The following is a 60,948-nucleotide window of genomic DNA, read 5'->3' on the forward strand; positions in this document are numbered from 1 at the left end:
AAGACTGACGGATGAGAATGAATGATGGTTCATGTTCAATGTACAAGCATAGCCCCACCTAAGGAGAGAATCAGATCAAGGAATCTGATTTTATTTTTTACCATGGAGCGTGCATGGTGTGGCTGGATGACGAACTGGACGACATCTAACGTGTAAGCCTTGCCGCACATGTGCCTCGTGTAGGATTAAAACATACTCGCGCGTTTTCTTCGGATTTCTTCTCCAATTGGCCGTCTTTAGATTCTTCGTGCCAGATCATCATGTGCATTCAGCACGTGGTGGGGACTCAATCCCTTAACGTACAAGCATCTCAATCCAGACCGTCCAAGTCGAGACGCCGATGGATCATCTCGGTGTCCCCCGATTGGATGGCTGTGATCATCTGACAAGTGTTATTTTTGGGGTATGGCCCACCCACGCTGGTGCACTCGACATTTAGGCCATGTCTATGGTATGAGTCACCACCACTTAACAAACGGTGGAGAACGCCGCCCATGATTTTCATGATGAGGACAGATAACCAACAGGCTACGGTACAACTTGTAGTACATACCATCTTTCCCACTAACATGCCACGTGTAGGAAATCAGTACCGTAAAAACGGAAACCCTAATCATGAATATTACTCATTTCAAAAATCATGCTAATCACCTTCTTGTATGCGCCACGTCTATGTGTTGAGTTGGACCGTTGGTTTTCCACCGATTCCAAAGGTAGGGATGGTTGGATTTTAGCCATTACTTTTTCATACTGTCAAATGAGAGTGCTGGACCATTACTCTTATGGTAACTCTAGATGTTTAGATCATAATAAAATATAATATAAATATATATCTTAACATAAAAGTTGATATAGTAATGTTTTATTTCAATATCCCAATCAAATAACGAGTTTGATCTTTCTAATAAAAGCAGGATATAAATGAAAAACATATCTTACTAACAAGAGATAAGGCATACACCCTGACCCCTAGCTCGAGTGGTAGACTGAGTGAAAGTTAGTTGATTTTAATACTAAGGTATTGGTATCAATTCCCCAGTGAGATCGCTAACCGTGTAGTGTGAACTGACAATGGGTATACTAACAAACTAACAAAAAAAAAGAAAAAGAGAGAGATAAGGCATACATAGAAAGGAAGATTAGCGGTTGCGGTTCAAGGATAGAGGTGTCACCGGCCGAGTTAGATGTGGGCCAAGCTTTCCTCGAGATGTTTGTAATAGTGGGTATTTAATCAACACTTTTTTTTATGGTGTGGTCTACCTATGATTTTGATTTGCTTTATTTTTTGGATCATGCCCTAAAATAAGCTGTCAAAAAATGGATGGACGGTGTAGATGTAAGGCACATAAATCATGGTGAGCCCCACCTGCATAAATGGCAAATCCAGACCGTCCACACCGTCAGGGCATGTTCTTAAAATCACATGAATATGCTAGTGACCATCAAATGAGTATTGAAAGAGAAAAATTCAACGACCCAAATTCAATCAAACATAACCAGAGATTCTAGATCTTGTAATAAGTGCAACCACGAGAGGCCCGTGGTTTGGACGGTTAGAATGGACTTTCATGTATGCCACGTGTGCAGTGGATGAGTTGTAACAAGAAATTGGCATAAGGACAGTACCCCAGCCCATATACCAATTGCACCGTTGATTAGGCAGCCCAAACCAATATAACAATTGGTGGGCCCTACTTATATTTCACGTGGGGTGGGCCCCATGCATTGAGGACCTCTGCCTATTTTCCTTTTCTTTTAGGTTGCTTTTCTCGTGAGGTATAGTAGCCTTTTAAAAAAAGAGAAATGACGGTTTCTTTTGTTTTTTCTTTTTCTTTTTAAATTTTCCTCTAGTTAGGTAAAGATGCTTTTAGCGGACGTTGATTAGGTAGTGAAGCACACCACCTCGGACTTTGATGAAATGACGTGGTGATTTTTGATTGGCCGGCCATGCGCAGCCTTTTTTAAGTTTCCAGCTCAGGGCGCCGCCAAACGGTGCATAAGCCTAGCGGGAGTGGATTAGGTGGGGCTTACAGTGATCCACGTGGTTTTGAAAGCTTATTTTAGGGCCTGATCCCAAAAATATAGCTGACTCGACTCTTAGGTAGGCCACACTACGAGAAACAGTCATGATGGAATCCACACTATTAAAGGCTTCATGGATTCCATCGAAATGTTTATTTTTCATTCAACTTGTTAGTAAAGACACGGAGACTTGGATGAAGATATAATGCAAATATTATCTTGATCCAAAGCATTTGTGGCTCGCAAGAAGTTTTTAATGGTGATTCACCGTTGTTTCTTATACTATGGTCCACTTGGAATTTGGAAATGTTTCATTTTTTTTATCATGTGCCTGATCCCAAAAATATAGCTGACTCGACTCTTAGGTAGGCCACACTACGAGAAACAGTCATGATGGAATCCACACTATTAAAGGCTTCATGGATTCCATCGAAATGTTTATTTTTCATTCAACTTGTTAGTAAAGACACGGAGACTTGGATGAAGATATAATGCAAATATTATCTTGATCCAAAGCATTTGTGGCTCGCAAGAAGTTTTTAATGGTGATTCACCGTTGTTTCTTATACTATGGTCCACTTGGAATTTGGAAATGTTTCATTTTTTTTATCATGTGCTAAAGTGAGCATTTAATTAGGATTGATGGTGTGGATAAAGTCACATACATCACAATGGGTCCCATAATTAGGGCTGATGATGACCGGTGGTCTCATCGAAACTAGCCAATCAAAATCTCCCCCTCCCTCCTCTCAACACTGAAGTCTTCCCGAGGGTGGCTAACAGTGTAGTGTGAACTGACAGTAGTGTCCTAATAAGGTATAATAATAATAATAATAATAACAATAATAAAAAGTTTAAAAAAGAAAAAAAAAATTTCTTCACATATCATTTTTTTTTAACACATGCACACACACCACCACACGCTCACGCTATGGTGGGATTTCACCACCTGTGGGTACTCAGACCCTCATACAGGTGTTGTAACTCCTGAGAGTCTACTGCTGGAGTAAGAGTAAGGACCACCTGCGTCATTTCAACCACAGGAGGATTGGCTGCGACTCATGAACAGGATGGAGGTTTGCGTGGGGCTACACAGATGTGCCCATGGTAAATCTACTTTGTTAATCTGTTTTACAAGACCACAGTGGGACATGAATCTAAAAATGAGGAAGATCGAAAACTTGTGTCTGTAGTTTATAATAGTGATAATAACCATATGAATAGTTTGGATGGCATATAAACATCATGGTCGGCTCCAAGAAGGTTTCAACTGTGAGTGTTTTCATTCCCACTATTTCATTGGTGTGCCACACCAAAGTATTGGATTAGCCTGATTTTTAGATTCATATTCTATTTTAGTCTTTCAAAATAGATGAATGGAGTGAATTTGTCACAGACATTAATATGGGCCCCACACAGTTTAGGTACAGTTATATCTCTGTGTGGAGGTGATAGGCCAATCCACGCCACACTCGGGTCACCGGGGGACTTGGATTTAGTAGTGACTCATCCATTCCGGAATTGGTACTGAAAAAGCTATGTAGGCCCCACCATGAAGTGTGTGTTTTATCCACATTGACTTTTCATTTTATTTTTAGTTCATTTGGGGGTATTGGCTCAAAAATAAGATATATCTAAAGCTAAAGTGAACCACCCCAAAGGAAACAGTAATGATTGAACGCCTAAAGTTGAAAATATTTTGGGTATGACATAAGTTTTATATTCAGTGGATATTTGTCTACCTTTCCTTGAGTTTTATGTGATTTTATGAACATGCTCGATGATAAATAAACATCATGGTGTGCTTTAGGCTTGTTTAAATAGTGACAGTCATTATTCCCGGTGCTTTCTCTAGTGTGGTCCACTTGAGTTTTAGATCTACCTTATTTTTAGGCTCATGTCCTGAAATGAGCCGACACTATAGAGAAATAATGAGGATAAAACGCATACACAATGGTGGGACCTACATAGCTTTGCCAGTACCGATCACTCCCAAATCCAAGTCCACTCTTGAATGCATCAAATTACCAAACATTCAACGCCCTTAAATTTAGCCTTAGAAATCTAGACCATCCATTAGTTGGGCCCTATTAGGGATGCATTGTACCCAACAAATCACATCAGTTATATGACACTAGCTCGTGATTGAAGGACTATGGTGGATTAGAACTGAAGATTTTCAACAACCCTCAATTTTCATTGCCAAAAATTCCTAAATTGAATTAACGGATAGGATCAAGTGATTGCACATTCTCATCAGGATAAATAAATGAACAGTCTAGATTTCCACATGTCCATGTACAAAAATTCAGCATACTTGTTAGGGGGTATCTAACAAGGGTTTTTGGGTAACTTCTAGTATATGTTAGTTAGTATATGTGACATTAGTGAAATGCTTAAAGATGGACACTGACACATGTAGTACATGCGGTCTATGTGAACACTTGAAGTTGAATCATAACAAAGATGATCGAAACTGTATAATGGCACAAGACACACGTTAGCATATTTGATAAGTGAAAACTTATAGTTAGATGGCAACACCTTGTTCACTTGGCATCCTTGACACATGGTATATTTCGAGTAGTTGAAGATGTATGATGGCACATGTGGCACATTAGTGCATACAGACTACTTACACATGTGAAGTGCAAGAGAGGATTTATAGCACACATGAGCCATATTAACATATGGCAAGTATAAGAGAAGATAGATGGTGTGACATGTAGCATGCCGGCAAATATGAGATGCTTTACAAGTGGGGTGCAAGAGAAGATGGGTAATGACATAATTGAATATGAACAATGGCTCGTTTGGCAAATTAATTTGCATGTGGCACATGTAAATGATTAAAGAGTGATGTTTGCACATTTAAACTCAATTTTTGAAAAATTCATTCTCTTCTATTATAGGAAAATTCTTTAAAAAGAAAAAATAGAGATGTAGAAAAATAAATTTATTTATTTTTAATAAAAATTAAAAGTAAGAAATAATGTTTCCCACGGATTTTTAACTTGGCAAATAACGAGTTTTATGGAAAACATATTTCCTTTACTTTTCATAAATTCAAACAAGTTCTCAAGGTACTTATATTTATTCACATAATTGAGCATTTCACTTGCATATGTACTAGTATGCGTGGATGTTACAAAAATAAACCTATGTAATCATTGTATGAGCTATGCCAAAGAAAAATTGCCGTGCAGAAGGAAAGGTGAGATTTTATTTTAACTTATGAAATTAATAGTCTAATTTTGCGGACCCAATAATCTCGAAATCGCCTTCCAATGAGCTAAATACAATATTTGCACATGCATGCCAAGTTATATTAAGAGTGCTTAATCATACTTCATGGGGTGAAGTCTTATTGTGGCGTTAGCTTGTGTTTAAAATAAAAAATTTATAATATTTGATACCATTTAATTTATTATATTTATTTGGTGAATATACATAAATTAATAAAACAATTAAAATTAAAATTAAAATTAAAATCCAAGTTTCGAAACGATTTCAAACATCTATCCTATAAAAGAAACACTTGAAAATCCATTATTTGAAATCTTAGGGTCGAGATCATGCGCCCAAACGGGGTTGGTACGTGGGCTGCATTGCGCTACCATGTACGGTCTCGTTTGACCGTTAGCTGGGATGCATGCCTTGATTAAAAAGACGATGAAGGGCTGATTATGCAAATTAAAGGTGGTTGGAAGCAAAGTCAAAAGGTCCATATTCAACGTAGAAGCGTGTGGCTGGCTTGATGAATAATCTAAACCGTTGATATGACCAGCCTCCCTTAAAATGGTGGAAAGACAACAAATAAAAGCTCCCAATTGGAAGCGTCTGATAATGTGGTTTTTTTACTTTAAACATGAACGGTCAGTACGACCTTTTCATGATTAATGAGACGAAATATTCAATCTGGGTCCCATCTAAGAAGAGCCTAACAAAATAAACGGTTTGTGTAATTTAGAAAGGTCCAAATCCAACGGCTAGAGTCCAGACTTATCTTGTTACAATAAGTTGGGATGCATTCGAGCAAATTCTCTTTTCAGAGAATGCGCTATATAATGAACGGCTCAGATCAATCACTTGCATGTAATTTGATGTAGGAACGAGGCCCCCTTAGGACTATTAAAGAACACCTATGGCAGACGGACCTGGCTATTGGTCCAGCATATTTTTGAACCTTACGCATCAACCGAGAGGTCTATTCGACTAACAAGCTAGATTTTTCACACTTGCACCATTCTGCAAGAGGGACGTGGATTGAGTACTACCCACTCACGGACAGGGTCTCGGAGGGACTACCGTGATGCATGGGTTTTATCCACACCGTCCATCCATTTTTCCATATCATTGTAGGATCTATGCCCAAGAATGAGGCAGATCCAACGCTTAAGTGGACCACATAGTGGGGATTAAACCCTTACTGTTGAAAACTTATTGTAGACTAAAGAGGTTTTGTTTCAAGCTGATATTTGTGTGTTACCTTCGTCCAGGTCTACGTAACCTTATGAATCGGTTGGATGGCAATTAACCATAACGGTGGGCCTTGGAAGGTTTCAACGGTAGGTGTCGCTAACATCCGGTACTTCCTGTGGTGTGGTCCACTTGAGCCTTGGATCTACCTCATTTTTAGGCTTATGCCCTTAAAAGATATAGATAAATGAATGACCGTGTGGATAAAACGAATGCATCTTGGTGGTCCCTTAGATTCCGTCTGTCATGAAACGAACAGCGTGGACCAACGTGATGTATGGACTTTGTCGGGAGTCAGAATTGGGTATTACCTAGGGGTGTACATCGAACGGAGTTGAGTTGGCCTCAGCTCGACTTGGCTTAAACACTGGCTAACTTCAGCTTGAACTCAGCTTAGCTAAGTCCTTGAGCATGATTGGCCAGCTCGGCTCAATTCGGTCAACAACTCAAGCCAGCTTGGGCCGAGTTCAAGCCAAGAACGAGCCGAGTTTGTCATTGAGGCATTTTCACAAACACCTTAACTGCAACTTCACAGTTCCACTGCTTGTAAAATAGAAGCAGTGGTTTTACCGGTATTTTATCAAACACCTTCTGAGTAGCTTGCCACCGGTCAAACCTTCCTTGCCACCGATTACATTTGGTTGAGTCATTTTATCAAACAGTTGGTGAGCAACATCAATGGAAAAGTAACCGACTCACTAAACTAGTTGTAGAGCTGGGCATTGGACCGAGTCGAATCGGATAGGGCCCACCTCGACCAGATCCGAGTTCTGCATGGCCTGACCCGAACTCGGTCAGAACCGGGACTGATTCCTAGTCCTCTGACCCAATCCGATCCTAACCCATGTGGCCCTGGACCGATCCGAGTCCAACTCAGTCAGGAAAACCGAGTCAGATCGGATTGGCACAGGTTCGGATCCGATCCACGAAAAAAAAAAGAGGAGAGAGAAAGGGAGAGAGAGAGAGAGAGACCAAGGAAACTCATGAGCATGAGAATTAGAAACTCAACTGCCACCAAAGAAAAATAAAATCAAATGACTTTCTTGCCTGATTGCCACCTCTTTGAAGAGCATCAACTTCTTGCGAAGTGAACTTAGCCATTGATACAGACTTCACACGGTGAGTAAACTCACGACTGCATGACACAAAGAATAATGAACGTTGAATCAAGAAGGATGAAGTTTTTAAGAGAAGCCATAGATGCAAATATCGTAATTGGTGTTCCAGCAACAAAGGTCAGTAGAAGTTCCATAGAGGTATCGATTGAATAAAGAACTAAAGACACAAATACCGTTACCATAGACAAAGCTAAATCTAATTATGAAAGATACGTACAATTTCATGCTGCAAGTGAAGCTAAGATTATAAAAGATGATAGCAAGAGCGCGGTAGTTGAATCATAACCCAAACATAGTGTACAGGACAAATACAAGACTGAAAGTTGATAGCACGCAACAGAACTTCAGGAAAAGAAACAACATACTCTTCTAATCTGCACCAAATTATTCTTTAGAAATCGAAAGATGTCAAGATATATTGAAGAATATTTCTTATAGCGTTTTCTCTTCGGTAAGTAATTGCTTTTACCACAGTTGAATGATGTGGCTTAGGCCTTTGTCATGAGGAATTCGAACATAATTTAATAAATATTTCTCAAAGCAAAAGCTCCCTAGCTATCACTGATCTTTTTTTTTTCATATTTAATTATCAGAGTTGGTCTCAACATTTCCTCTTTTGCACCTTGTTCATAAACTTTGTTATTAGATGAGCCATTCATCTGCTCCTTCAAACAAGATTGTGCCAGCATCAGCATTTTCCTTTTTCTTGTTAAAAAAATGGCAAACTCACAAACAAATCTCAGAATGAAGAGGCATCCCATACACCGATAAAAGGAGTATGGTTACACGTAGTCACATGAATTGTGAAGAGAAGTGAGCAAGCAAGTTTGAAGAGAGAAATGGTAGTGAGTACCAATATATATATATATATAGTTAAGAGACAGGAGAGTGATGTGACACATGATCCAAAGCAGGAGGCTGGGACTGGAACCTAGGTAGAAGGTTTGTGCAAGGGTTACAAAAAGGTTACCTAAGTGGCCATGCTTAAAACCAATCAAAATGCTACTAACAATACCATGGTACAGCCACAGCTTCTTGACCAATACTCAACCAATTAATGATTCTACCAACACTTCATCTTTAGTTCAGTCAAGGTCAGTCTACATTCAAACCATTAACAAGTGATTATAACTTCTACGCAAGTAGCTACCATTTTGAAACTTAATTAGAACACAAAAAATTCTGCAAATAAGTGGTTATAACTTCTACACAAGTAGCTACCATATTGAAACTGGATTAAAACACAAAAAATTCTACAAACATGAACTTCGATTGAAAATATGTGCTTCGGTTCATCGGTTAGATTATTAATCATAAAAATAAATTTTAAAAATCTTAAGGCAAGTTTGAGTGGACTTCTTAATATGAGTGGAGCCGAGTTCTCCCCATAAAAACCAGTGTAGCGCATCAAATCCTGGGAGAAATGCCCTCATGATGTGGATCGGAGATGCAGCTTTTTCAGTATGAGATTCGAAAAGAACAAAAAAAGAAGGAGAATACCAATTTAAATGACTTAAGAGCGTCCCAAATTCCAACTTGTCCAGATGTCCAGACACACTGGCTATGTCCAAAGTTCATGAATCTTCTTCCTGACCCCCACTGTACAGTTTTTTTTAAAAAAAACATTTTCCAAGAAAGAAAATAGCATAATCGCAATAATTAGATAAAATGGGAAATTTACAGCAAAGAAAACATCTACTCACTGTATTCCACTACAAATTGTACATACGAAAGTCCAGAAATTCGTACAAACATATTGTGGCCCCTGCAAACGAGAGAGAAAAAAAAAACATTTTTCTCAAAACATCAGAAATTTGATATAATTCAAGGGAGATCTTTGCATAACAGAAACAGAAAAAATCAGAAATTTCCATACAAAACCCTAGAAGTCGAAAGAAATTGCAATTTTCATCTAAGAAAATGCCAAAAAATAAAGAAAATATAGGGAAGATTGCAATTACCAGGCTATTGCAGTTGATGCATCTCCGATTCGGAGGCAGTTTCATCAGACCTCTGATGATCTTCTCGTTCCACTCCTCTTCCTTCCTACTACTCATAGGGAGAGAGGGAGAGAGAGGGAGAGAGAGAGAATGTCGATGCCAAACTGAAATAGTGGGGCATAGCCAGATACCGGAACTAATTAATGATCATAGCCATCTTATTTCATTCGTTAAATTTTGACTATTAAACAATTTCTTCATCTGTAAGCATCCATTTGATAGGAAGTTATAGGATGATGCTCAATTTTAAATGCTCCATCCACAACCAGCCCCACGATTTGGACAATCTAAATTTAAGTGCATGAAAAAAATATAAATAAAACAAAGCGTGTGTGTTCCACTTGCCTGATCAGTCAACAAATGCAGAGAAGTGTTTGCATTTTTGTGACCAATATTAAAACCAAGTCAATCCAAATCAAGGAGAACCTTGCTCAATGCTACAAGAGTTGAAGTTTGACATGAGAAAAAGGAGAATCGTACAGCTCCCTTTGGGAATAAATAGAGTACAAGAAAGGACAAAACAGACTTACCTAAGCAGGAGAACACTAGAACACTCATTCAATCACATTTTCTAAGAAGAAAAATATCTTCAAAGCTGATGGTGGCTACCTTGAAAATCACCATCAATGGCCCACAAAACAAAAGTTATTGAGACAATGTGTTAGATTGCACCATTATTTCATAAAAATATTATGATATTTTGTGCCACATTGTTAGACAGGCTGCAACATACCTTGTATAGCTAGCATACCTTATATAGTTGGTTTTTCCATAGGTAGATGATTTTGATTTTATTTCCTTCCTTGTATAGATGCTGTAATCTCTATATATTCAACCCCTTTGGGTTGTCTCAAATACACAAAAAGCTTTCAGCTCCTCTCAGTTTACATGGTATCAAAGCCTCACTGATCCAAATCTGGCACCACCTGTCAGATCCAGCCACCCCTGCGTCGTCCGGCCACTCCTGCTGTGTCGTCCGACCGTCCCTCTGCTCGTCCAGCACCATCTGCGTGTCCGACCGTCCCCTGCTGCGTCGTCCGGCCACCCCTGCGTCGTCCGGCCACCCCTGCTGCGTCGTCCGACCACCTCTGATCGTCCAGATCTGTTGCTCCTCTGCTCATCCAGATCTGTTGCTCATCCAGATCTGTTCCAGCAACCTCTGCTCATCCAGATCTGTTGCTTAGCTGTTGCTCCCATCCAGACCTATCGTTGTTGCTGTTCCTATTTTGCCAAGATCCTTTTCAGCCAAGATCCAGATACTGCTACGCGTTGGATATCTCCTGCTGTACGGTACACCTAAAACATTCTTCTACTACAACTCTTTGAGTGCTTTATATTAATTCCGCTCAATGGACAAGAACTCATCACGTACAGAGGCCCCAAGGTGTAGTTTTGATGGTACCAACTATTCACTATGGGCCATCCATTTTCAGAACTTCCTGAAGGGTCGTGGTTTGTGGGGACTAATTGATGGATCTGTTACTATTCCCACTTCCTGAAGGGTCACGGATGCCGATAAATTGGCTGATTGGGAAATGAATAATGGACGGATTATTACCTGGATTCTCGATTCGGTCGATCGATCCATTGCTGTTGGCCTCACACCTCATCGCACGGCTAAGGCAACGTGGGACCATTTTCAGACAATTTATCAACAAAGTAATGCGGCCCGGTCATATCGTCTGGAACAGGATCTCGTTAATCTTACTCAGGGGGATGACAGTATTTAATCATTTTATTCTAAAATTGTCACAAATTGGTCTGAGATGGCCATGATGGATCCAATATTTCCTAATGACTTTAGGATTTTCCAAACTATGCGCGAAAGTGCGCAAGTTCGCCAATTTCTTATGAAACTGCGTCCGGAATTCGAGCATTGTCGAGCTGCTCTCTTGAACCGTAGCCCTACTCCTTCATTGAATTTAGTTATTAATGACCTATTGGCTGAGGAACAACGACTGAAAGTTCTATCACTTCCTTCCTCGACTCCGGGATCATCTGATATAGTGCTTGCTGTGTCCACCACTGCACCAACACGTGGCTCCTCTTCTTTAACCTGTCGTGGCTGCAACAAGGTGGGTCATGTTGTCGCTCAATGCAAAGAATGGTGCGCTTATTGTCGACGAACTGGTCATGGTATTCAAGACTGCCGTACACGTGCATATACATCTTCTTCCGTCCGTGGACGTGGTGGTCGTGGTCGTGGCCGTGGTCGTGCTCTTTCTGCTACTGCTGCCACTATTTCTTCCGAGCTGACTGTTACTGATTCTACATCTACTGTTTCTGCTGAAGGTCTTTCATCTCCGTTGACTCCTACGATGCTCCAACAAATCGTTCAGGCCCTTTCTGCGGCCGGTATGTCAGGTATATCCCCATCTTCTACATGGTTCTTCGATTCGGGTGCTTCCAATCATATGACTGGTGCTGTATCCCATCTTCGTGACATTCGCCCCTACACCGGCAATCAGGCTATTTCTACTGCGGATGGCACTAGACTCCCTATTCAGTCTGTTGGATCATTGACTTTCTCTCCTTCTGTTCATCGCCAGCTCACCCTTCGTGATGTGTTTCACGTCCCTAACCTCTCCTCCAATTTAATTTCAGTTGGTTAACTCACATCAAATAACTGCTTAGTCATATTTCTTCCCAACTGTTGTTTTGTGCAGGATCTGGTGACGGGGAAGGTACTTGGGAGGGGTAGGCGGCATGGTCGTCTGTACGTGCTGAATTTTGATCCATCTGTCACTCCGACTCGTTGTTTCTTTTCTCCTTCTTCATCAGATATTTCTTCAGCAAATAAATTGTGGAAACTATGACACTTTCGCCTGGGTCATCCACATTCCGATCGGTTACTTCAGTTAATTTCGTCTGGCATGTTAGGGAATATTTCTCTTAATAAAAATGATTTGGATTATTCTTGTTCTTCCTGTTGTCTTTCAAAAAGTAAGTGTGTTCCATTTTCCCTAAGTACTACAAAATCAACTTCTATGTTTGAACTTGTGCATACGGATGTCTAGGGTCCTTCACCAATCATGTCTCTCTCTGGGTTACGATACTATGTTATATTCATTGCTGATTTCACACGTTACACTTGGATTTACTTTCTGCAATCAAAGTCACAGGTTTTTGAAAAATTCAAGTTATTTCACTGTATGGTGAAGACTCAATTTCGGGTTTCAGTTCAAACTCTCCGCTCTGACTCAGGGGGGGAATATCTCTCAACTGATTTTTGTACATTTCTTCAAGGGCATGGAATTATTCATCAAACCACCTGTTCTGATACTCCACAACAGAACGGGGTGGTTGAAAGAAAAAATCGTCATATTGTTGAAACTGCCAACACCCTGATGACATCTATGAGTGTTCCCCGTTCTTTCTGGGCTGAAGCAATGTTACATTCCGTTTACTTAATTAACCGGATGCCAACCAAAGTTCTGAACAGTAAATCTCCTTACTCTGTTCTCACTGGCTTACCCCCTGCATATTCCACATTTCGTGTTTTTGGTTGTATCTGTTATGTTCACCTGGCTTCACGTGAACGTAACAAACTATCTCCAAAATTAGTCAAATATATGTACTTGGAATTTGGGGAGACTCAGAAGGGTTTTCGATGTTATGATCCGGTTTCTCGTCGTGTTCGGGTTTCACGACATGTTGTTTTTCTTGAGCACATTGCTTTTCATTCATCTCTTCCTCCTCCACACACTCCCAACTCTCCTGGTCTAACTGCCTTTCCAGAAATTCCGTTTGCCTCAAGTACTCTTCCTCGTCCGTTGCAGGTTTACTCACGTCGACCACGTACAGATCCACCACCTATTACTCAACCCGAACCTACTGTACCCGTTGCTGATCCCGAACTTTCATCGATCCGTCGTTCCGCTCGTGAACATCGAGCGCCTGATCGGTTGATATGCTCTATGTCTGCCATGAATGCTACTCTGGATACCGTTTCTATTCATACTTCATACTCTCAGGCAGCCACTCATGATTGTTGGAAGAAGGCTATGATAGAAGAACTTGCAGCATTGGAAGATAATCATACGTGGGACATTGTCACTCGACCTGCTGACCAACAGCTAATTGGTAGCAAATGGATTTATTCGGTCAAACTCAAGTCTGATGGATCATTGGATCGATACAAGGCTCGACTTGTCGCTCAGGGATACAAACAGGAATACGGAATTGATTATGATGAGACTTTCGCTCCCGTGGCCAAAATGAAAACTGTTCGTACTCTTCTGGCTATATCTTCTATTCGCTCATGGCCACTCGCGCAGATGGATGTGAAAAATGCCTTTCTTCATGGAGATCTTCAAGAAACCGTGTATTTGAAACCTCCTCCTGGCTCCTTAATCCCTGACAATAAAGTATGTTGCCTAAAAAAAGCCTTGTACGGCCTTAAACAGGCACCTCGGGCATGGTTCCAACGCTTTCACGATATTGTTACGGGTGCTGGCTTTACTCAAAGTGGTCATGACCCATCCTTATTTTTGCACATCACTGCTCACGGAATTGTCATTGTTATGGTCTATGTTGACGACCTCCTACTGACTGGTAGTGATATTGCTGGCATCTCGGCTTTAAAGGAAGTTCTGCAATCCTCCTTCAAGATGAAAGACCTCGGCCATCTCACATACTTTCTTGGGCTTGAAATTTCACGTTCTAAACGTGGGATCCTGGTCAGCCAGTGTAAATATGCCAAGGATCTTCTCGCTTTGGCATTATTGACAGATCAGAAAACAGTTCAGACTCCCTTAAAACTTAACATTCATTATGGCCGCGACGATGGTGACCTACTTGCACAGCCCGACTTATACCGTCGTTTGGTTGGGAGTCTGGTTTACTTAACGATGACTCGCCCTGATATTGCCTATGCTGTCCAAGTCGTCAGTCAATTTGTTTCTGCTCCTCGGACTCTTCATATGACTGCGGTGTTACGCATCATACGGTACCTACGTGGAACTCTAGATCGATCACTGTTCTTCTCCTCCACGGTGACTCTGGACCTTCGTGCTATTCAGATGCCGATTGGGCTGGTTGCGCTCTCACACGAAGATCTACCACTGCCCGTGTTTTTCTCGGCACTTCTCTCATCTCTTGGAAGTGTAAGAAGCGTGCCACTGTTTCCAAATCAAGCACGGAAGTCGACGATGTCTGCTGCATGTAGTGAGCTTGTTTGGTTACGTGGACTTCTTTCCGACTTGGGCATTCCTGTGCAGAATCCTACTCCACTCCATGTTGATAATCTCAGTGTCATTCAGATTGCCTCTAACCCGGTTTTTCATGAACGGACGAAGCACATTGAAGTTGACTGTCACTTTATCCGTGAGAAATTTCAGTCTGGGCTCATTTCTCTACCACATGTTGCATCCCATGATCAAATTGCAGACATTTTTACCAAGTCCCTAACTTCTGCACGTCACTCATTTCTCGTTGGCAAACTATTACTTGTCGATGACCCGCATTAGTTTGAGGGGGGATGTTAGACAGGCTGCAACATACCTTGTATAGCTAGCATACCTTATATAATTGGTTTTCCCATAGGTAGATGATTTTGATTTTATTTCCTTCCTTGTATAGATGCTGTAATCTCTATATATTCAACCCCTTTGGGTTGTCTCAAATACACAAAAAGCTTTCAGCTCCTCTCAGTTTACACACATTAGATATGATATTTAGTGCAACCAAAATGTTAAGAAGTTGTATGGATAAAAAATTGTTATGGTTGCGGCAAATACCATGAAATTTCATGACTAATCAGTCTAATTTGGTGCAGATTTTCATGAAATTTGGTACCAAACACACTTTAAGCTAAAATTTAAAAAATAATAAAGAAAGAAAGAAAGAAAGAAAAAGAAAAAGATTAGGTAACATGCACATACTGACATAAACCATTTCCAACATCATGTCCAAAATCAAAAGTAAAAATACCTAACATGAATATACTGACAAATAGATTAGGTAAAACTTTCATACATTCAATACCCTCTATATGATGAATGCCTTTGTGGCATGTAATTATATGAACCTTGTCCGTAATAGTAACCCCCCCTCCACCTCCACCTTTGTCGTCAGATTCATCATTCGGTTCTCTTTTTACAGATTCAACTGCAGGAGAATTCTTGGGCGACTCCGAGGTGGATGTGTCTAACAAATGGTCGTTCACCTCTGCTGAATCGGATGGTGGGGATCTCTTCCCATCGTCCTCATTCACAAATGCAAGAACTTTTTTCAGACGCTTTTTATGATCCGATTTGTACAGAATTCCCAATAGCCTATAAAATGCTGCAAGACTTTTAACAAACTTTGATGGTTTACTTGTGCCTGCTTCAGTATCATGTTGTCTCGGAGGTGGATGTTGTTGTCTGGTACTTCTTAATCTGTATGCCAACTGCATGCTTTGTTTGACGGCCTCTTTAAAATCTCGTTCGTCTAGCTCCCTTAAAATTCTCTCTTGTTCTTCTTCTCTACTAATTGTGGTTGCGGAAGGCCTGGAACTAGAGCTAGAGGCAGTTGCAGTTCCTCTGTTAAACCTTTCTTCATCTATAATAGGCCTACTTTTATATATTCTTTGGTTAGTTGTATTGGTTGTAGTTGCAGGGTGAGGGGTGTAGGAAGTCTTTGTATTAGAATCGAAAATGGCTCCAAATAAATCTCAGACCTCCTGAGAAGCTTTACTACAAGGTGCAGCGTCTCCCCCCTAACAAGCCAAATGTAATTTGAGTCGATTTGTTTTGTTGACAAACTGTTTTACACACAACTTACATTTCAACTTTATCTTTCCATCCTGAGAGTAGGTTTGGACTCCATAATCCCAAATATCCGCCGATGCATCATCTTCGGATGACATATCTAGTGTATATCTGGTTAGCTTAGGACAAAAAAAAAGAAATTAAAGTTATGAATGAACGCAAGTACCTAACAATATAATAAGAGAATTAAAGAAATTAAAGTTATGAATGAACGCAAGTACCTAATAATATAATAAGAGAATTAAACAACATTATCTAATTGAATATTACTAATGAAAAAAGAGAAATATTCATCCACCCATAAAACATAACCATAAAACTTCAATGTAACTGTTTTAACAAAATTAGAAGGCATCAAAATCATATTACAGCTGCAGGCACTGTCTCTTCAATCTTGTCACTCTCCTCTTTATCGAACTCCTCATCAATAGAGGTCGCTTTCCCCCACATCGGACGCAGCCAATCCTGGGTACAAATGAGCGCTTCAACCGATTCAGGTGTAAGTGAGCTTCTATACTTGCTTACGACCCTACTCCCCGTACTAAAAGCGGATTCTGAAGCCACGGTTGAAATTGGAATTGATAATATGTCGCTTGCCATTAACGAGAGCATAATGTACTGCAACTTACCAGATCTCAACCTCCACTACTCCAAAACATCAAAATCTTCGCCTTTGTTTAGAACTAAAATATCCTCCTTGAGATATTCTTCAAGTTCTGATCTATGCATCTGTACTTGAGTCCCTTTCAGCTGTGTATAGTAATACATGAAATCATCTGTCGTGTCTTCTTGCAATTCATCAACAGTAGAATTAGAACCCACAGAATGAGATTGTTCTTTTGTGGCACACGCATACAAATTGTATAATTCACTGGCTACACCAGAAATCTTTTCAGCCTCAGCAATACCCTTCACACCATACAACCTATTACATATGAAGCCAACCATAAACATCTTGTACCGGGGATCAAGAACGACTGCAACACCCATTACCAGACTACACTCAGACCAATACTTATCAAACTTTACCTGCATACCCATGGTCATGAATTGTAAAAAGTCTTGTCCACTACTGCTTTTGCGTAAGGCATCTTTTACCTTCCAAAGTTCAGACAAAAATATATTTATTGTTGGATACTTGCAGCCCGAAACTTTCTTCGTACGGTTGTAAAAAACAAAACGAAACTTACGAACTGATACAGCTCTTGACCAATCATCTTCAGAAGGCAGCCAAATATACGCACTATCACGCTCCGCATAGTGAGAGAAGGTAGATCTCAAATCTATCGATAAATCCAACATTTCAAAAGTTCAATTCTAACGTGTCGTGACATCCAACTTCATCGTTCTCTGAGTTGACAAATTCAACCACTTCACGATCTCATTCCATGCATGTAATCGTGAAGGTGACCCCCGTATGTATTTCACACTCTCTCTTATGTTTTCGATCGTAGGATCGATTGTTTTAAGGCCTTCTTGTACAATTAAGTTTAGGATGTGGGCACAACACCTAACATGAAATATCTTTCCACCAAAATATAAGTCACCGGTGGCCTTAAACTGGTTGCGCAAATTCATTATCACGCTATCATTTGCGGACGCATTGTCTAGTGTAATTGTCGAGATCTTCTTCTCAATTCCCCACTCCATTAGACATTTATGTATGCAGTCTGAAATCATCAAACCACTATGAGGAGGTGCAAGATAACGAAAGTTTATTATTCTCTTGCAAAGCCTCCATTCGGTATCAACGTAGTAAGTAGTTAGGGACATATACCATTTTCGTTGATTGGATGTCGTCCATAAATCTGATGTCAGGCTAATTCAGGAAATCGTGGCCAACTCTCCTTTCAACTTGACCTTCTCGCCTTCATATATCTTCATACACACCCTCTTGATTGCTATACGAGAGACCTTCTCGTAATTGGGGTTAAGGCATTTGGCTAGTCCAACAAAAGTAGGACTCTCAACCATCTGAAATGGTCTTTCATCTGAAATAATTAACTTCACCGTCCACTCATTCACCAACTCTTTGTCATACTTGTAGATGGACACTGACGGACCCCCTGTAGATTGTGAAAATGAAAGTGTTTGTTGGCTTAGCCCACTTCTCGATTTTTTAAGATACTTTCCTAGATGTTTCTTCAATGTTGTGGTCGAACCATCTGCTTGTTTAATGTACTGACTCTTGCAGTGCTTGCATTGTATCTTCACTTGGCCGTTCTTCAGGGTTACTTCTTCAAAATCTTCCCACACTGCCGACCTCTTTTTCGTATTTTCCGCAACATATGACTGTGTGGTACTAGTATCAACCACGTCGACGAGCACCTCTATATATTCAACACCTAATCCTTTATCTTCAAGGATCACCGGTGATGTAATTGATCGACCACCAGGGGCCGGGGACAGGGTATTGGAAAGACCCTCGCTTTCCATCTGATAGTTAAAATATACTAAATCATATTAGTATTAGCAATCTAATGCTAATAGAGTTATACTAAATCCTAAATTAGTTACCCATCCAAGGTTGGATAAATTGTAATACTTTCATATTCCCATTTAAACATCCACGCCGAAAATCCGGCAGCATCTCCCTATGCCTCTCCAGATAAGTTCATCTTACATTATATTCCGATGCCAAATATCTAAAGCAATGTAAAGATATTTGACATTGGATACGAAACGAAAGAAACATATCCAGAGAGAAACGGGGAGATGAACCGCGGATCAGGCATGAACATTTAAATAGGTTATATGAAAGCATACCATCCATCTAACCTTGAACTGTCCAAAAAGGGACAATTTGAGCGATTTCTATGCCACCAAAAACACATTATATCTATGTATGGCCACATAGAAATCCTCAAACAGGTAACTAATTATCTAACTTACAACTAACAATCACAAGTCACAACTATAAACTAACAAGTCATAATAATAATTTAAGAATAAAAAAGCTAGCTTATGTCCCCTCTACTAGGCCAAAACATTGAAATAAGTTGCTCTATCTGTAGTTTGAAAAATGAACTGTTCATTTTCAAGATAAATAACTAATTTAGAGGATAAATTACTGGATGATTTACCTATTCTTTTATTAAGAATAAACCAAGATGGATTAGATCAAGTTAATGGTAGGGTAGGGGTAAAACTTGCTCCTACCCTAACACTTAACTGGTTTTGATATTCTTCAAAAAGTTCATTTAATGTTGTCCTAATAATAAACGTATGAATTGAACTATCAGTATTCATGTTTTCGCTACATTCAACTTTTAAAACATGTAAATTTATTTTATGGCCTACAATAAAATCTAAACAAAAAATTACAGGAAGAGAGGGAAAGATGTTGATATCTTTGAAGAAGGGGATAATCTCCTTTTATAATTTTTCTAAATGCAAAATGATCATTTGTGTCTCTAAATTAGCTGTTTTATGACGGTTTGAGAGAGCAAAATGATCAATTTAAAACAAGTACATGTTTGAGGGCTGTGCCGGACCAACCGTTAATTGTGCCAAGCGGGCAGTGCCAGGTGTGGTGCCACGGCTGTGCCTATCAGGCTTAATGGGTTGTGCTTTGTGCAGTGCCTTGTGCCAGGATATTGAAGCCCTGCACGACCCACTATTTTACTGGACCGACAGCTGTGCCGGCAGTGCCACATGTCAGTTTTACGATGTCGTGAACCGGCGGACTAGAACCACATCAAAGATAAATTCTCCACTGCTATCATAGCTTGACAGTACTATTAAGTTACAGCGCTCCTAGTTGTAGTGGAGCACTCAGACAATCCAATTGATCGATGTAAACTGTTCATTGGGTCCAATGCAGATTTCATAGGATCCATATATCAGATGGATCTGACAATGTTACAGTCTGATCATTGGAAAGTGGAAACGGATTGCCTGTGACCCCTAGGCACATACAAATATTCATGTGCCTGGGGCTTTGTGGGCCCACAGAGGTGACTGTGGCAAATCTACTCCGTTAATCTGTTTTGAAAGACTGCAATAGGATATGATTCTAAAAACCAGGCAGATCCACTGAATCCAGGGTCCAGTGATCCAAACCGCAGTACTATGGGAAGCGGATTGTGTCCTGCCCGCCTAATGATAACCATCCAGGTGGGGCTCTGTGGGGCCCATCTTGATGTATGGATTTTATCCATGCCGTCCATTCATTTTTTTCAGAAAATTTTAGGAAGTGAACCCAAAAATGAGGCAGATCCAAGAAACCAGTGGATCACAAAGTGGGCATTAAACGCCCACTATTGAAAAATTATTAGGAGCTGCGGAAGTTTTGAATCAAGCAGATATCTGTGTTTTGATTTCTCTTCATCCAGGCCATATGAACAGGTTGGATTGAAGATCAACATCATGGTGGCCCCTTGGAAGGTTTCAAGGGTGGTTGTCATTATCACCGCTGCTTCCTATGATGTGGTCCACTTGAGGTTCGGATCTGATCTGGAAAAATGAATGGACAGCCTAGATAAAACCCATGCATCACAGTGGACACAACGCCCCTGCGTTCATGGATTATGGTCCAACGGGGGCAGGACGGAAACCGCTTCTCGCGTTATGGGGCTGAAGCCGGATGGGCATACACCAAAATGGGAAATTTCGAGCTGTTGGATCTTTGGACGTTCTTCTTACAGTTGAATATCGAAAAAAAAGAAGCAGAGATCTGTATACATGCAATCATGCAGGATCCGTTTTTATAGGCAGCAAAATCAGGCCAACCCATTGTTCCACCCAAAAAAAAAAAAAAATGCTGATAGAAATCTGTGAACACTGAATAGGAGGCTGCCCATTGTTCAAAATAGAATCCTCACCAAATCCGGATTCAATCACGAAGAAGGAGAGGAGACAGGAGGTTGGCGTCGGGCGACGGGTGGGCAGCAGAATGGCGGAACGGGTGTTGACTGTTGAAGAAGAAGAGAAGACTATAGAGGAAGAAGATCGTCCGTCGCCGTTGGGTAGGCAGCAGAACTTCGGGCAGCTGCAGCGCTCGTCCGTTGTTTAGGTAGGGTTAGGGTAAGAAAAGAGGGGAAAGGGAGGGTCCGGTAAGAACAGAGGGTAAGAAATGTTAGGGTAAAAGGTAAAAATATCTTTTATACTACCCGCCCCCCGTTCGGGTCGGGTCTGTTCGGATCGGGTCTGTTCCATTCGGTTCGGGGTATACGGGTCGGGTCGGTCCGGATATAGGTCTATCCGGACCCGACGCGAAAAAAAACGGATCTGGAAAATCAAACCCGATCAGGCCTGATCTTGGCCGTCGGTTCTGTTCGGAACGGGCCGGATCGGGTAGGATCGGGTCCATTTTGCCCCCCTCTAAGTTCAATCCGAGTTCGATTCGAGCTGGATTCGATCCAAGTCGAGTCAGAGCTGGGCCTACTCGAACTTGGCTCGACTTCGAACCGAGTCAGGCGAGCTAACCGAGCTAGCTCGGTTCGTGTACACCCCCAGTACCACCCCAAGAAGACCTAGCTAGAGATGGAACTGGCAAGGCCTATATGGGGCCCGCATTGATGTATGTGTTTTATCCACGTCGTCCATCCATTTTGGAAGTCATTTTAGGTCATGAGACAAAAAAGGAAGTAGATTGAATGGTCAAGTGGACCACATCATAGGAAACAGTGGGGATTGAATGCCTACCGTTGAAAACCTCTTGGGGGGCCATAGAAATTTTGTATCAAGCTGATAATTATTTTTTTTACCTTCAACCAGATCTTAGTGAACTTATGAACAGTTTGGATGGAAAATCAACATCACGGTGGACCCGAGGAAGGTTTCAACGGTGGGTGTCATTGTCACCACTGCTTCTTGTAGTGTGGTCCACTGAAGACTTCGATCTGTCTCAATTTTTGTATCCTAACCTTGAATAATCTTTCAAAATGGATGGACGGAGTAGATAAAACATATGCATAAGGGTGGCTACAAAGATCCCCTGACAGGACCGTCCGTCTGGTGGGGTAGTACCCAATCGGCGACCGTTTTATCCATACATCAGTACATCACGGTAGCCTTAGCTACTCGCGCGAGTAGCCTTAGAAGCACTCACTACGCGCCAGTTTCCGTTAAATCCCTTTTATCCTTTTAACCTACACAGAGAGAATTAGGGCTTTGTTTCTCCCCTAATCTCCTATTTATCCATTCATGGGCTTTCCTACAAGCTGAGAATCAAAACCCTAGAGAAAGAGAGTGAGTCTCGATGGCGCTTTCATTCCCCTGTTTCACCAAATCAATACCTGAATCTTCGATCAGACGGACTTCCTTTGTTCAATGCAATGCAGCTCCAGTGTCTATGGTCAGTTCTCCGATCCTCTATTGATAGATTGCGGGAAATATGTAGGTTTTCTGATCACATACGTAACTGAATTCACTATGTTTTCTGGCTGTGTTTGGATGCACACATGAATCAAATCGCGAACATTTTGAGTGGAAATGCCAATATTAATGATGCTTCTTGTATTCATTATCAGAAAGTAACCCTCAAATTGCAATTACATTTCTTTCATGACCAACTTGGAAGCAAGATAAAGTCACTTTGGAGGCCAGACCCTTAATACGAGTGTGAATATAGTTTGGTTATTTTCTCTTTAGTAGACTGATAATTGCAGTTGGATTCAATAGAGCATCCAAACAAACCCTTTAGAGCTCACCTATATATATATAGATTCCCCCATTTAGAGCTTGTTGATTTTAATCAACCTGTGTAATACACTAGAACATAGGGCCTGTGGGAGTTTTGTGCTCTCATTGATGGTCCCAAGCCTGGATAAAGGGGTGTTGTTTCAGGTTGGCAACCAACATGAAACTTTTATATATATATATATATATATATATATATATATATATATATATATATATGTATGTATGTATCTTAGGGCCTGTTTGGATTTCGAATTACATCAGTAATGTACTATAAAAGTGCAATGATTACAAATTACAACACTTGTCTCCTTAAAACAGGGAATTTGACAAGCAATTCCTACATTTGGATAGGTGTGATAAAATCATAACAATGATACATTACTTCAATGTCAATCATACTGATGTACATGTTTGGATAGGATATTTTCACTAATGTAAAATTGTAATGATTACAAATTCCTTTACCTGTTTCCTATTACGTCTGCCTTTAACCGCCGAATTACATGTTTAAATAAATATTGTAAAATTGTAATGATGGCGCTTTTGCAATACATTATCGATGTAATTTGCAATCCAAACAGGCCCTTAAAAACACAAAGCTAGAAGTATGGGGTGTTGCTTTAGAATCTAAAGGATTTAAAATAAGTTGGAGTGAAAGACAGTATACAGAGTGCAATTTTAGCAAAATGGAAACAAGGAGGTAGTTAAGATTATTGACCAAAAGTATTCCAAAATGACCACTTTCAATCTTGGGTCGATCATGAGAGTGGAGAGATTGAGAAGGATGTTGCCCATAGAGTAAACGAGGAGTTAAGATTGCTGATCAAGAAGTATCCCAAAATGGAAATTTAAAAAAAAAAATGTTGGTTTGATAATTCATGAGACCGGAGAGATTGAGAAGGATGTTGCCCATAGAGTTCAAGTTGGGTGGACGAAATGCAGAGGTGCCTCTAGAGTTTTGTGTGATTGTTGTATGCCAATCAACTTGAGAGGAAATTTTATAGGATAGCTATTAGACCAGCTATTCTCTATGGGACAAAATGTTGGGCTATTAAGGAACAACATGTTCATAAGATGATTGTTGCTCAAATGAGAAAGCTGAGATGGCTTTGTGGCAAGACAAGGAATGATAGAATTAGAAATAAATGAATTCGAGGGAACTTAGGAGTAAAAGACTTTTCTAAATCTTTAATAAAACAAGATAAAGGGAAAGGGTTGAAGCTGAGATGAACTAGGTGTTCCACTCAAAACCTTAACGAAACCCCAGAATATAACTTTATAGAGTTTTGAATTACAATTACAATATAGTTTTAGTAACTGTACACAACTAACACAAATTGCATGTAGTAGACGGTTTAGGAACTGCATGAAATGGGAAACTGCTACATGTAGTGGACGGTTTTGGAAATTGCTGCATGTAGTGGACGTTTTTAGAAACTACTGAAACTGCTGCATGTAGTAGATAGTTTTGGAAACTGTTGCATGTAGTGGACAGTTTTAGAAACTGCATTTCGTGGACAGTTTAGAAGTTGCATGTAGTGAACAATTTTAGAAACTGCAAACATCCTTATCACCCCCCTTAAGCTGCAGGGTGGACGAGAGGACACGCCTAGCTTGGACTGAAGATCAAGAAAATGTCCATGGAGTAATGGTTTGGTGAAGATGTCAGCCAGCTGGTCTGATGAAGAGACATACTGAGTAACCAAAGTGCCCACAACAACTATTTTTATGGAGGAAATGATAAACTAACTCAATGTGTTTGGTTTGTGCATGAAAAACAGGATTCACGGGCATATACAAAGCACTGAGATTGTCACAAAAAAGTGTAGTTGGAGAGAAATGGCAATGTCTCGAACTAAGAAGGTGATCCATGTCAACTAAGCAGTTATATAGATGCCATGGAATGATACTCAGCCTTCGCACTGCTATGGGCCCCAATAGACTACTTTTTTTCAGACCAAGAAATACTATTGGAGCCCAAAAAAAACACAATAACCTGAAATAGAGCATCTAATAGTTGGGCAATCAACCCAATCAGCATCAGGAAACTGATAGAATTTAATATACTCTGAGTAAGAAAGCAAATGCCATAATCCATCGTACCCTTAATACCTTAAAATATGCTTAACTCTAAGATTGGCAATTGTAGGAGATTCCATGGTTTGACAAACAATATTAATTACAAATGCAATGTCAGGTCGAGTCAAAGTAAGGTATTGTAATGCACCAACAATATTGCGATAGGTCGAGGCATCAGCTAACTGATCATTAGAAGGAGAGGAGGTATCTTTCACAACAATTGGAGTATTAATAGCTGAACACTCCACCATAACTGCATAATCCAATATATTTGTTGCATATTTCACACGAGGAAAAAAGAGACCACCAGAGAAAGCACAACCTCAATTCCTAATAAATAATGTAAATTGCCCAAATATTTAGGGAAAATTCCTCACTTAACTTTTCGATGAGACGAGTATGTAACACATCGTTACTTCCAGTAATGATTATGTTGTCCACATAAACAAGTAAAATTATGACATCAATCCCACAACACAAACATAGAGGAATCAATCATATTGCAATAGAATCCAAGATTCAACAAATACATAGAGAAATAATCAAACCAAATCCGAGGTGCTTGTCTAATCCCATAGAGTGCATTCTTCAATAGACACACATGATTCAGATAGTTTGGGTGAGCAAACTATGGTAGTTGCTCCGTATAGATAGCCTCCTGCAAGAAGCCATGGAGGAAGGCGTTATCGACATTCAATTGATGATACTCCATTTTAAGAAAACAACAAGAGAGATGATTAAACAAATCGTAGTAGGTTTTTTCATCAAAATCAACACTTGGTACCTATGTGAACCTTTGACCACCAGTTGCGCCTTAAGCCATCTGATTTAAGATTACTTTTGTAGACCCAATGCGAAGCAACAACGTTCATGTTGGGAACACAAGGGATAAGAATCTAGGTGCCATTTTGGTGAAGATCCTACAATTCCTCTTTTATGGCCATGACCCAATGAGGACTCTCAGGTGCAGACTTGGGAGATTTTAGTTTAGCATTATCCAATGCCATATAGTGAACAAGAACAAGTTCATTTTGATGTGATGGACTTGCTCCGAGCTTTCGTTGAGTAACCATATGATATGTGTTGGTGTTGTCCTGAATAGAAGTAGGGCCTAGTGATGGAGGAACCATGTTTGATTTGGATGAATTATTGGTAATAGGGATATCCATAGTGAGAGAACCCGACAACCCATTAGGGCCATAGAACACAACGGTTTGCACTTTTGATATGGATCAAAATCAGGTGCGATGCTTGATTGATCAACACCATCACTTACAACACTAGTAGTTGGCCAATCAAGGTCACGTGAGGACCAATCAGGCCTAGAACTTAGGTTGTTGGGTTCAATCTCATAACATGGTGGACATGCAAGAGGCATGATGGCTGATCTAGAGGTTTAGGGTTGTTTTGGCTCAAGGTTAGGGACGCCAAGGCACCTCATTTACCTGTTCTTCACTTCCTTGATGCTCCAATCTTCATATGTCTTCGGTCTTCAGCTTTTAAGGGCTCAACCGACTTCCTGACACACCGACGCACGATTGACAAACAAGGTTCACAAATAAGTGCATTAACAAAGAGAAGTAAACGCTTCCCGCCGCCTCCTCCTCCATGCCACGCCGATAATAAGTCGTGAACAGATTTTGGCATGGCCCATTCCACCTGAAGAGTAGAAAGAAAATAATCCCAGACCCTCTTAGCAAAAGAACAATGAATAAAAAGATGATCGATCGACTCTTCGTCCCCCATACATATGAGGCTATACTCTAACATGCTTTTGCAACAAATCACTAGATTCTTGTAACTCATCTACTGTACACATGGCATGCATGTACACCAGTCCAAATTGTCGGTCCCATTGTGGATGGTGCATAGGCTGTAGATGATACTGGTTGGACGATCCTAACTTATGAATTGGTGACCATTAAATGGACAGTCAAAAAGTGGTATGTGGTCCAAGCCGAATGGGAAAAATCAAATGGTTAAGCTCACCCAATCAAAGTGACATGCTCCGTTCAACAATACTCATGCGTGCTAACTCACATGTGGCATTTATAAGCTCTTTTCAGCTTGCTTCTTTGTTTTTCATCTGCTGAAAATTGGGCCTTATCTTTCATGACTCTCTAAATATTTATTAGATGGATCCCTGCATTTACCTCATGCTATGTATGCAGGTTGCCCACTGTTTCCCTTCATCATTAGATTGCCATTTTGTGCTCCAAAGTCGTGCTGCCAACTATTGTAGCAGGTTCCATGGCCTGAAAATTTGGATGCTTAAGAAGCTCAATCTTCAGATGTCCATCAAAAGGAAACGTGGCCAGGGGAAGAAGTCCACGTGGCTAGAAATTCAAGGAAAAGATCAATGCTCAGATCATTTGGAAATGCCATTTTCACTTGAAGGGAAAACTTCTGAGGATACATATGAGACCAGGATAATGATGGGTTAGTAACATTACCAAGTCATAAGTTGTTGTGCATGAGGTCACTGTAGTTTCCCTGACAGTACAAATTTCATGTATATTACCGATCAAAAAGGGGGAAAAAACATATAGAGAATGTGCACTTTTGCAAATTTTCATAGTAGTTTCATGTTTTAACAGTTTAGCTATGTCATCATCACGGCTTCATAGAACAATAACTTGTAAACTTGAGACACTCATCCCTTTCCATTTTTTTTTTCTTTTCTTTCTGTCTTCTTTGTGTTTTTTAATCTATCTATTTATTATGCCTTCCACCCCTTGGATTGGTCGTTTCATCTGCACCCGCAGGGGCACTTTGTCACTATAGTGATGGTCTAAAAAGAAAAAGAAAAAGAAAATCTTAGAAATAAAGTTGGTGTGACCATATTATTGAGGTGAAATATCAATATAACATAGGTATTTTAGCCCCCACAACACGCCCAATTCAATAAGCGCAAAAAATAAAATAAAATAATAATAATAATAATAATTGTCTCTTTGGAATGATGCCCTTTGCTACTTACAAACAAGCACACGTTCCTTGCCTTTGAAATCGTTTCAAACAAATAGTTTCAAAGTCCCAGTGAGCAACCATTTAAGATGCATTCATTGAATAGACTCATCATCCTCATCAGCATCTAACCCTTACCCCAACTAATTGGGGCCAAGCTAATTCATTGAATAGACTAAGTTAGAAAAAAACGGAAAACAAAAGGGCCTAGAACCCAGACCATCCGGTTCTCCAAAATCACTGAAAGCTAAACAAGAGATCCTTGTGTTTCCAGATCACCAACGAACTCCCAAAAATAAATATTGAACCCTTCTTGAACATTGAACAAGTTGAGAAAAATATGATATAGCCTTTAGTTCTATAAGGAACGAGGACTGAAGAAATCTTTGAATAGATACCTTGAAAGACTTAATAGAGCTGGGAGAAGCCGGCTTAGCAATTACATTTGCTGAAATCAATGGTTTCTGTTTACACAGGTCACTCCCTATTTTCCACATGAAAAATATTGACTTAGTAAAGTTTAGGGTAAGGAAACTGCATTTATTGAATTATTATTATTGTTGTTGTTGTTGTTATTAATATGATGATGATGGCAACTGATCAATTGAATTATTACCCTGAACAGGAATGTAACAAAATGAAATGATAACTGAATGGACATGTTGATCTATTGGAATGGGGAGAGACGGTTCGAGTCCAATCCACACACCATTAGAGTTTCTCTCTAATATGCATTTGGTGTGTTTAATAGCAATGCTTTATTTACTCTGGATTTTATTGCTTGTATTTTACTTACTATTGCTCAATTAATTATTAACTGAGAATACTGTCCGTGGTTATCTTGAATATAGTGAACAAGGAAGACTGCTAATAAAAGGTTTTTAAGAGCATCATATATGTTTCACTCTTTTCCCAAGGAATTGAATTTTCTCGACTTTTTGTCAAGAACATATGCTATGCAACACTTTCTAACTTGACCTTACTAAATGAAATATGCAGAGTCAGTTGAAGAAACATCAGTTCCAAATACTCAAATTGCAGAAAGCTCCCTCCCTAGTCATCATCCTGCCCTTTCTAGTGATCCTTCTTTTCCCATGGGATCTCCACCATCTTTGCAAGAAATAAGTTCCTATAATTCTGAAAATCAGAGTGGTAGAGTACCATCCCTTTGCATTGCAGTAATTGGGGCAACTGGTGAGCTCGCTAGACACAAGGTTTTCCCAGCATTATTTGCACTGTATTACAATGGATTTCTTCCCGAGGTAATTAAGACATGGCAGTTAGCGATGTAAGATTACATGCTCCAAGTAGTAATATAGTATTTGACATTGAGCACCATTAGGGGTGCAACTCGGGCAGGTTGGGTCAGGTTGAGGGTCAACTCAAGCCCAACCCGACCTCAAGATGACCTGACCCACAACCAGAACCGACCCAACCCGAATTCCAACACGAGGTGCCCAACCCAAACCCAACCTGAAGTCCTCTATACTCGACCTAACCCGACCCAAATTCATTTGATCATTCCCAAACCGAACTAACCTGACCTGAATTTGCTAAACCCCAAACCAATCTGAATGCAAATCGAGTTGCCGTTTTTCAACCCAAATCCAACTCGACCTGCCAGTTGCAGCCCTAAGCACCATAATAATATGGATTGTTTTTTTTAATTTATTTTCCCCTTCTGATTAGTCCTTGTTATCATTTTAGTATTTTTCTCTCATTGAGCTTCTTTATCTTTCTCACCTGTCCATTGTTTCAAATGGTTGCAGAATGTTGGTATATTTGGGTATTCAAGAAAGGACATAACAGACGAAGATCTGCGATCCATAATTGCAGGGACTTTGACATGCCGAGTTGATCATCAGTATGATGCTAACATGTTTCTTAAATGATGTTTTATGTTTTGTTAACAAAACTTCCATATATACTTATTTAATTTTAGAGTCTTACATCTGAATGTCTAAGGCTGTGTCAGGATGAAAAGTTGAATTGAGTTGTGAAAAGATTGATCAAATCCTAATTGCATCTCCTGCATTCACAATGAGAAAGTAGGCTCAAATAGCAGTTATGTTCCTATCAAGTCTGACTTGAGTGCAATGTAATTGCATAATCCCTCAAAAAGAATACTGTGAGAATTAGATTTTGGTCATGTCAATTTGTTGGACTAATTATTGCAATTTGATTCAATTGTGCTTCGAAACATAGGGCAATTCAGTTTCTGATTTTACTTTTAGTTGTTGCCAACTTGTAATAGATAACAATTCATGGATTTCATTCCTTCAAAATAGATAAGAAATCATGGATTTCATTCCTTCAATGAGATTTTGATATGAAAATGTTTGGCATAAGTCAGAAACTAGAGCTTTGCTAAGCCTACAAATCTGTGCAATAAAGCTCATGTACACGTCACACATGTGCCAAGATGGCATGATAGGTCCAAGATCCAATCCATCTGTTAGAACGACACCACTACTTTGATGCCATAGCCTAAGAATAAGGTTGATCCACTGGTCAGGTGGGCCACAGTTTGCAAAACAAATGTATGGCTCTGAAAAACTTGGCTGAAGTTTTCTAACCCATCCACCTGTTTCCAGTATTGGCACCCACATGCTAAGTGGACCAGATTTATTTTTGGGAAAACATGTGGAAGGTCGGACCAACCTAATGGATGGATTGGATCTAATATCCATGTGCCATGCTGGCACATGTGTGGAATGTGCATGAGCATTATTGCATGTGTGAGTGTACATGAGCCTTATTGAACCAGTGTGTGTACTTAACAAAGCTCCAGAAACTAATCATTGTTTTTTCTTCATTGAAGTATTAGTGGATTCGCATCTCAGTGCATTCCCTATATAAATTCGTACAATAAAGATGTTTTAAATTTCCTTGTTCTTCAAATGTTGTTTCATTCAATTTGATCAAGTATCAGAGCCAGGTGTTCACCAAGAATAAAAAATATGATTGTACAGAGAAAATTGCGGGGATAAGTTGGATGCTTTCCTCAATAGAACATACTATCTTAATGGAGAATGTGACAACAAAGAGGGAATGGCAAAGCTCAATGCGCGAATGGAACAGATTGAGGTGAGTTGAAAGAAGCATAGATTCTTTGGTATTTTTGCACTGTACCCGTTCTTATCATCAATGATGTTGAGAGAAAATATTTGCTTCCAATCTTACATAAGATGCGGTTGGAAGCTCCTGATTCCAAAAATCAGCATGATCCGCTAGCACCAACAAAAAATGAAACATCTTAGGGACCTTCCTGTTCATAATTGCTAAGGTGGGAAAATGGAAGCCCACTTGATGCCGCTCCTGTTTTCCGTGTTCATTGGTTCAAATTTCTGCCAAGTGCTAAAGGCAACCTTAAGTTTCTTAATTTCTTCTTAATTTTCCTAATTTCTTCTTAATTTTTTATCAGTTGGTTGAATTCTTTTTTATTTTTATACAATTTCACACAAGTTACCTAACCACAGGGAAATTCTGAAGCAAACAGGATATTTTACCTTTCCGTGCCACAAGAAGCACTTTTGGATGTTGCATCATCTATTGCTGATAATGCCCAAACCCAGAGAGGCTGGAACCGCATAATAATAGAAAAACCATTTGGGTTTGATGCAATATCTTCTTTTCAGTTGACACAATCTCTTCTGTCCAAATTCAAAGAGAATCAAATCTATAGGTGTGTATACTCCCTTTTCATTTTGTTTTCAGGTTCTATTTTTGGCATCCTTGAATCCGCACTAGCTTTACTTAGGTACTTAGATTCGTTGATTTATACTAGAGGAAATAGGTTCTCTAATATCTAGTTTGCTTGACTTTTGATTTCAGGATTGATCATCTTTTGGGGAAGGATCTGATTGAAAATCTCACTGTTTTGAGATTCTCTAATCTGGTTTTCGAGCCCTTATGGAGTCGAACGCACATACGCAATGTCCAGGTACATTTCCTTCTGTTCTGATGAAGGATATCAACATTGGGCTTTATGGAATGGTGTCACTCTTTAGTCTTTACTGATGCTTTTAACTTCTCAAGCACTTGTCATAGGTCATCTTATCTGAAGAACAGGGTATTGAAACACGACGGAGGTAATCATAGTGTGCAAATGAATAAAACCTACGTTACGCATATCCCTTAGATGCAGCAAAGTCTTTTATATTATCATTTCTGGGTGACAGATATTTTGATGGTTATGGGATCATCCGAGACGTAGTCCATAGCCATATTCTCCAGACAATTGCACTGTTTGCTATGGAGCCGCCCGTGAGCCTTGATGGCGAAGATATTCGAAACGAAAAGGTAAAAATGCTTACTATGTACTGTGTGTATGTTAAAAAACCATGGAAATTCTTGTAGTAATTTGATACAGAACCATTATTCAGGTCAAGGTTCTTAGATCAATTAGGAGATTGGAGCTCGATGACATCGTCCTCGGACAGTATAAAGCTCATTCTACGGACAACAGTGATATTTACTTGGATACCCTGACGCCAACATTCCTTGCTTCCGCTCTGTATATCGACAATGCGCGTTGGGATGGGGTGCCCTTCTTGATAAAAGCTGGCATCGGGCTCATCAAACACAGGTAGGGTTGCATGCTTGAGCCCATTTTGTAGTGTCATGCATTACTGTACTGAATGCCATTTCTTTCACATCACACATGGTAGTATTTAGCAAGGTCAGGAGTCTTTCTCAACTTCTAGAGCTGAATGAAATTTTGGATGAGCATCGACTTTCCTGGGAAACATTAAAATGGGCATCAGTTCTCAAAGTAAGATGCACAAATGCAAGGGATATGTAATGCTCCATGTTTTTTGAAGAAAGCTGGTACAATGTTTTAGTCGAAAAGGCACTTGGTGGATTTTGATGCAAAGAGCAGTGTGATGAAAGAGAGCCACTTATTGCTGTCCTCAACGATACCCAAAGCATCCAACATTCATCTCTTTCAAGTTTCCCAAAGGGAAGAAGGCATGGATTGTGCATCTACATTCACCTTATCTTATTGTTTTCCCAAATCTCCTCTTCAGTTTCAAAGTTCCACTAATCAAAGACAAAACCCTTATTTTATATTTTTTCATTTGGAATATACTCGTGGAAATAAGATGGACTACACCTACTATTAGAAGTAAAATATCAACTGTGAAAATTTTAATACCAGGATTTCAATTTTGTAATTATCTGAGCACGGACAACTTCCAGAAGTACAATGTAGCAAGGAGTGTAACAAAACACTTAATTGAACTCCAATTGGAAAGGTTACATATTAGTTTCATTATTTATACAGCCTTATGAGGGGTTTTAACCCATGTTTAGTTGAATGAAATAGACAGGTGGCTACGGTATAGTGAAAGGTGCCTACCAACTTCCCATACCTTGCTTGTTTGATATATATTAAGGTGAATTTTCAATCACCCTTAGTTAATCTTATCGGAGTCCAATCTTGATCGTGGTTCCCACCTGCTTTGGCATTGTGGGTCTGGAATCAACTAACGCGCACTTGTATTTGCTGCCTGATTTTTATTTTTATTTTTTAGGATGCATATAACTTCCCCTTTGGGTCTCCTATTAACACTTAAATCCACTGATCATGCTATTCTCCACATTGGTTCCGTGCAGGGTTGAGATACGTATCCAATTTCACCATGTTCCAGGAAATCTCTACCGTGAACGTATTGGGCACAATATCGATCTTGCTACCAATGAGCTGATTTTACGTGGGGCCCCAGATGAAGCTATTCTCGTGAAAGTCAACAACAAGGTCCCTGGTTTAGGCCTACAATTGGATGCTTCAGAACTCAATCTTCTTTATAAGGAAAAGTACTGATAAAAAATCATCAATATTTCAGTTTCCTAGTGCTCATGTTAATGCTGCAATCTGTTTATGTGCTCTGGTTCTTTGGTTTTCTAGGTATAACGTCGAAATACCAGATTCATATGAGCATCTTCTTTTGGATGTCATTGATGGAGACAACCATCTCTTTATGCGGAGCGACGAAGTGGCTGCTGCATGGAATATACTAACCCCTGTTCTTCGGGAGATGGACGAGAAGAAAATAGCACCAGAGCTCTATCAGTTTGGAGGCAGAGGCCCTGTTGGTGCATACTATCTGGGGGCAAAACATGGTGTCAGATGGGCAGATGACTAACATGACTTCCTTGCCGACATGTTTGGAGAATTGCAATAAACATGGAATCTGAAAGCATGCCACCTGAATGATTTCATGACATGCCGACCTGGATCTTTGTTCCTTGGTGAGATTTACTAATGAATGCTGCAGAGGGGGAAAAAAAAAAGAGGATAGCTGATTCCTGTAATCTGCGAAAGAAATTCAGTAGTGGGGAGAGCTTGAGCTATTGTTGTTTTGTTGTACTCTACAGTTACCCCATTTGATTCAACTATTCAAACTGCCATGCGAAATGGGCTTATACACGAGGCCTATGTTGTATTTTGAAGTTTTTATTTGAACTCCTCGTCCTCATCTAAACAAAGTTTAAAGATTTACATCTCAACTAGAAGAACTCAAAACAAACAGAGAGTGCAACATCTCTTTCATACATATCAAAGGTTGATGTAATCTCTGAAGTCGGTATCATCTTTTCCTTTTTTCTGCAACAAGAGAAAATTATGCAATTTTGTTGTTTAATGATATCGGCAATGTGATCGTGTGGAATGGTTGGCAAAATCTCTGTTCCCAGGGCTTCAGAATCCACGAGGAAGGAGATTGTGGAACCTTTTTCAAAGCTCCAAGCCCCCTCAAGTGATCTGCAATGTGGATGCCAAGCCCATCATTCGGGGATGGCATCTTGCCGTTGCTGTCTTCATTAGCAATCTGCTGAAGGCCGACTGCAGTCAGGCAGGAAAACTCAAATCAACCATGGTTGGACTTCGGTTGCACCAGTTTGCATCGGATGGCCCGCTAAAACGGTTTGACATCCCGTCCAGGTTTTTAAACATTGGTTGCAGTTGAGATGATTGTACTGTCCGATTGCATCATCAGAGGTGGTTCATAAACGGTTGATTTTGTTGGGGCTCCCTCTTCATGTGGAGCTGGGACCCACACGTTTGGGCCTAAAGAGCGAAACACATGAGACCTTGGTGGGAGGTATTTTTAGTTCACTGGCCTTCTCTCTCTCTTTTATGAGAGAATGAAAAATGAGAGAAAGAAAGAAACAACATTTGGAGACTCTCTCTTGGAGAAAAGAAGGGTTGGCAGACGTAGAGGAGCAAGGTGTCTTTTTTTCTTCAAGTTTTTTTATTTTTATATTATTAATTATATAAGAGGGGTTTTCATTTCTTTCATGTTCTATCCATGTTACACTTTGCGGATTTCTTTTCTTGTCTTTTCCGAGGTGCTATTTTGGGGTTTTGTACAGTCCTTTGTTATTATTATTATTATTATTATTTTTCGTTGTTGTTTACAGGTATTTAAGATTGTTCTCTTAATAATTGTACTTTCATTATTTTTAACATAGTGGATTTGTCATACTAAATTCTGCGATTTTTCTCTCACATTGAAGAGATTTTCACGTAAAATAGGTTTGATGATTTGTTTGTTGTGTTAGATTTGTTTATCATCCATTTACTTGCTCCATTATTGGTTTCCATTGGAAAATACTTAGGTTTCCCAACAGATTTTGGATGCTTGATCAGATATTTCAATATAGTGAAACGGAAATCACCGAATTGATGACCCACCCAACCATCGGAATTGAAGTTGTGATCAACCTCCAGTTTGCACCTATTTCGCCTGGAATGGGATTTACCGCAATGTGGTTCGATGGAGCATTCAAATGTTGGGCCAGGATATTGGGACCCATCATAGGGATGGCTTTGCATGTGTCATGTTAGCATGTATTCATGTGCATATGATCAATAGACGTATTTTACTGCCATGGCTTGGCACGGGACGTGCATGACCTGCGCTTGGTCCGTTAGCAGTTGGGCCTGAATTTTTTCAACCCAATCAGGAATCTATGTAACCCAAAATTCCGTGGGGTCTGCTGAATCCGGATCCTCTGCTTGCCACAAGCATGAAAATCCTGCTTGATGTAATTTAATTGGACCACATCATTACGCTGCATTTAATGCAATAGTGATGACAACGTTGGTGATGATGTGAATCAATCACAATGCAGAAAGGCATGATTTTCCTGCTTTTGGCAAGTGATGATGTCAAACCTGATTGTTGTAATTTAATTGGACCACATCATCACACACTGCATTTTAATGCAGCAGTGATGATAACATTAGTGATGATGTGAACCAATTACATTGCAGGAAGGCATGATTTTCCTACCTTTGGCTAGTGACCCCAACATCAGCCAACTAGCTAATGTCAAACCTTTGTAGGCTTATCATAAACCTGATTGTTGTAATTTAATTGGACCACATCATCACACATTGCATTTAATGCAGTAGTGATGACAGTGTTAGTGATGATGTGAACCAATCACTATGCAGGAAGGCATGATTTTCCTGCTTTTGGCCAACGACCCTAGCATCAACCAGCTAATTAATGTCAAACCTTTGTAGGCTTATCACGGTGTCTATGTTTTATCACGTGGCTCATCTATTTTCCAGCTTATTTGCAAGTATGAACCTAAAAATGAGGCATATACAAATCACAGATGGACTACACCAAAGGAAAGAAGTGTTTATTGAACATCCACCTTTAAAAACCTTTTAAGGCACACTATAACGATTTATTTACCATTCAACCTGTTAATAAGGTTACATGCATCTGGATGAAGGGAAAATACAAATATTAGCTTCATCCAAAGTTTATTTGACCCCTAAAAAAGTTTTCAGCAATAGGCATTCAATCCTCACTGTTTCTTGTGGTGTGGTCCACTTGAGATTTAGATTCGCCTCATTTTAGGAAAAAAAGGGGGGGAAATGGATGGACGGTATGTATAAAGCACATACATCATGGTGGGGCCCACGGAGTTTTGACAACAGCTAGGTGTCAAAACCTTTTGTAGGTCCACGTTAGTTTTGGATGAGGCGTATGTTTGTGTTTTCCTTCTTTCGGTGGGAGTCATCTCATGAGCGTTGGGCCGAGGAATGTTAAAATGACAAGCGTTTCCATCTCCCTTGTTTCTCTGTGGTGTGGCCCACTTGAGTTTTAATCTGACTCACAGATCCGCTCTCGCTTTCTAACATGAGCTAGCAAAACCGATATGCGGAGTGCATGTCCACACTTACATCACGGTGGGCCCCACAGAGCCTTGGGTTATGTGAACTGGAAAACGCTTGGACCATAGTCCATCCGCGGTGGGACCCAGCAGATCAATGGTCTGGATTACCAGCTTACGGGCCCCACTTGTCAGAATAGAAAACCCGAGTACACAATGGGGTCGCGTATATCGTATATAAATTCATCATTTTTTCCCACATTTGTCATCTGAGGCCCTTCTTCTCTACTCTACCAAGGTAACTTAAAATCGATTCCAAATTTCTTCAATTTCAATGATTTCATGTTTTTGTGAATTTCTCTCTCTTTTCTAAATCTATTTTTATTGAAACCATTTTCTTCATTTTTCAATCCGTTGCCTATTTGTACTCCAATCCTCATCTTTCTGGCCTCATTTCTTTCTCCACCAGACAAATCTGGATCGTTCAGTAGATGGGGAACCTCCTGGATTGTCCATTTCTAAAAAATCTCAATGAATGGATGATCCTCGCCACCTCATCCGTGGGCCATATTATCATTATCAACAGTCCATAAAATTTGTAAAGTGGGAAATTTGGATGGTCGTATTGATGTCAGACATGTGAGAAATATCTTGATTTGGATTTTGGAGAAGATCTTATCCAAGAGGGGAATTCCGTTTTGGATGGTCCAGGTGGATGAAAACGTCATCTTGGAGAGTTTTGAATTAGTTCAGCCATCTGGTGGTTGTTAGACAAAACCTTCTGTGTTATTTTTGGTTGAATCTGAGTTGGTTCTGCGTAAACCCACATTGGATTTTGTCGTAATAAGAAATGAGGATTTGGGTCTTCATATGATGCGCTTGAAGAGATGCTCACAAGAAGAATAGTGTACGCTGTCAGTACTTTTTGCATGCAAGCTGTTCGACAAAATGATCATGAGGATTTGGTTACTGAGAGAATTTTATTATCCTTTTTCTGTTAATGGGAATAATGATTTGTGGCTGACTTGTGTAAGTTGTATATTTTGTGGAAAGCAGTAGTACATACTTTAATCAATGAGATGAATGCTATTAAGATTTGTGCTCCATAGAATTTCTATGTATTGCCATATTCACTTACATGTGGTGATCAAGGCTTGATCTGGTCATTCACTGCGTGGATAAGCTGCAGACCAAAATTTTAGTGAGTAGACAGCTTCGACTGCCCAATTGCTCTGAGATTTCCCACAAATGTGGACCATTTAATTTGATTAGTTAGCTGAGCCTCTTTGGGTTGGGTAACTTACTAGATGTCTACCATGGTCTGATCACTTTGTCCTTTGAGACATGATCTGTCCATATGTCCATTTCCTTGATGGATTTTGTGTTTGTCCATATTATGTCCTCTCAACCAATTGCTGTCATCGCCGCACGCAAATTTTAACATGTACACTAGAGAGTTTCGATGTTATGGATAAAAAAACAGAAATGTTTTTGGTGCGGATGTTTAACAAGGGAAGGCACAACACACCTCTCCTGTTGAATTGGCATTGAGAATCAATTGATACTTTTGTTGAATTTTGTTATCCTATTTTCTTTAATAAAGTTCTAGTTCCCGATAAAAAAGATACTAGAAAAAAGAGAGATGTTTGGATGCCCAATTCATGGAAATCCAGGAAGTGCATCACAGGCTCACAGTGGGATTCTTCCTACCATTTTATTTATTTATTTATTGCACTTATGGTACAAGCTTGAGCTGAAACTTATCCTGGACGACTTGATGTAGTTTTTTAATTATCATTTCTATCAAAAGAACCCAAAATACACAATAATTACAAGAATGCACAGGGCCCACTTGAGGGATAAAGATTTGCCAATTCATGATGATGATCTCAAAGTACTACGGCCAAAGATTGTACTACCTCATTTCGTGATTTGAGCTGTTTAATCAAAGTTCAGGCCAGGGTTAGAATGTCCATCTTTAGAGTTTTCAAGTCTTCAACCAAGTTCTTGAGCTTCTGGTTGAGTCTATTTTCAAGTTTTGGACCTAGTTGTGTCAACACTTTCTTTTATCTTTTTTCCTTTCTTCTTGAGAACTAGTCAACCTGTCAAAACTACATTGTAGGGAAAGACCACATTGAGTATTTGCCAAGTTGAGTGGAGCTGAGTTTTAACAGTAACATAAAAACTTCGAATTACACTTTAGGAGAATCAAAGGGCTTGTTCTATATTTCAAAGTAACTGCTAACAGTATAGGTAGTTGTCAGAAGTTCCCCGAAATTGATTTTTCATAGATTTTATGTGTCAGTTGACTCATTTTTAGTTTACTTTGCATTTGGGGTGGTGAAAAGCAAAACCAAGATGGCCAGGTCATTACTTTTATGCTTTTCTGCCCCAGAAATGATTCATTTGCTAATTCCTGTGGTAGTTCCAAATGTACCCTTAAGCATGCCTTAATATGTGTGGTGATTCTTATGTTTTTCAGCAACAAATCTAAAGAAGACGAAAAATGCCTTCCCTTCAGACAGCACTGCCTCCTGAACTTGCCAACAATGTGATCCGAGTAAGAATTATCTTTCTTATGGTTTTTCTTTCTTTCATTCTTTAAAAAAATAAAAATAAAAATAAAAATTAAAAATCTCTATCTCTCTCTCTCTCTCTCTCTCTCTCTCTCTCTCTCTCTCACACACACACACACACACGCACACACACACACACACATCTTGTTATTTTGATAATTATTTAACACCTATATCATCAACTTTTTTAGCCTCCATTTTTAAATATGGAAAACATCTTGCTCTCTTGTAGCTCTATCGTGAGTGCCTTAGAAGAGCCCGCTTCATTGGTCACTGGGTATGCAGTTGTACTAAATTTATCTCCTTCTTTCTTTTCTTGAATTGTTTTCTTGTTTTGGAGATTTTCCTCTTGAAAGTTCAACACTTTTCCACCACCACCATCATTTTTTTAGAGGTGTCCATCATCATCATCTGAACCTTATCCCAACTAATTGGGGTTGGCTAGAATCCTGTTTTGGAAAGTTCAACACTATTCCAATTCAAGAAATATTTGGCTTAGATTTTTATATTTTACTCAATTTCTTTGAAGAAACTAATGTTATTTTACAAGTCTCTTTAGTCACTGCACATTCCCAGGAGCCCCTTAAATGAAAATGACAGATATACTCAACAGATGTATTTCTGAACTCTGTTTCTCCTTGATGAGTCTAGGTGAACTGAGTTTGCTTGGTTCCATTTGGAATTGGCTGTGGCTGCATGTTGGATCACTAATGCTTGGAAGGCCTAACCAATAGCACTAGATCATAGGTCAGTGATGCAGCCCTAGATTGGCAAGGTTCAAGAATCTAATCAGCAGACTGGGTCCGTGAAAATGTCTGATCAGTTAGTGGGCCCCACATGATGGTCTGATTGATCCACCTGATGGTTCGATTGATCTGTGGGCCCATATGTTCCATAGTATTGGAGTATTTCATATATTTAGTATTTTTTTTTTTTTTAATGTAAAGAACAGATTATTTAGCAACAATCCATGTGCTCTTATTTTCATCATTTATTTACCAGTCCACTTTTCCGGTACCAAACAATGTTTGAATGACACGGAATTTGTCCTATTTCAAAACCTATTGAATTAGCTTTTAAATGAGCCCAACATAATGTGATTTTGACATAAATTTAGTGAGTTGTGAACCCATTTATCAGAAAGCGTATGATCGTGATGGGATCTAGGTATATTTTAGTCATAATTATATTTTACAGAGATACATTGTTGGGATTAGAAGCAATGAATGGCTAGCAAATTAGGGTTTCTTTGCTTTTAGGGAAGTATATACATGTAAAGACTTTTTATTAATGAGTATTTGGTAGCATGGTTTAAAGTATTGTCTAAAACCGGCTGCATATTGCCCAATATGAACCAGTTTTGTCCATAGGCGATGCAGCTGGATCATCCTGATACAGCCCTGAAACAGCCTGATTTGGGGTACTACGAACCAGTTTCAGTGGTGACCGATACAATACACTGAAACTGATTTTCAAACCTTGTTGAATAGTCAGTAACAGTGCTATCTGCTGATCCTACATTTTGTTTAATGTTGAGGGTGTGATGCTCTGATTGCTGGTGTGACTTAACTAGAAGTTTTATGTTTGATGTGGCTTTAAACCTGAAACCTCAAGCATTGTGTGAAGTGCGTGCTTTGACTCATCTGTCATGCATCAGTTTTCGCATCATAGAATACTCAATTCCTTTTTGGTGTCAGCAAACACTGATTTATGGGTTGATACATTTAGAACTAGGTGTCTGGTGTATGGGAAGCTCATTGAGATAGTGGTCAACGGAAATGGTTGTGAGAATTCCATTTCCAAGGAAGCAGTAACGAAGTCATCCAAGTTGGAATGTTTCTCAACTGTTTATTGTTTTCTACAGCTTCATCTGCTCCCAACTATTTCTTGATAGTTAATGCAACAAAAGAATGCCTTGCATTATATCTTGAAATGTTTCCTTCTTTTTTTTTTTTTTCTTATCTTCTTCTACAATGCTTTATTGATGTTGCCAGCTTTTGTTAACTCGTTTGTGTTCCTAGATTATAACGGAAAGGAATTGGCAGTTACTTTGCTGTGGTTCTTTGGCAGCAACACAATACGGAGCTCGTTGTTGATATGGTTAGGCAGCAGTTCAAGAAACACATGCATGAAACAGATCCTGAGAAGATACAAAAATTAAAGGATGAGTAAGTTGAAATATCTTCTTGCTTATGTAGTCTTGCAAGTGGACTGGGCTGGCCCTGGCCCAACCCATGTCCACCGACTTATGGCCAGGTTTGGCTGAGCCATGAAGATTGTGGTTTGGTCTTGGGCTGGAGTTCTCTCCTGATGACTGATTGTGCCGGACCTGGAAATGCATCTTACCAAAAGGTCTAACAAGCAGACATGGCACAGACCAACTAATTTAATATTGGTTTTTAGGGTGGCAGTCGGCTGGACACTATAAGACCCCAGGCCTGAGCCTGACATGGGCCTAGCGCAGAAGGCCCAGGCCCTAACCTAAAAAATGGTTGGGCCTGGAGCCTGAAAATTTATCCAATTCCTATTTCCTGTGGTGGATGTTCCTAATCCATCTGTTGATCAGGTGGGCAATGCATTCACATGAACATGAATGTGCTGGATAAACAATGGTTGGAATGGCAGATAGAAATGGTGCACATGAAATCGTGTTGCGCCGGACTGGGCCAGCTGGATTGGGCTAAAATAACCTGGTTCCAAGCCCAACCCCATAGTTGACCGGGCAGTACATGCTAGGCCCAATCCTGGCCCATGGGCGGAGCTAATAGGTCCAAGGTGGGTTTAAAGCCAGGCTGGTCCATTGCCACCCCTAATTGGTGGGGTTAGTATCTGTCCGGTGGGCCTTCCTTGGCCCGTCCCAATTCCTTTCCTGATGGTTGGACTGGGCCTGTGCTCAGGTCCATACCTCATGGGCTGGACACGGAAGTGTGCTGGCCGAACACAGTTGCACCTTCAGTATGATGTTTTTCTTGCCTTCCATGAGTTTTGCTAAACCAGCGTGTGTGTACAGTTCAGCTAATGCACATGCCACCACATGCCATCGTGGCACACAGGTGAAAAATCCAAGCCATCCATCTAGGGGCTTCAACAAGTCAGGCCTTGGTTTACCCGTACCTGGAGAGATCTGGCCTGGCCCTACTAAGCTGGGTCCCTCCTGGTGCAGGTACCATATTTGAGATTCTAGAACCGGACCTGATCGCACTCGGGTTCCCATTGGGTATGGCATCCGCTATGATGTACAGCAGATGCATGATTACTGAAGTATGATAAGTACATGCATTCATTTGCATGTACATGAAACAAGTCTTTTTGTTGTTTTGGAAGGTGAAACTAGTCTTTTCATTCCTTCCTTTCCTGTATTTAGTATTCTAGGCGCTCTTAACTCTCGCTAGTGTAATCCTCTACTGATATAGGCATGGTTCTGAATATCAATATCGGTCAGCGTATCGGCCCAATGGAAAAATTATACAATATAGCGTTGCGTATTGGTATCGGGGCTATATCAGCCTGTATTGGTTATAATTTATGTTTTTTTTAAAGGAAAAAAATATGAAAAATATTAGAAATTTTGAAAAAAAAAAGATATCCAAGAATCTATAATTTTGTTGTTGTTTTGACCTATATTCAATGGTGTATTGGACCATTATTTGATGTCAACATTATCTGTTGATTTGACGTGTTGAACATCAACTAAATCAAGCATGATTTGGTGAACTAGGGCCTATTACATTGAAATACAATTTTTATTTTTATTTTAAAAGATGAAAATATAAAAAAGATAGTAAAAGTTTATCCTTCTTTCCGATTTTTCCCACAATGGTACACTTCGCTTCGATTTGTTGAATCCCATTCAAATCATTTGTTTTAATCCCAAAATAGGTCTAGATCTAGCCTAAAATGAGTTTTTAAGCTTCTTCTATGGTCTAAATGAAAAAAGAATATAAGACATTAGTGAAATTTTGGAAAAATAAATAAATTCAAAATTGAGCTTTTTATGGACGTATCAGTCCCACCAATACTCATCAGTTTTTTTTTTTTTCGTATTATGCTGAAACGGCCCTGTATCGCATTTTGTCTTGTGCCGATACGGATACAATACAATACTAATAGGACACGGTTGCATTGCCACGGTATCACAGCTTTACATCGTAGATTATGATTTGAACTGTTCATTTTTCTTTTGGAATGTTGGAAAGTAAAGTTTCTATTAAAATCATAGAGCTAAAGGCTAGGATCATCAATGAAGCATTATAATGCAGTCATAGCTTCTATAAGGCAGTAATGAGAATATGAAGGGTTCAGATCATCATCTTGCAACCAATGGTGAAACCCAACCCTTATGGTACCTTTTTTTTGGGGGGGTGGGGGGGTGCGGGGGCGGGGGGAACTATCTTAATATAATGTGATTTTGGTTATTAATTATATCATTATTGGGCTTAGCAAAATCCTCTCTATTCAAAAAAATTCTGTCATCTTGCAACCAATGGTGAAACCCAACCCTTATGGTACCTTTTTTTTTTTTTTTTTTGGTGGGGGGGGGGGGTGTGGAACTATCATAATATAATGTGATTTTGGTTATTAATTATATCATTATTGGGGTTAGCAAAATCCTCTCTATTCAAAAAAATTCTGAATACATCTCCTCTCATTTAAAAAAAATTAAAAAAAATCTTTTACTGCACCCATTAATGATATTATTATTATTGTTTATAATTATATATTATATATAGTAATCAGGTACCCATCTATCTGACCTGATTAGACGCCATGTCTAAACAGGTATTAAAGCAGGGGACCTATCCCCGGCCTGATTTTTAAATGGGCCTAGAAATTAGACCTGGGCCCATTTAGACCATGTTGGATCCCTTGGGTACTCATCGACAGCCCTAGATCCGTCATGTGGGCCTTACCGTGTAGATGCTACTGCAGAAAGATGGGATCCACTCAGTAGAGTCAATATGATTTAGAAACCAGTGCTCAAGTTAGAAAACTTAGGTCAGGATTTTCACAATGGTACATTTATTTAGTTAATTGAGGCCCACCTGGCCAGTGGACCAACCTGATTCTTGTATAGGGAATCTACATAGTGGTACGCTTCTGATGGATGGCTTGGATATTCCACCTGCCTGCCACGCTGGCATATGTGGTGGCATGTGCATGAGCTTGTACACACGGGTGGGCTTAGCAAGGCTTTTCTTTATTTTTTTTTATCGTTACTACATTTTGATCTGCATCGTCTCTTCTTCATTTGCAGCGCTGCAAGGGGTCTTATCAATCATATCCTCTACGAGTCTGAGAAGATGTCGGGTCGCAAATTCAGTAGCGCCTGATATTTGTTGGAAACCCATCAAATTCCATGCACTTGCACTGTTAACTTCTTTAGTGTTATTTTGTTTTGTTTTTTGTTTTTTTGTTTCTTCCCTACATGATCATGGAAGAAATATTGAATTTATAAGCTCCCTTTTCTCTGAAATATGAACAATCTAAGACTCTTGTTGGAAAGCTTTGTGCAAAATCAGGCTTCATCAGCAACAACAAAAAAAAGGGCTACAGCTCATGTGTTGTTGAATCTGATATGAGAGGTTTGCTCGAATACATCCTGACATACTGCAATAAGATATGCTGGGACTCTAGCTGTTGGATTTGGGTGTCTTTCAATGACCCAAACCGTTTTGAGTTCATGACATTCTCCTTGAATGAGCGCTAGGGGGATTGAATATTTCAACCCTTTGATTATACAATGGATATCATGACTGTTCATGTTCAAAGCAAAAGAACCAAATTATCAAGGGGTGGAATAATTCAATTTAGAACATTTATTTTTTTGGCTTTCTACCATACAAGGTCAGACATCATATCAACGGTTTGGATCCATTTGAAGATGGCCCAATTCAAAGGCTAAAATCCTGTTGTATTTTTATTGTAATCCATTGGGATGTACTCAAGCAAGTCCTTTTTGATTTTTCGAATGGTTGTAAGAAAATAAAAATTCTTCCAAATGTTCAATAAATAAATAAATAAATATAAAAATCTTTCCATATTTTTTGATACATCTAGCAGAGTGAAGTTCGTTATTTGTTGGTTTGTTGTGGATTAGTTTCCTAGCCGTTGGTCGGGCTGTCCCTATTCAAAATTTCGAGTTTGGTCCACTCATTAACAGCCATGGATACTGTTCTAAAAATAAACGTGAATGATCGGTTAAGATTTTCTTTACCCAAATGGGCCCAACCCAATCAACTCGTAGCATTTGGGGCAGTTTGTGGATCAGGACAAAAATCAAGCTGTTCTGAAACTTGGGTGGGCCCTGGTGAGAATCAAGGGTTGGCATCCCCTCCCCATTGTCCCCTGTGCTGTGGTCCACCAGAATTTTGGATTGAGCTGATTTTCAGGCCCCAGGTGTAACTTGAGGGAACGCGTCTGATGGATGGGTTGGATGGGATACGTACACCACCTGGGCCCACATCTGCCCAGTGGTACTGTTACCACTGAAGGGGAACCTCATATTTATATGGCCAACTAAGCTGTCCTTAGTTCAATCAATCAGCCAAATTCAGAGTCTGATGGTGAGTGATGTTTCTTTCTCAATGGCCCCATTGATCATGCCAAGAAAATAGGGCCCACAACCAATGTTCCCACCAACTGTCAGTGATGTGAAAGCTACATTTCTCCCGACATTCTCATGCATTTGCACTTCAGAGTGTGGGGCTTTTGCTGATGTAGAAAGAGAAATGTTAAGGTATGTTGGCCCACATTTTTGCGCGGTATGCACGTGTTATCATTTTTTATTAGTGGGGCCCATGGTTTCGTAATCCAAGCCGTTGGTTTGTTGAGTCAAGCTGTGAATGTACTGTGCCTCAAAATTCTGTTTAATAGGACAATTTTAACATTCCAATTTGTGGCCCGCAGATGAATGGCTAAGAAGAAATACAGCAACTGTAAACATCCCGACTTTAGAAAAAGGTAATTATATTGGTCGATTTTCAGAGCGTGCTCCATCCACAGTGGGATTCAAAAGATCAATGGTACGGATTACAGGGCCCCATTTGTCTGTGCAAAGGTGCGGGCGATGTATCAAATTAATTTCCTACGGCGATGCATGGCAAGGCTTCCTTTCCTACTTTTTTTCTAACTTCATTGGGCTTTCAATTCCGACAGTGGGGCCGATGCTTTTGGAATCCAGACCATTGGTCTATTGTGGTTCAACGTTGATGGGTGATGCACAAAAAATCTCATTGGCAGGACAATCATAAAGCTTCAATCTGCGTCCTACAAGTGGACGGTTCAGAAGAGAATTACAACAGCCGTCCACATTCGACTAAGAAAAAAAATATTTAAAGATTGCTGGCTAGGATCTGTCAATCGCTTGAAATTTATAAAATCCCTATTTCCCACTTGATTGCACAAAGGAATAGAAATCTTATAAGAATAAAACCAACAGTCTATATTCAAGATGGATAGGTTGCCTAACCCAAAATTGGAATGGCATATTACACACACACACACACACACACACACACACATGCGTGCGTGCGTGCGTGCGTGTGTGTGTGTGTGTGTGTGTGTGTGTGTGTGTGTGTGAAATAGGGTCATTAGTGACCTGTTTTCTATGTGCTTACATTATTAACTGTGATTGAGAACTTGAACATAATAATGGGTTGGAGGTGTTGGCCTTCGGTTTGGTTTTGGTCATGTGTGGTGTGTGCAGGCATGCTAGAACTAATTATGCAGCTCGATTCAAACTGAGCAACTTGACCCCAAACACCAAGATAGGCAGATACATCTAATGCAATCGTATATGACCGAGACTTGAGAAGATCGATCACTTATTCAGCCACTCACAAGATAGTTATAGGATCATCAAGTGATAGTTAGAGGGTGGGGTTCTTCCTCTGAAGGTGAGTTGTACTTTGCCTCCTTCTGTACAAAAGGACTTTTATAAGTTTAATCAATCAAACGAAAAAAAAATACATATGGTCAATCACAAGGAACAACTATAAGATACCTTTCTGAAAGATAAAGTGATCATATTAATACCGGGAATAGTCCAGCGCAAAAGCATAGACATAGACATGGATTACAACTAAGGATTACCTCTAGTGGATTATTGCTACTCCTAGGATAGAGCTAAGCTATGATAATGATAAGGAGAGATAATTTGATTTGTTTGATTGGGTTGGTATGAGACGACTTGCTTTATTGAATTCCTTGCTATTTATAGATCTTTGTTACAGCTTTCCTTTAGGTGTTTTTCTTCTTTATTTCAATGGTTATGGCAGTTGAATCGTTGACACATTGGTCTTCTAGATCCTTCTATGACTTCTTTTCTTCCTGACACGTGTCCTTTTAACCGTTTCTTCTGCTTGACCGCTTTCTGCACCTTGGACTTCTCTCAGCTGCTCATTTTGCTTTTGGATACCTCTCGGCCACCTTAAGTATCTTCTTTCGCATGCTACATCTTTCCATGCAATGACATGCATCATTTTCTGATCGATTGTTTCAGGAATGGTCAGAAATAGGGTACAAAAGGACGGACTTCTTACACAATCTCTTAAGGTCCTTGGGGGAAAGAATGAAGTAGACATGACGACCCAGATGGGCTATTGATGAATTAATATTCCATGGTTCTTGAGTACCCGAAAACTCCATAACTACCCCGGTGGGTTTAAGCAACTTAGGATTTGTTTATAGTCATCCTGTGTGATATCAACCGATAATGAGTTGGGATGGACTAATTTCCACCATTGGGCATTTGATTGTTAATGTTCTTCACACATGGGAGTATGGATGTTCATCTGTTTATTAAATCTAGTTCTTGACTGACTTAGATATTCATGTTGAAAGAATCGTGTTAAGTTTCCTAACCAAGAGCACGGATCATGCTTGAATTGGATCAACTTAATCATGCACTAGTTTAAACTTATTCTTTGACTTGAGGTAGCGGAGAGACTTCAGGGATATTCATATGATGGCTTAACTACACCTTTTGATGCTAAATTAGTAGTTAACATGCAAGTGTTATTAAGTTCACACATTAGATTCATTTGACGTTCAATATACTTCAAAATATGCATAAGTGCACTTCAAGATGGAAGGGAGAGGCTTGAAGACCAAGACTACCAGTCTACCATATATAGAGGACTCTTAAGAATCCTAAACCCATTAAGGAGTTCTTAATCCTCAAGTCTCCTCACTTTTAAAAAGTCTACCTTCACTATGAAGTCACTATATAATCAAGTGGAGAGTGTGCCAGCTCAATCATGTTTAAGTTTGATCACGTCACTAGTGACCCCATGTGCATGCTCATCACAAAAGTCTGAAAGTGAGATTCGATTTGATTTGATCAAGATGTTGCATAGGTGATAGAGTATCATGTATACTTATCTCTCATTTTTTAGATCCTTGTATTGCTCAATCCAAGATTTCAATCAAACAAAGGATTAGTGTTGCGATAGATGTCTTGTATTATGCAAAATGGTACAGGGCAGGTTATAGATATGGTTACAACTGGGGGAGGGGGGCTTGACTCCCTGTGTGGGGTCCGGGGTACTTTGCAGGGTTCAAGGGCAGCGCCCCTAACCTGAATGGTATGAGATCTTATTCGATGACCTGATTGGGCTAAAATAGGGTATTTTGGATATTGTCATACAAGGGATATAAATATTGTTTATGGAGTAGTGATTTAGAGTGGGTCGCGGATGCTTTCATGTCCAAGATGGACTAGAAAAGGCCCAATCGAAGGCGGAAGTGATCATGACCGTCAGAACCTTAAAACATGCATATCTCGCAAACTGAAATGAGTTATTCGACATACCATGTATGATTTTGGGGTAGGAGAAGCTACTTTATTCAACCAACCCGGCTATGCCGGGTTGCCCACTCCGAATTTGCGAGATTCCATCATATCGACGGTTGAAAATCCATTTTATTTCCGGTTTTACTATTTATAATAAGTTTTGGTTCGATCATAACTTTTGATCCATTGAGTTTTAGCCCAACATGGAAAGGGCTTAGAAAAATCAGGAGAATAACGTGGCTAGGCCAAATTGGACACTTACTATTTTTAGCTGAAAATCATGAAGTCTAGTGGAAATCATGATCATCTATAAATAGTAAGTTTACTACTTATAGTAAGTCACAATTTTAGAGAGTTTGAGTTGGAGTTTGATATTGAAACTTCTTCCTAGGTTTGGTATTACTATTTAAAAGGTTGTAAATTCATTTTTATCATCAATCAATTTATTTTCGATTTTATTAGAATTTATTTCTATTTTCTATCTCTCCTCGTGAATTCAAGGAATCTCTGTGAGGAATCCAGAGAAGCTCCGTGGATTCAGAGTAATTATTCCCTAAGGAAGACGGTGATCGACCTCATCACGCCCATCCCTGCGTCACGTAGAACTAGAGTTACACAAGAAACTCTTTTTATTTTTATTTTTATTTTGGAGCTAGAATTTTGTTAGGGCTATAATTCTTTTGAGAATTAGTGTTTTCGATAGTAGAGTAGGCACAATGTTGAACCACGTAAACCCTTTGTGTTTTTTGTCAGTTTGGTTTTCTTTGTTGCATTGGTTCGTTTTTTCTCACAATTAGCCAATGCAAGAGTTAGACCACATTCACAATTGACAACTCCCCTTTGGTCAATACAAGGATCCAAACGGGCGTATTGGTTGAGGCTTGGAGACCAAGACTATCTACTCTTAAGAAACCTAAATTCATCAAGAGTCACTACCCCTCAAGTTTCCGCACCTTTACAAGATCCAAACTCACTAGAACTTCACCACATGATCAAGAGAAGAGTCTGCTGGTCCAATAATATTAAGTTTGACCACATCACTAGTTGGCTCCACAGGCCTGTTCATCACTTAAGATCTAATGGCTAGATTCAATATTGGTTGATCAAGAACATTGATGTCCACTTAATAGAAAAGTAGTCTTGTGAGTAGAATAAGCATTGTGTGAGGATGGATCAATTCTCTATAGAACTATTAATGAAACCATCTCCCATATGATACAAGGATTTATATAGGATGATTCCAACAGAAAACAAAGAAACAGATGCTCAAACAGAGAAAAAAAGTCTTAGCACTACTTACATATCATGTGTTTAAAAGATACAATTTACAAGGAGTAACCGAAAACATGCGAGAATGAAGGAGATTAGACCATAGAGTTGCAGATAACAACAGCCCAAACAGACATGAGAACATATAACAAACTTCAGATTGGAAACCAACACATCGGCTATACAAAGTTCATTCCTTCTTACTATGAAGTTGAATGTCGAGCAGGCTGTCCCAAGGTAGATGGTCTAGATTCTCCGGTCGCTGGACTGTATGGCACCTTTCCACCGATCCGTGGGCTTTTCTCTTGTCTCAATTCATTCACACGGGGGCTGTGTGCTCTCTCCATAAAACGTGGGCTGTGAAGGGCTTTTGAATCTGCGTTTGGGGTAGAGCTTGAGCTAGTTACTTTTGGACTGCACACACGTCGAATCTCACCCCTGCTTCGAGTGATTACCTCATCTAGAATCTCCCCGTCGTCTTTAAGTGAAGCTCTTATGCCTGTGTTTCCCTCCTGCTATGAACACAGAAACATGTAGATAGGATAAGCTAAAATACCCAAGTTATTGATATTGTATGCTGTTTCTTGCCATACATCAATCCAAATACTATGGTACTAGCATACAGAAATCAAGAGTACATGAACAAAATTGCGGCGAAACAATGATATGGTGATAAGCTCACAGACATCTCCACATGCAACCACACGTGCCGACCTGGAACATGTGTGGAACATACAAGACATTCATCAGGTGGGACTGGAGACTGCCTGTCCCAAAAGTCAGGCCAGTCCACTCAACAATATGTTCAGACATGGATCTATATGTAATCATTCACCTTTTCTTTGAAATCTCCATTTTTTCATCCATGTCTGCCCACCTAGTGTGAACACCAGCAGGATTTTGGACAGAGAATCTGCACTGTGGGGCCCACCTGATCATAACTTCTTGTCGCCGGAATGGCCTGAGGCTATGTGTAGAGGCGTGTGTGTGCTCAGAACAGCTCTCCAGCAAAAATACAATTCGAAAGTGAAGGCTTTTAGTACTATTAATCCGTCATGTAAAAAAAGGACATGGATATGAAACATGGGAATTTAAGCATTATGCAGGTTTGCAGGATTAGAATTGCCAAACCCAAGTACAAGATGACAACATTCAAGCACTCGAAAATAACAGAACTTACAACAGCTGTGAGGTCGAATGACAAAGCGGGCGCTTCTTCATACTCCGCCGCATCTAGATCTTGAAGGTGTGCCCCTTTGAAGAACTTGGGTAGACAGTACTGCCGCACGGGAACTAAAAGCATGATCATCAAGGGAAACAAAACCCCTGCTATCGGAATCCATGTTATCCCAAAGCATATCAGCAGGTAAACCATTTGGAAACTCGTAAAGGCCGCGATCATCTTAAAAGGAACAGTTTCGACAAATGTGGTGTGGTACTCCTCTAGCACTCTGCGACATTATAGAGATTACTTTAAATAGAAAATAGTAATCTTTATGCAATAGCTACTTATAAATAAGTAAATGAGCAAAAATGACTTCAGGCCTGTTTGGGTGCCACTTCTCATTATAGTCAATGGTAAATTATGTATTAGAGATCATAATTTTTTTGGTAAGAATTAAATATAATCTTGATAATCAACAATCATGATCTCTAATAGATAATTACAATTAACTAAATGAGATAAGTAGTACCCAAACAAGCTCTTAAGCAGGCCAATTCTCAATTTCATCTGATAGTGGTTGAGTACAAATACTATTTGAGTCCAAATTGAACTCATTTTGACCCCAAATCATGATTAAATTGCAATTTGTCTGGCAGACAAACACACTCTTAAAGCAGATGCAAGCATGCAAATGCAAAGGGAAGAAAGAAAGTTAGGATTTACTTGTATCTTCTGCTTGGAGCAGTGAAAAGAAGCAATATCCTCTCCCAAAACTGGTTACCAGGTAAGCTTTCAATGGCCATGAAAGCAAAGTAACCCCAAAGTACTGAAGTCGGAATCCTCCTAAGAAATGGCATGGCTGCGACACAGCCTCCTACCATCATCGCCTGCATCAAGTTGCTTAGCCGCTGTTCTTTGACTTCGACAGGCAAAAGATCATCGATTTCCTTATTGACATCGAACATGCTCTCATCGACCGGTGCATCGATATTTCCCATGCTCCTAGCCATTTGGATTGTTGAATCTTTCAGTTCCCTCAGAACCTTCACGAGGAATTCTCATGATCAATGAAAGGAGGAAAAAAAATCAGAAAGTTTTATATTCTATATAAATGGCATGAGAATGTTATAGTTCTCATACTCGGGTAGACTGCTCCTGGTAGATTAATGGGGTCTGCATTTGTTGGTAAGCTTCTTGCATATTTCCATACAGTTGTCCCAAGCTCGCGTTCTTACTTATGCTTTTGCGTGCAGTGGCCACTAGCCGATTACGAAGAAGCTGCAGAAAGTTGTTTGTTATGTGAGAATTTCACAATCAAATGGCTCAAACAATTGAAGGCCTGTTTGGGTGCTGCCTAAAACTGAGTATGTCTCATTTTTGTTAACTGAAATTATGTATTCAAGATTTTTTTTTTTTTTTGTAGGATTAAAAATAATCATGATAAACTGTGATCTCTAAGGGTGTGTTTGGTTGCACCAAATTTCATAAAATATCATAGGATCTTGCACCAAATTAGACTGATTAGTCATGATGTATCATGAAATTTCATGATATTTGGTGCAACCAAACACACCCTAATACATAATTAATATTAACTAAAATGAGATGAACTCATTTTTATGTGGCACCCAAAGTCTTTTGTGACAGTTGATATGATTAGAGGTTTTGGATGGCTTACCTGATGCTTAAGAGTAGCCAGAGTCTTCGTATGCATCGGAGATTGCGGGATGACACCATTCGATGGAGGAATTCCAATAAGACCACACAATATGACCTGCAATTGAAGGACGAAATTGAAGTCACATAAGTGGATATTGATTGGAATTTATCATAATTAATGAAACCCAATCACCTACGATCGATCTCAAATCTAACAAACTAGAAACCACTTTCACAGTCTTCTAAAAATCGACCCCAACTGATTGATATGGCTAAGAACAGATCTTGAAGATGGATTTCAGCTCTATTGGGAAAACATAGAGAAAGAGAGATCTTCGTACCATAAAACCCAAAAGAAGCAAATCATAATGAAATGAAGACGGCTTTCTCAAATTGAATTCCTTCTGTTGAGCAAGTTGAGATGCTACACTATGGTCAAAGTAATAAAGTACTGCAATCATCGTTGCCGGAATGAAAGCTCCAAATATATAGAGAATGGGCACGTTTAGCATTTCCTGCAAGTTCAGATGTAAAAAATCATCAACCCTCTCACCCTTCTAAAGAGGTCGAAGATCGAACAATCTCAAATACAGAATCAAAATATAGATTTGGGTTATTCATAAAACATGCAAGTAAATTCATTAGATTGAGAACTTCAGTTGAGATAAAAGCATCCAAAATTACATGCCTTGATGACTGTCCAGTTCTCATATGCACCAGGTGACCATGGATTTGGGCTTGAAAGGCGTCTAGGAATCCCACTCGGAACAGTACTGTGAGGAATGTAAGAAACGGCGGTCCAAACCAGGACCATCAATGGCACCCCGTAGTCTGCAATGAAGCCCCGCAACCATCCTGCAAACATTCACCACTTCATACACAGTAGGTAGAGGATTAAAGACTTCAACAACTATGAATTGCGATCACACATACCAGACCCATATCTCCATGATCGTGCTTTTCGGCTTCTTAATGCACTGATCAAAAGCCCAAATGACAGAACTAAAGCAAACATCCCATTTGCAAACCTCCATGAAGGTATAAACTCTATTAAGTTTGGAGTCTTGCGTTTGGGAATGCGAAACTCATCAACAAGTCCCTAGAGCAGCAAATCATAAATGAATAATAAAATTCACATTGAATAATTCATATTAACTTATACACACATTGTTCTAAATATCGTCCAAGTTGACTCCGCCAAGTCATCTTGGTTTCAGTGGGCAATGAAACTAGTGACCAGACCGAAACGGGAGAACAAGTCGGCGCAAGTCAGTCTCTAAGCGAGTCGCACTCCAAAACCGCCATTTAGAACAATGCTTATACTTCACCACATGATCTATCCAGCACAGTTCAAAACAAATATAACATATATTCTATAGAAGAAAAGCACTAAAAATCCTTACTTTAATAGCCTGTTGCATGAAGAGCATTGCAATAAGCAGACCGAAGAGTTCACCCGCCACACGAGTGAATCTATTGATGATGGAGCATGCCCCTAAAATAGCCAGCAAGAACAGCAAGAACGCAGTCCAAACGCACACCCTGCCCATTGGAACGAAACAATAAGCATTAGAAAAGAATAGGAAAGATCATAATCCAACACCTAAATTTTCTAGAAACTCTGTAACATCAAGAAAAAATAAAATAAAATCAGTATCATTTCCTCTGCGAAACATGAGCAAATACCATACCATCCAGTCCATGCTAGAAACAGCTGCGATCCCAAATCAGCTCTATATTTAGCGAAGTTGAACATGAAGGTGTACATAATGATTAGAATTGCCAAACCCAAGTACAAGATGACAACATTCAAGCACTCGAAAATAACAGAACTTACAACAGCTGTGAGGTCGAATGACAAAGCGGGCGCTTCTTCATACTCCGCCGCATCTAGATCTTGAAGGTGTGCCCCTTTGAAGAACTTGGGTAGACAGTACTGCCGCACGGGAACTAAAAGCATGATCATCAAGGGAAACAAAACCCCTGCTATCGGAATCCATGTTATCCCAAAGCATATCAGCAGGTAAACCATTTGGAAACTCGTAAAGGCCGCGATCATCTTAAAAGGAACAGTTTCGACAAATGTGGTGTGGTACTCCTCTAGCACTCTGCGACATTATAGAGATTACTTTAAATAGAAAATAGTAATCTTTATGCAATAGCTACTTATAAATAAGTAAATGAGCAAAAATGACTTCAGGCCTGTTTGGGTGCCACTTCTTATTATAGTCAATGGTAAATTATGTATTAGAGATCATAATTTTTTTGGTAAGAATTAAATATAATCTTGATAATCAACAATCATGATCTCTAATAGATAATTACAATTAACTAAAATGAGATAAGTAGTACCCAAACAAGCTCTTAAGCAGGCCAATTCTCAATTTCATCTGATAGTGGTTGAGTACAAATACTATTTGAGTCCAAATTGAACTCATTTTGACCCCAAATCATGATTAAATTGCAATTTGTCTGGCAGACAAACACACTCTTAAAGCAGATGCAAGCATGCAAATGCAAAGGGAAGAAAGAAAGTTAGGATTTACTTGTATCTTCTGCTTGGAGCAGTGAAAAGAAGCAATATCCTCTCCCAAAACTGGTTACCAGGTAAGCTTTCAATGGCCATGAAAGCAAAGTAACCCCAAAGTACTGAAGTCGGAATCCTCCTAAGAAATGGCATGGCTGCGACACAGCCTCCTACCATCATCGCCTGCATCAAGTTGCTTAGCCGCTGTTCTTTGACTTCGACAGGCAAAAGATCATCGATTTCCTTATTGACATCGAACATGCTCTCATCGACCGGTGCATCGATATTTCCCATGCTCCTAGCCATTTGGATTGTTGAATCTTTCAGTTCCCTCAGAACCTTCACGAGGAATTCTCATGATCAATGAAAGGAGGAAAAAAAATCAGAAAGTTTTATATTCTATATAAATGGCATGAGAATGTTATAGTTCTCATACTCGGGTAGACTGCTCCTGGTAGATTAATGGGGTCTGCATTTGTTGGTAAGCTTCTTGCATATTTCCATACAGTTGTCCCAAGCTCGCGTTCTTACTTATGCTTTTGCGTGCAGTGGCCACTAGCCGATTACGAAGAAGCTGCAGAAAGTTGTTTGTTATGTGAGAATTTCACAATCAAATGGCTCAAACAATTGAAGGCCTGTTTGGGTGCTGCCTAAAACTGAGTATGTCTCATTTTTGTTAACTGAAATTATGTATTCAAGATTTTTTTTTTTTTGTAGGATTAAAAATAATCATGATAACCAATGATAAAGTGTGATCTCTAAGGGTGTGTTTGGTTCACCAAATTTCATAAAATATCATAGGATCTTGCACCAAATTAGACTGATTAGTCATGATGTATCATGAAATTTCATGATATTTGGTGCAACCAAACACACCCTGATACATAATTAATGTTAACTAAAATGAGATGAACTCATTTTTATGTGGCACCCAAAGTCTTTTGTGACAGTTGATACGATTAGAGGTTTTGGATGGCTTACCTGATGCTTAAGAGTAGCCAGAGTCTTCGTATGCATCGGAGATTGCGGGATGACACCATTCGATGGAGGAATTCCAATAAGACCACACAATATGACCTGCAATTGAAGGACGAAATTGAAGTCACATAAGTGGATATTGATTAGAATTTATCATAATTAATGAAACCCAATCACCTACGATCGATCTCAAATCTAACAAACTAGAAACCACTTTCACAGTCTTCTAAAAATCGACCCCAACTGATTGATATGGCTAAGAACAGATCTTGAAGATGGATTTCAGCTCTATTGGGAAAACATAGAGAAAGAGAGATCTTCGTACCATAAAACCCAAAAGAAGCAAATCATAATGAAATGAAGACGGCTTTCTCAAATTGAATTCCTTCTGTTGAGCAAGTTGAGATGCTACACTATGGTCAAAGTAATAAAGTACTGCAATCATCGTTGCCGGAATGAAAGCTCCAAATATATAGAGAATGGGCACATTTAGCATTTCCTGCAAGTTCAGATGTAAAAAATCATCAACCCTCTCACCCTTCTAAAGAGGTCGAAGATCGAACAATCTCAAATACAGAATCAAAATATAGATTTGGGTTATTCATAAAACATGCAAGTAAATTCATTAGATTGAGAACTTCAGTTGAGATAAAAGCATCCAAAATTACATGCCTTGATGACTGTCCAGTTCTCATATGCACCAGGTGACCATGGATTTGGGCTTGAAAGGCGTCTAGGAATCCCACTCGGAACAGTACTGTGAGGAATGTAAGAAACGGCGGTCCAAACCAGGACCATCAATGGCACCCCGTAGTCTGCAATGAAGCCCCGCAACCATCCTGCAAACATTCACCACTTCATACACAGTAGGTAGAGGATTAAAGACTTCAACAACTATGAATTGCGATCACACATACCAGACCCATATCTCCATGATCGTGCTTTTCGGCTTCTTAATGCACTGATCAAAAGCCCAAATGACAGAACTAAAGCAAACATCCCATTTGCAAACCTCCATGAAGGTATAAACTCTATTAAGTTTGGAGTCTTGCGTTTGGGAATGCGAAACTCATCAACAAGTCCCTAGAGCAGCAAATCATAAATGAATAATAAAATTCACATTGAATAATTCATATTAACTTATACACACATTGTTCTAAATATCGTCCAAGTTGACTCCGCCAAGTCATCTTGGTTTCAGTGGGCAATGAAACTAGTGACCAGACCGAAACGGGAGAACAAGTCGGCGCAAGTCAGTCTCTAAGCGAGTCGCACTCCAAAACCGCCATTTAGAACAATGCTTATACTTCACCACATGATCTATCCAGCACAGTTCAAAACAAATATAACATATATTCTATAGAAGAAAAGCACTAAAAATCCTTACTTTAATAGCCTGTTGCATGAAGAGCATTGCAATAAGCAGACCGAAGAGTTCACCCGCCACACGAGTGAATCTATTGATGATGGAGCATGCCCCTAAAATAGCCAGCAAGAACAGCAAGAACGCAGTCCAAACGCACACCCTGCCCATTGGAACGAAACAATAAGCATTAGAAAAGAATAGGAAAGATCATAATCCAACACCTAAATTTTCTAGAAACTCTGTAACATCAAGAAAAAATAAAATAAAATCAGTATCATTTCCTCTGCGAAACATGAGCAAATACCATACCATCCAGTCCATGCTAGAAACAGCTGCGATCCCAAATCAGCTCTATATTTAGCGAAGTTGAACATGAAGGTGTACATAATGACAGTGGGCTCTGCTACTCCAAGAATCAGCAATGGCTGACCTCCGACGATTGAGTGTATGATCCCACAAAGTGCAGTAGATGCCAACGTTTGAACTGCAGTTATAGTTCCATCTACCAAAACCAGGCCAATCATAGAGTTTTAGGAAGCATATTATTTCCTCCTTTTGTTTTGGGTGCATTAGGTTGCACCAAATATCATGAAATTTCATGATATTTGGTGCAACCAAACACGCCTCTTTTTTTCTTTTTTTTTTGAGCGATGCTAATGAAGATTGCTAAAAGTCTGAATGCTACCACATCGAACCATTTTTCAAGCAAACATAACGTCCACTCACAAGACAGATAATGGTAAGGGTGTGTTTGGATGCTCCATTGCATTGGATTGCAATAAATAAATTCAATAATCAGGAAATGGCTGCAGTAGGGGTGGCACCAGTTAAATTCATAATGACGATTCAAACCAGTGATTGCAATTCCATGTTTTATAGTTGGATTTGAAAATCAGTAATGGTAATTTCATGTTACTCATTCTTTTTCATCTTTATTGAATCGAGTCATTGCAGTACATGTCAGTTGAGCATCCAAACGCACCATAAACAACTGTAACAATGTGTATTTTACCAGTATTTCTCTCCAATTGTTCTCCAAATGATATGACTGGGATTGCAGACGCGAAAAATATGTACGTCGTGGGGGCCAAAATCCTGAACAACGAAGTGTGTTACCATACTATACTCTCTTATATAAATGTTCAGTAACATAAAAAGATCTAAAACAAAGGAGAAAATAAATAATATCATTACTGAAAATCAGAAGATGTGGAATTTCTTTGACTACCTGATGCCCGCGGTAAAACCACCCGTCCAATCTTGCTTGTAACACTTCAATCTCCCCCGGAGATCATTCTTGATTCCACGAAATGGTACGAAGGTCTCCTCCATCCTTATGAAATTCAAAGAATTGAATGTTCTTCAGTAGTTTTTTGTTCGTTTGTTCGTTTGTTTTTTATTTATTGGTAGAAGTTAGGATGACTGAGAAATAGTTCTTACAGGCGCTGAGCCATTACATGTATGAACCGGGTTTTGTTTCTTGGATTGAAAATATAATCTTTATGAAGAACTACATGATTTGAGCATATGGGTCACTTGGGTTGAGTTAGATTTACAACCAAAAAAACATTAAAAAAATGCTTACAAAAGCTAACCAACATAAAAGAAGCAAAAGAAAAGATGAGAAGGGCTGATGCCCAGATGGAGAAAACAGGTTTTTTGCACAAGAGCATAACCAAACAGAATGTGGATGACTGAGTAACAGTTTCTTACGGGTGTGTAGCCATCATAGTACGATCCCCGTTTTCTTTTCTTGAATTGAAAATCTAATATTTATGAAGATGAACTACATGATTTTAGCAAACGGGTCAATTAAATTGAGTAAGATTTACAACAATAACATACAAAAATGCTTATTAAAGCTCACCAACATAAGAAAAACAAAAGAAAAGACGAAAAGACCAGATGCCCAGTTGGACAAAACAGGTTTTTTGCTCAAGAATACAGCCAAACATCAAAACCCAAAAGCAAAAGATGGTAAGAAACTCAAAACAAAGTAGCATTACATGATTCAATCCCAAAGAAAATAACCCTTTTTGTTCACATTCAAGTTTTCAGACCAATGCAAGCAAGAGCAGTACACAAGCAAGCTTTGAGAGGAGAGCTCAAATATATAAAGCTTGGAGAGGTGTACTGTAGCTATTGGTACAATGCAATCTGTGTATGTGTGGCACTGCAGGTCAAAAGAGAATGAGAGAACTTTCACTGTCAGTGCAGAAAAGCAAAAATAATAGAAAAATGAAAAGACCCAAAAAGATAGAATGATGAAAAGGTGACAAGAACAGGAATTCAAGAGAATGGGAATAGAGAATGTAGAATACATGCACAAGGAGAGACAGACCCGCTAGGTACCCGATGGACCCGATTTTCAGGAGTTCAACTGTTCAAGTCCAATATTTGAAACCGTTTAGAAAC

General features: G+C 39.5%; 3 protein-coding genes and 1 long non-coding RNA gene across 7 annotated transcripts; 2 read left to right on the forward strand and 2 right to left on the reverse strand.

Annotated features, from left to right (window-relative positions):
• Positions 1 to 7,548: 7,548 nt before the first annotated feature.
• LOC131226000 (uncharacterized) lies at positions 7,549 to 9,669 on the reverse strand. Its single transcript, XR_009161623.1, has 3 exons — positions 9,581 to 9,669; positions 9,323 to 9,384; positions 7,549 to 7,636 (listed from the first exon to the last, which is right to left on the reverse strand). It is a non-coding gene; the product is annotated as an uncharacterized LOC131226000 (long non-coding RNA).
• A 12,782-nt stretch (positions 9,670 to 22,451) lies between these two features.
• LOC131224842 (inactive glucose-6-phosphate 1-dehydrogenase 4, chloroplastic) lies at positions 22,452 to 34,651 on the forward strand. 3 transcript variants are annotated; one of them, XM_058220257.1, is made up of 14 exons: positions 22,543 to 22,669; positions 24,607 to 24,714; positions 24,798 to 24,879; positions 27,267 to 27,534; positions 29,062 to 29,324; positions 29,832 to 29,926; positions 31,035 to 31,149; positions 31,542 to 31,747; positions 31,897 to 32,005; positions 32,113 to 32,153; positions 32,244 to 32,364; positions 32,448 to 32,650; positions 33,682 to 33,882; positions 33,974 to 34,651. In XM_058220257.1, the coding sequence occupies exons 2-14, from the start codon at positions 24,698 to 24,700 to the stop codon at positions 34,209 to 34,211; spliced, it is 1,959 nt and encodes a 652-aa protein (XP_058076240.1). In that variant the 5' UTR covers positions 22,543 to 22,669; positions 24,607 to 24,697; the 3' UTR covers positions 34,212 to 34,651. The 3 variants fall into 3 exon arrangements, with proteins under 3 accessions (XP_058076241.1, XP_058076242.1, XP_058076240.1); XM_058220258.1 differs by lacking the exons at positions 24,607 to 24,714; positions 24,798 to 24,879 and having other exon boundaries at positions 22,452 to 22,669; XM_058220259.1 differs by lacking the exons at positions 24,607 to 24,714; positions 24,798 to 24,879; positions 27,267 to 27,534 and having other exon boundaries at positions 22,493 to 22,669.
• A 2,741-nt stretch (positions 34,652 to 37,392) lies between these two features.
• LOC131224843 (uncharacterized) lies at positions 37,393 to 45,278 on the forward strand. The gene is made up of 5 exons (XM_058220260.1): positions 37,393 to 37,498; positions 39,683 to 39,760; positions 40,009 to 40,053; positions 41,847 to 41,944; positions 45,031 to 45,278. Exons 2-5 carry the CDS (start codon positions 39,707 to 39,709, stop codon positions 45,104 to 45,106), a joined length of 273 nt encoding a protein of 90 aa, XP_058076243.1. The 5' UTR covers positions 37,393 to 37,498; positions 39,683 to 39,706; the 3' UTR covers positions 45,107 to 45,278.
• Positions 45,279 to 50,844: 5,566 nt separating this feature from the next.
• On the reverse strand, positions 50,845 to 60,638 carry LOC131225497 (boron transporter 1-like). Of its 2 annotated transcripts, XM_058221033.1 has the most exons (20): positions 59,762 to 60,638; positions 59,546 to 59,628; positions 58,843 to 59,035; positions 58,555 to 58,693; positions 58,085 to 58,250; positions 57,840 to 58,006; positions 57,493 to 57,666; positions 57,171 to 57,266; positions 56,626 to 56,763; positions 56,209 to 56,528; positions 55,354 to 55,770; positions 55,066 to 55,204; positions 54,596 to 54,761; positions 54,351 to 54,517; positions 54,004 to 54,177; positions 53,682 to 53,777; positions 53,144 to 53,281; positions 52,727 to 53,046; positions 52,019 to 52,289; positions 50,845 to 51,353 (listed from the first exon to the last, which is right to left on the reverse strand). In XM_058221033.1, exons 1-20 carry the CDS (start codon positions 59,863 to 59,865, stop codon positions 51,042 to 51,044), a joined length of 3,780 nt encoding a protein of 1,259 aa, XP_058077016.1. In that variant the 5' UTR covers positions 59,866 to 60,638; the 3' UTR covers positions 50,845 to 51,041. The 2 variants fall into 2 exon arrangements, with proteins under 2 accessions (XP_058077016.1, XP_058077015.1); XM_058221032.1 differs by lacking the exons at positions 57,840 to 58,006; positions 58,085 to 58,250; positions 58,555 to 58,693; ... (1 more) ...; positions 59,546 to 59,628; positions 59,762 to 60,638 and having other exon boundaries at positions 50,845 to 51,350; positions 57,493 to 57,655.
• Between the last annotated feature and the right edge of the window lie 310 nt (positions 60,639 to 60,948).

This window comes from Magnolia sinica, chromosome 14 (genome assembly GCF_029962835.1).
Source record: "Magnolia sinica isolate HGM2019 chromosome 14, MsV1, whole genome shotgun sequence".
Classification (NCBI taxonomy): Eukaryota; Viridiplantae; Streptophyta; class Magnoliopsida; order Magnoliales; family Magnoliaceae; genus Magnolia; species Magnolia sinica.

Excerpts from the sequence above, each read along its gene's own strand:
- LOC131224842 (XM_058220257.1), top strand. Across the intron at positions 29,927-31,034 it reads ACATGCCGAGTTGATCATCA|AGAAAATTGCGGGGATAAGT; the intron begins GTATGATGCTAA and ends ATGATTGTACAG. Across the intron at positions 33,883-33,973 it reads AATCTTCTTTATAAGGAAAA|GTATAACGTCGAAATACCAG; the intron begins GTACTGATAAAA and ends TTGGTTTTCTAG.
- LOC131224843 (XM_058220260.1), top strand. The coding sequence starts at position 39,707 with ATGCCTTCCCTTCAGACAGCACTGCCTCCTGAACTTGCCAACAATGTG. Across the intron at positions 39,761-40,008 it reads TTGCCAACAATGTGATCCGA|CTCTATCGTGAGTGCCTTAG; the intron begins GTAAGAATTATC and ends GCTCTCTTGTAG. Across the intron at positions 40,054-41,846 it reads CCCGCTTCATTGGTCACTGG|CAACACAATACGGAGCTCGT; the intron begins GTATGCAGTTGT and ends GTTCTTTGGCAG.
- LOC131225497 (XM_058221033.1), bottom strand. The coding sequence starts at position 59,865 with ATGGAGGAGACCTTCGTACCATTTCGTGGAATCAAGAATGATCTCCGG. Across the intron at positions 59,629-59,761 it reads GGTTTTACCGCGGGCATCAG|GATTTTGGCCCCCACGACGT; the intron begins GTAGTCAAAGAA and ends TTCGTTGTTCAG. Across the intron at positions 57,667-57,839 it reads AGAACTGGACAGTCATCAAG|GAAATGCTAAATGTGCCCAT; the intron begins GCATGTAATTTT and ends CTGAACTTGCAG.